We start from the raw sequence: 54,444 nt of genomic DNA on the forward strand, positions 1-54,444 counted from the left end.
AAATGCCCAGTAGTGCGGAAAAGTTGGGTCTGGGATTCGAACCTGAGTTCTGATCCCATAGTCCAGGCGCGCTGACGGTTCCTACCTTGCATGGCGGTGACGGCGGCAGCAGGACAGGCTTGGGCGGGCGAAAAGCATGTGCTCAACAACGTGCGTGGCTCTTACATCACCGAGTTCAGTCGGCCTCCGTGAGCCGGACCCATCCTGGGCCCCTTCGCGGCCATCGCTGGCCACTCGGATTTCCCCGGCCATCGAGCCCTCCCTAGGCAGCGCCGAACGGAAGTCCCGCCTCCACCGTGCGCCCCGAGGCCCCGCGACAGCTACATCGGCCAATGAGAAGCTCATCTTGGCAAATGCTGGCCAATGGGTGCACGCGCCGGGGTGGGCGTGTCCGGGACGGGGGCCGGAGCGGGTCGTGCGCGCCGAGGAGGAGCTGCCGCCGCCGCCGCTGCCGCCACTGCCTCCGTCGCCGTAGCTGCCGCCGCTGCCGCCACCACTGCTATCGAGGCCGAGCGGAGCCGTTAGCACCGTGCCGCCGCCGCTCGCCCGCCTCGGAGCAGCCCCGGGCTTACCCGCCCGCGCCCAGGTGAGGCGGAGGCCTTCGGTGGTGCCGGACTGGGTAGGCCGCGGGCAGGCCAAAGCTCGCCTGCCCGGGCCGCTGGCGTCCGCGGGCCTGCACCGTCTGAGGCCCAGTCCGCGCCTGGCCTGGAGGGGACGCGCTTGGCTGGGGTTCGAGGGCGGGAGCTGGCTGGTGAGGGCGCCGGCGACAGGCCCTGGGCTGGATTCCTCAGCCGCCGCGAGGAGCGGGCGATGGGGACACGGCGTGGGCACGCGCCTGCCGGCCGAGCTCCAAGATCCGAGCCTCTGTAGTCCTTGGAAGCCGAGAATCCGGAGGCAGGATATTGAAGCCAGAAACGAGGTTGTGGGGTGAGCGCCTTAAGCGCAGAGGTCACGGCCCAGGGCCTCCGTCCGCTGGAAATCCTGCAGATTCTTTTGTGGTCGTTGTCAGAGGACCGCGGCTGATCTGAGGTCCTTTGAGAAGTGTGCAAACCCTTCAGTACGTATGCGAGTCCTAGAAAAATATATAATTTTTGAACTCCATCTCTAACAAAGCTGTTTTGGGGGCGGGGGACATTTGGATTTATAGTGTGTGTGTGTGTGTGTGTGTGTGTGTGTTGAAAAGACAAACCGCAGGCAGTTGAACAATGGAGGATGGATACTCTTCCTTCCCTTTCTGGAGTCCTCTGCTGCTAGACTCATTAAAAAGTGCAGGGTTTAAAACCTACTGGGTGCCCAGCAGGTGGGGGAGAACTTTGCTTGCGCTGCCGCTAGAGGGATAGAGCCCCCTTACCCAGTGACCGTGTGGAATCCAGATGGCCCGTGCTCCAGAAGTGGGAAGATGTAGAGGATGATTACTCTGGAGAAGAGATTCTCACCTTGGCACTGCTGACATTTTGGGTCTGATCATTCTTGGTTTCAGCTGCCCTGGGCATTGTCAGATGTTGAATAGCATTCCTGACCTCTACCCACTAGATGCCAGCAGTGTTTCTGTCTCTCTCATAGACACACTCACTCACTCACTCACATGTGAGAACGACCACTGGACTAAATAATCTTCCGCTAAAGGTTCCTCCACCCCTATCCCTGACACCATGAAATCTAAGGCTCCCAAGACCTTCAACAAACTCATTTGTGGGGGCCTTAGTTTTCTTATCTGTAAAGTAGGATTGACAAGAACATTGCTGTGAAGATTTAAGGGTGTGGGAAGCCCCTAGCATTGTGCATGGCCTGTGAGTGGCAGGCACTGAATAAATGATATAAAGCATTGGCAGATTTTAGTGAGGATTTATTTTATGCTTGATACTTCACAGACATCTATCTCCAGCCCCCGAGGGAGGTGCAGTTACTGTGTTTGTTTTAGGGGCCAAAAAACCCCCTGAGGCATGGATGGATCATTTGATATAACCAGCCTCACACTGTTAAGTGGCCAAGGTTGAATTTGAAATCAGGTCCTCTGGCTCAGAGTTTTTATTACTCTTAATCACAAAGTTTTACTGCTCTTATAATCACAAGGGTTCAGGCGACCCATACAGGAATTCCATTCAGTTGTCATTGAGCATCTCTGTGTACGGAGCCCTGTGCTGGGATCTGTTATAAAACTCTGCAACTTCAAGATCCACAAAGAGGCCAAAATACATCAACATCTCAAAATGTGGACATAAATAATGTTTATGTGGAAACGCTGGTTTTGAGGGGACAGAATTTTAGTTTGGATGGGTTGAATCTGAAGTCATACGACAGCAAGAGGAGAATAATGAAAATAGCATCTTCCTGATGCTTACTCAGTTGCTTCTCTCACTCCCTACTGCCCATTTTTATCCCTTTTCCACGATTCTAGCAAGAGTTGTCATAAACACAAATCTGACTATGTATGTCACTTCTGATTAAAAGTCTTTGGGCAGCAAAAAACAACTTAATTTTAAAAATCTCTTCAGGTGGCTTAAAACCGGCTGAGTTTGGGCCAGATCTTGCACATTCTTTTTTTTTCCCCATTGCCTTTTAGAGATAGAGGAAGGGAGAGAGAAACATCGATGCACGTGAGAAGCATCAATTGCTTGCCTCTTGTACTTGCCCAGACCAGGGATTATACGCACCCAGACCAGAGACCCAGCCTGCAACCTTTCTCTTACGGGATGATGCTCCAAGCAACTGAGCCACCCTGGCCAGGGCCTTGCACATTCTAACCCTTCCTTTTTAATTTCACCTGTACAAACTAGTCCTCTCTCTGCCTGTTACCTCCACTGCTTGGATTGCTGTTCTCCACCTGGAGATCTCTCCCTCTCACTCTGTGGCCCAGACCAGAGCTCATTCACCATTTGAAGCCTCTGACTGTCACACCGGAATAAACTATTCCTCTTGGTGTCCTCCCCATCCATTCAATTTATTGAATCAAATCAAATGCTGAAAGGTGAGATAAGTGCAGTTGCTCTCCTTGCCTCTAGGTGGCAGTGGTGAAACAGCCGGGCTGAGTTGAGGCTTTGGGTCAGGGAAAGAAGAGGGAACCAGCCTGGGAAGGGAATTCCGTCTTGCTTCCCTCCTTTAAGCAACTCTTCCTGTTTCACTGCTGTGTCCTAGGTCCTGAGTGAGGCTCTTGGTAAGCAGTGGTGATTATATCGTCTGCGTAAATCATTTTGACCCACTCTGGTGAGTGCATTGATGGTTGTAGGTGGCTGACGTGAAAGCGCTGCAAATCAGAACACTAACAAATCACAGGGTGCTCCTTGAAGGAAGTGAGCATGTATGCTGGAAGGAGTTAATACAGGTAAAGACCATGGGGAGGGTCTTTGCAGAATGCAAGAACAGCACTGGCAAAGATAACAGAGGTGAAAACATTTAGATTTATTCATGGAACAACATGTGGTCTGGTAATTCAGGGGCAAGAAAGATGAAGTGAGTAGTGGCTAAAGAACTCATGCAGCTGGTGTGCAGAGGGTGTGAGTGTTGTCCGATAGTCCACACCAGAGTGGCTATTAGGTAGATTTAGCCCACAAAATGAAGGGGTCAGATCTGTACACAGGAGGAAAAGTTGGAGGAGGGTAATGATGAAGCTTAGCAAACCAGTTAGGAGGTGATTCCTTTACATAAGAAAAGTCGGGAATATGACCCTGGGCTATAGTGATAGAAAACAAAAGGGTTTGAGATGCAGTTAGGAGCTAAAAGACACAGGACTCAGTGGGTATTTAGATGTGAGATATGAGCAAGAGATGATTCTGGGTCTCTGCCTGCATGGCGGTAGGTGAGTGTTGGTTGGTCACTAGGGAAAACAGATGTTGAGAGAAGGAGCAGTTTAGAATGTGGGTATAAACTGGAAAGCGCGTCACTCAAATAGAGTGCATGTGTGTAGGTATACAGACAGTGAGTGGGAAGGTGGCAGGAAGCAGTGTCCATGTCCCTTCCGTGTTGCGCGGACTCACTTATATGATCATCATCCATCCCCACTCAACCTAGAGCCTCCATGTGCATAGGCTGAGTTCATGATTGCACTTTTCTAGCTTGAAAATAAGAAACGTAAACTACTTGTCCATTGTCACAGGAAACGGAAAAGTGGAAGAAATTGCCTCCTGAAGGCACTTACAACCTGAGCTGGGGAGAAAAGACGCAGGTGTATGAGGTCCAACAACACAGGGTCGAAACTGTAGCTCATGACAGCACTGAGAGAGTGTGGAAAGCAGTGGTTGTTCATTGCTTGATTTTGATGACAGCACTGGTGTCCAGACTAGTCATTGTGATCAGAGGTGTTGGCAGGAGTTTCCAGGTACAGCAAGTGGCCTGAGTGAGAGGAGGGCATAAGGAGGACCAGAAGCCTGAGTGGACCAGTTTGGGCAGGCTGAGGTCCATAAGGTGGACTTGGAGATAATTCTAGAAAAACATGCTGGGGTCTAGTGATAGAGGGTTTCTAGGCACAATCAAGAGGTGATCTTGGAAGATTGCTTTTTAAAGGAAGACACAAGGGTAAATAGACTGGTCAGGAGGCTTTTGCAGTACTGAGGTGGTCTGGTAAATGGCCGGAACTTGAGGATCGGGTCAGGGACTTTTTTATCTTCTGTGTCCAGTGCCTTGCTCTGTACCTGGCATATGGTTGGCACTCCCATCTATACTGGGTGAAGGAAGGCTTAGAAGGGAGCTCAGAAGTGAGTTCTCTCCGTCAGAGACAGAAATGTCTCTGACAGATCTAACTGCCTGTCAGAGACATTTATGCCAGAGGAAAGGGTCACAGGAAAGAGAACAGTCCAGAACAACCCAATGGCAAAACCGATGTCACCATGAACAGAAACGGAGACAGAGGAAGAGGAATGATTTGGAGGGAAAAGACCAGGTTGGGTTTGGAGATGCTGAATTTGCTTAGTTACGGGGATGGAGAAAAGTGGCTTAGAGAACGTGCGTGTGCCACCAAATGAAGTAATTCATGGGAGGAGGAGGTTTAAAGAGGGGTCAAGGACTAGAAGAGAGGAAATGAGGGTGCTTGCAGCTGCAGACAGGGAGGTAGATCAGGGACACACACATTCACCTTGATTTTGTTACTAAATTAGGTGCGAGGGGACGGAACTTCAGCAACTTCTGAAGCAATATCTGGTGAACAGATTAAGAGGCCAGCTGATTTGTCTGAGGTTGTGTGTGTGACCCAGCAGGGAATTCTTTCACTCCCACAGGACATTGTGTTGGTGAGTCCTGGCTGGTGGAACCACACTGGCTTCCCTGTAACCCAGGCCCATTAGAAATGGTATCAAAGGTTGGGTTGTTTCTAGGGTCCCAAAGGAAAAGGGTTGAAGTATTCCTTTGTGGACCTGGAGGCAGGTGGTAAAGTAGGTGCTTACCCAGAACTGCTGGGTGCTGCAAAGCAGGTGGTAACATCTTCGTTTTGTAGGTAAGGAAACTGAGCTCTGGGAAAGGAAATGATGGGTCCACCATAGTGCAGCTAATTAGTGTTATGGTTAGTGTCGGAGTTCAGATCTGCCAGGCTTCAAAACCTGTGGGATTTTCCTGCTTTGCCATGTTGCTTTGTAGTTCTGTTTAAGAGCCCTGGAGTGGGCTTGACCAGCCACAAAGAAGCTAGAACTCTTAGCAGGGCTGTGGAGCTGATCAGATCTCTTTGGGCCCATGAAGCACTTTGGGCCAGAAGGTAACTGTGGAGATAAATCTAGAAAATCATGCCAGGCTGGTGATAAAGGGTTTCGAGGCACAATCAAAAGGTGATCTTAGCCCTGGCTCGTGTGGCTTAGTAGTTGAGTGCTGGCTTGCAAATCAAGGGGTCGTGGGTTTGATTCCCAGTCTAGGGCACATGCCTGGGTTGAAGGTCAGGTCCCCAGTGGGGGCACACAAGAGGCAACCACACATTGGTGGTTCCCTCCTTCTGTTTCTCCCTCCCTTCCCCTCTCTAAAAAATAAAATTAATAAAATCTTTTTAAAAAGGGAGAGATGATCTTAGAAGATTGCTTTTCTTGGGAAGAGACAAGGATGGAAGGACTCATCAAGAGGCTTTTGCAGTACTGAAGTGGCCTGGTAATGGTCTGAACTTGAGGGTTGGAGCTGCACTTGATCCCGTTTCTGTCCCAGGTGTCTCACTTTGGCAGATGTGGAATTGCTGTGACTTAGCTGGAGCCACCCCATGCAGGTGGCTTTCCTTTCCATGGGCCATGGGAAGGGGCGAGTAGGAAAGCATGTATTGTGTGTACTTGAGCCCTCACCTCATAGTATTTATAATTGGGTCAGTCGATATATTCAGTCTTTTTTCTGGCACCAGAGTATTTCCTGGGGGACCTTGCATTCCTAAGACTTTTACCCTGAAGAACTCAGATTTTTACATCTGGAATACTTGAGCCCAGGCCCCCCCACATATGTGTGAGGTGTCAGGGTTGAGCCATTTTATTGTTCTAGTTTTGTTCTTGCTCAAGTAGTTTAAAAATGAGACTATAAAATGAGACAGATTCTAAGGGGTGTGCAGTGGAAACCAATCTTGCTGCTTTATATATGTACCAACTATGTATAGTTTTATGTCATTTCTATATACATGTCCCTTATACATGCAGTAGGTGCACTGTACTACTGATGTGAACAACTTACCGATGTCCCACAGACAACCAGGATTGTTTAAAATAGTGCTATGGGGCTGAAAACCCTCAGGTCATCCAAACAGGACTTCTCCATGACGCCTCCATTTACTGGAATCAGCAGAAGTCATTTTGACACACTCAAAATTTCCCTTTTTGCTCCTGCAGTTAACTGATTCTGTGGGATGGGGTGGTACTTACTGGTGATCCTAAAAAAAGATACTGAGTTTATTAATAAATTGTCAGGACAATTTCCAGTTGCCCTTCTTTAACTTAAAAGAATGCACCAAATACACGATTCTTTTTTTTTTAAGATTTTATTTATTTATTTTTAGAGAGAAGGGAGGGAGGGAGAAAGAGAGGGAAACATCAACTAGCTGCCTCTTGCACACCACCAACTAGGGACCTGACCCACAACCCAGGCATGCTCCTTGACCAGGAATTGAACCAGTGACCTTTGGGTTCGTCGGCTGATGCTCAATCTACTGAGCCACACCAGCCAGCATGACACATGAGTCTTGAATGAGTTTGAGACCCAGTGTCTGTCCTTACTCTGCTACTGTGTGTGTCTGCGTGATGCACTTATAGTTTGTTAGGTATCCTGGGTTTGCTTGGCAATCCTTAGGTAACAGTGATGTAGCCCTGGCCCTCAAGGCTCTCACCATTGACATGGGAGAAAAATACAGTCAGAGTAATTCATGCAGGGATAAAGGTTTACACCACTGGTGTGTGGGCACTGAGAACAAGGGCAGCCTTTTGCCCTGGTGGCCTTTTTAAAGATAAATGAGGAGATGATGGAGAGGCAGGCGATCCTGCAAAGGGAGCACCTGTAACAGAGGCATGGGGGCATGAAGGTGTGTGGCATGCTGGAGGAGAAGCTAGTGAGGGGCATCAGGACAGGAGCAGCAGGCCAGCCCCTAGATGATGATGGGCCTTGTGTTTCATCCTTGCTGTGTAGTGACAGCTTGAGGCCTGGTCCTGCCACTTATTAACAGTGTGATGCCTGAACACAAATAAAGCAATGGAACCTCTGAGCCTCAGTAGGTGGTGACACCATGGAGGGGAGGAACTGGCTTGAAGGGGTTGAACATGTTGACTTGTCCTCCAGGGTCTCCAGGACCATCTTCATGGAGAGGCACACTGAGTAAGAAGAGAAAGGGCCGGAGGAGCTGAGACAGCCAGAGGTAACCACAACTTAGAAGAGAAGACATTGATTGTCAGGTAGAAATGAAGGCCCTGTGGTGGTTGGAGATTGTGGGGACAGTAGCTGGTTTGGAACAGGCCAGAGGAAAGGACACACAGAACAGGGTGGAATGACCACAAAGTGCCAAGAAACTCTGCTCTTGTAGTGTTGGTTTCTCCTTTGTTACCAGCTGACAAAGAACTACGCACTGCTCAGCCCCAACCAGGCATCAGGAGGAGCCAGCATTCTGGGAAGCAGGGCTGCAAAGCAGAAGATGAACTTTGTAAACCTTTGAAAATTTATTTTTTAATTCACTCTCTTTGGTGTAGAGTTCTTTGAGTTTTGACAAAAGCAGTCAAGTGACTACCACCACGATCAAGATCTTAGAAAGTTCCATCACCCAAGAAACAAAAATGCAATTGACCCTTGAACAGTGATGGGATCAGAGGTTCCAAGTACTCACATAGTCAAATCTTGTGTAACTAAAGTGGGACCTTCACATACATGGATTCCCAGCCATGGATCGAAAATACTTCCATATTTTGCCATATATAATGTGTACTTTTTGCCCAAATTTTTTGAGGGGAAATTGGGATGTGCATTATATGTTTTAAATTCTTTTATTTGGGCTTATGTGTTAATAGTGTGACTCTGGCCCTGGCTGATGTGGCTCAGTGGTTGAGTGCCAGCCTGTGAATTGAAGGGTCACCAGTTCGATTCCCAGTGTAGCGGCATATGGCTGGGTTGCAGCTGGGTCCCCAGTGGTGGGTATGCAAGGGGCAACCACACATTGATGTTTCTTTCCTTCTCTTTCTCCCTCCCTTCCCCTCCCTTATTTATTTTTAAAATAAATTTTATTTTAAATAAATAAATTTATTTAAAAAATAAATAAAGTCTTTTAAAAATTAAATGAAAGTATAACTCTAGAAAGCAGTAGAAATATCCATATGCAAAATAATACTCTGGAATATGATCATTGGTTTTGTTGAACTTTTTAAATCATATTAAAAAATTAAACCAAAAGATTTTTTTCCTGAGAGTTTGGGCCAAAACATGGGTGCATATGACACACGGCAAAATATGGTATTTCCTCAGTGTTCCCCCTGCTTCCTGCCTCTGGCAGCCACTGCTCTGGCCCTCTGGTTTTGCCTTTTCCAGAATGGAATCATGCAGGGTCTAGTTTCTTCCACTCAGCAAAATGTTTTTGAGATGCATACAAGTTGGGTGAATCAGTAATACCTTCTTATTGCTGAGTAGGCCATTGTATGGTGTGTTATAGTTCATCCACTAAGAGCTTGAAGGACATTTGGGTTCCACCTTTGAGTGATTATGAATAAGGCTGCTGTATATATTTGTTCATAGGTTTTTATATGAACTTGGCTTTCATTTCTCTGTTATGGAGACTAGGAATAGGGTTGGTTCATATGTTAAGTGTACATTTAACTATAAGAAACTGCCAGTCTGCTTTCCAGAGTGACTAACATTTTTACCTTTGCACTGGCAATGTATGAGCTAGTTTCTCCACATCCTCACCAGACCTTGATACTGTCTGTTTTGTTGTTTGTTTGCTTGCTTGTGTGCATGCGTGTATGTGTGTTTTATTATAGTTGACATACAATATTATATTAGTTTCAGATGTGGCTTGCTTTGTTGTAGCCTTTCTAAATGGGTAGTGGTATCTTGATTCTCATTCGAGATGGAGAGTGGTCTCTCCTATCTCAGTGTGGTTTTGATTTGCATTTCCCTAATAAGCAGTAATGTTGAGCATCTTTTCATGTATTTATTTGCCATCCATTTATCTTCTTTGTTGCAGTGTTTGTTCACATCTTTTGCCATTTTTAAAATTGGGTTGTTTTTTTATTGTTAAGTTGAGAGAGAATTTTTTTTCAATTGTGTTCTGAATTCAAGTACTTTTGCAGAGAGGTGATATGCAATTATTTTCTTCTAGCCTATGGATTGTAATTTTCCTAGCAGTGTCATTTTACAGAGCAAGAGTTTTAAATTTTAATGGTATCCAATTTACCAACTTCTTTTAAATTGATTGAGTTTTTAGTGCAGTATTTAAGAAGTCTTTGCCTCACCCAAGGTCACAGATTTTCTCCTAGAAATTTCCTATTTTTACATTTTAGAACAGAGGTTGGCACAGTTTTTCTATAAAGAGCCAGATAGTAAATATTTTCAGCTTTGTGGGCCATGTGGTCCACTCCTACTTGACTCTGTAACTATAGGGCAAAGAGCCACAGACAGTACATAAACAAATGAGACTAGCTATGTGCCAATAAAACTTTATTTATAAAAACAGGCAGTGAATCACATTTGGCCCCCAGGCCGTGGTTTACCAGCCACTGTTTTAGAAAGGTAACTCTTCACCAGACATTGGAAACACACTACCCATCTCCAGATAATGAGAAAGGAATAATTACTGTACATCCATGAAAGAGGGTGAGGGAGAAGGCAGAAGAGCAGATTTCTAACTCTGAACAAGGATAAAGAGAGTGAGGCATAAAGAAAAAAAGAAGGAACTTCCAGCCAAGATGGAGGCATAGGTAGACACACTGTGCCTCCTTGCACAACCAAAAGAAGGACAACAATTTAAAAACATAAAAAACAGAACTGACAGAAAATTGAACTGTATGGAAGTCTGACAACCAAGGAGTCAAAGAAGGCACATTCATCCAGACTGGTGGGAGGGGCGGAGCCAGGCAGCTGGGCAGAGAGAACACATGGCAAGGCAGCAACGGATGGTGGACCCAGCAAGGTAGCAGATTGTAGAGTGGGGCGGGCAAGGCTACATCTGGCCTGCAAGGTGGCAGTTGGAGGACCAGCAAGGCAGTGGCTGGTGGAGTAGGCATCCTACATTAGCGTGCAGATAAACTGGGAGGAACAACTGGGGAACGAGACAGACCATGCAACCCAGGGCTCCAGCGCTGGAAAATAAAGCCTCAAAGCCTCTGGCTGAAAACACCAGTGGGGGTTCAGGCGGCAACAAGAGAAACAGCCAGCCTCACAGGAGAGTTCATTGGAGAGACCTGAAGGGTTCTAGAATGTATACAAACCCACCCCCCTGGGAATCAGCACCACAAGGAGCCCAATTTGCTTGTGGGTAGTGGGAGAAGTAACTGAAAACCATCAGCGAGTGGAGCAAGTGCTATTGTTCCCTCTTGGACCCCTCCCCCACATACAGCGTCACAACACAGCCATGTGGGTTGCCCCACCCTGGTGAACACCTAAAGCTCCACCCCTTACTATGTGACAGGTGCCCAAGACAAAAAAAAGGCCCAAAGGAAAGAACAGATCAACGCTCCAGAAAAAATACAACTAAGTGATAAAGAGATAGCCAACCTATGAGATGCACAGTTTAAAATGCTGGTAATCAGGATGTTTGCAGAATTAGTTGGATTTGGTCGCAAATTAGATGAACAAATGAAGGCTACACTAAGTGAAATAAAGAAAAATGTACAGGGGACCAATAGTGACAGGAAGGAAACTGGGACTCAAATCAATGGAGTAAACCAGAAGGAAGAAAGAAACAACCAAACAGAAAAGAATGAAGAAACAATTCAAAAAAATGAGAGGCTTAGGAACCACATCTTTAAATGTTCCAACATCTGAATCATAGGGGTACCAGAGGTGAAGAGGAAGAGCAAGAAACTGAAAACTTACTTGAACAAATAATGAAGGAGAACTTCCCCATTCTGGCAAAGAAAATAGACTTCCAGGAAGCTCAGAGAGTCCCCAAGAAGGTGGACCCAAGGAGGAACACAACAAGGCACATCATCATTACATTAGCCAAGATGAAAATGAAGGAGAGAATTTCAGAAGCAGCAAGAGATGGGGGACAGTCACCTACAAAAGAGTTCCCATCAGACTGTCAGCTGATTTCTCAAAAGAGACCTCACAGGCAAGAAGGAGCTGGAAAGAAGTATTCCAAGTCATGAAAGGCAAGGGTCTACATCCAAGATTACTCTATCCAGCAAAGCTATCATTTAGGATGGAAGGGTGGATAAAGTGCTCCCAGATAAGGTCAAGTTCAAGGAGTTCATCATCACCAAGCCCTTATTATATGAAATGTTAAAGGGACTTACCTAAGAAAAAGAAGATTAAAATATGAACAGTAAAATAACAGCAAACTCACAGTTATTAACAACTGCACCTAAAACAAAAATAACAAACTAAGCAAACAACTGGAACAGGAGCAGAAATCACATAAATGGAGATCACAGGGAGGGTTATCAGCAGGAGAGTGGGAGGCGGAGAGAAGGAGAAAAGGTAGAGAGAGTAAGTAGCATAAATGGTAGGTTGAAAATAGACAAGGAGGAGCCCTGGCTGGTGTAGCTCAGTGGATTGAGCGTGGGCCTGTGAACCAGACGATTGCGGTTCGATTCCCAGTCAGGCCACATGCTTGGGTTGCAGGCCAGTTTCCAGCAGGGGCCAGTTCCCTGCAGGGGATGCACGAGAAGCAACCATACATTGATGTTTCTTTCTTCTCTCCTTCCCTTCCCCTCTAAAAAGATAAATAAATAAAATATTTTTAAAAAAGAAAGAAAATAGACAAGGAGGTTATGAATGGTATAGGAAATGTAGCAGCCACAGAACTTATATGTAAGACTCATGGACATGAACTCAAGGTAGGGAATGTGGGTTGGTGGGGTTGTGCAGGGCGGAGGGGAATAAAGGGGGGTGGGAAATGGGACAACTGTAAAAACATGATCAATAAAATATATTCTAAAAGAGGAAAGAAGAAAAAAGGTTAGAATTGCATTTGGAGCAAAATGCATTTTAATTTCTCAGAGTTTACCCTTACACTTTGGTTCAGGCTTCAGCAGATGTTTTTGTTTGTTTTTGAACTAACCATCTCAAAGTCTTAGAAAGTGTAAGGTTTGTGAGGTTTTTCATGATTAAACCTATTAATGTTGGTGGTCCCATGCTTTCTACTGAAAATTGATATTTATCTAACCATTCACCATTAATGCATATTTAGCTTATAGTCAGTATTTCACTTTTACCAATCAGGGGGTTGTGTGTTTCTTGCATGTTTCCTGTACATGTGTGTTTATTTCTGTAGAACAGATTCCTACAGTAGCATTCACATAAAAAATCTTGGCACTACCAAAGTATCCTTTGAAAAGATGGTACCATGTCACACTTGTGTCACCAATGTATAAAGGTATTTCCCCTTCATCTTTATGCTGGATGTATTCCATTTGACAGGCAGAAAGTAGCATCTCTTTTCGTTTCACATTTCCTTCATTATTCGTGAACTTGAGTTTCTTTCCATGATTTCCCCAGCTCATTCCTTTGCCCACTTCTCCATTAGTGGTATGTCCTTTTTTTCTTACTAATTTGTAGGTGCTCTGAATGGAGTTTTCTTAACCTTGGCAGTATTGACATTTTGGAGTTGGATAGTTCTTGGTGGTAGGGGCTGTCCTGTGCTTTGTGGAATGTTGACAGGCATCCCTGGCCTCTACCCATTACACACCAGTGGTACAGACACACATGCACACCCATGCTGCCCCTGCCCCTCCAGTCATGATTCATTGCCCAGTATTGCCCCTCCAGTCATGATTCATTGCCCAGTGTTTCCTGGGGACAGAATCACCTAGAGTGAGAACCACTAATCTAAGTACTGTAATAAGTAGCAGTTTGACCCTTGAACAACATGGAGATCAGGGGTGCTAATCTCTTGTGCAGTTGGAAGTCCACCCATAAGAATATAGTTGACCTGTGAACAACACAGGTTTGAACTACATGCGTCTTCTGAGGCATTCCAAAGCCTGCAAGCTTTCAGTCCTGTGTTAAGGTCAGCTGTATTTTCTTCCAGTCTGCTCTTTGTCTGTCTCTGATGCCTTTTGCCATACAGAAGTTTTTTACTTTATGAAGTCTAACTTTCTTTCTTTTTTTAAGGTTTTATTTATTTATCTTTAGAGGGGGAGGGAAGGAGAGAAGGAGAGAAATATCAATGTATGGTTGCCTCTCATGAGTCCCCTACTGGGAACTGGCCTGCAACCCACGCATGTGCCCTGACTGGGAATCGAACCGCGATCATGTGGTGAAATGTAACTTTCCAATGTCCTTTTTTAATGGCTTTTAATGCTAACCTATTTTATAAAGAGTGGAGCACAGAACATTTGCAAATAAGTAAAAGTAATGCTGGGAGATTGGACTAGTGTTGCATGTGGTCTACAGCCTAAAGCAAGTTTGAGACAGGAAACCATACCCAATTCCTGTCTCAGTGTTGATTCAGGAGGTAGGGGGAAAACCCCTGAGCAGATATGTCTGGGTTTTTATATAACTACTAACAAGACTATTTTTTTAAAAGATTTTATTTATTTATTTTTAGAGAGAGGGGAAAGGAGGGAGAAAGAGAGGGAGAGAAACATCAGTGTGTGGTTGCCTCTCAAGTGGCTTCCACTGGGGACCTGGCCCAGAACCCAGGCCTATGCCCTGACTGGAATTTGAACCAGCTACCCTTTGGTTTGCAGCCCGTGCTGAATCCACTGAGCTACAACAGCCAGGTGGCAAGACTATTTTTGAAGAAAGCTGAATGCTCTTGAAAGCAGAAAAAGCAGTGCTGGACGTTAGGATCTGGAGAAAGGGGTGGGCTGCCTCCAAGACTTCCAGACTAGTGGGCAGCGAGGACTTTTCTCAATGATGATGTGTTTCAGACTGGGAGTGGAGGATGAGAGTGTTGATTGCCTGTGTATTTAGAGGCAGAGATGTGGGATAGCTTAGATTAGCAGCTCATAGCAGTGTTTGTGATCAAGCCCAGTGTGAGTTGAGCTCTCAGAGAGGTGTTGGCACCCTCAGCTGCACAGATAGGGACTCTGCTCCAAAGCCATTTCCATGATCTGATGTTTGCCACTGAAAGTAGAGACTTCTGCAGGTTGCTAAAGGCTTCCAAAACCTGCAGACTCTCAAGACCAATTTTCTCTAACTGCTAGAGAAATCCTAACCTCCTTCTTGGCTTAATCTGAATGGGTTTTGGAAGAAAGGGATGCAAAGGGCCATTGCCTGCCTGCCTGCTGGAGAACAGACAAGGTATCCAGGTTGGATACTGCAAACTCTTCAGTGTCCAGCTTCATTCATCAATAGTTCATGTGGAGATGAGAAAAAGCAATCAGAAATCTTTGGACTCCTCCAGAAAGATAACCCACTTTTCACCAGAGTTTGAATGATGGTGCTAAAGTTATTTGTATAGTTCTTTGAAGCCCTTTAACAAGTGTAAATGGTTGAACTTGGAGTTGTTTTGTTTTAATAAACTTTATTTTTGTTTAAGATTTATTTTTGGAGATGGGAAAGGAGAGAGAAAGCGAAGGAGAGAGACACCAGTATGAGTGAGAAACATCAATCACTTGCCTCTCACATGCCCCAACTGGGGACCAGGCCCACAGCCCACACATGTACCTTGACTGGGAATTGAACCCGCAACATTTCACTTTGCAGGATGATGCCCAACCAACTGAGCCATGCTGGCCAGGGTGATATACTTTATTTTTTAGAGTAGTTTTACAGAAAGATTTACAGAAAGATTGCAAAGAAAGTACAGAATGAGTATCCATATACCTCTCCTCCAACACAAAATTTCCCTTATTAACATCTTACATTAGTGTGGTATTTTGTTGTAATTGATGAACCAATACTGATACATATTAGCTGAAGCCTGCAGTGGCTTTAGGGTTCACTCTTGGTGTTTTACATTCCATGGTTTTGGACAAATGTAGAAAGACATATCTACCCAGAATAGCTTCACTGCTTTAAAAATTCTGTGTTTTGCCTGTGCATTCCTCCCCCAACCCTCTTCAACTCCCATCAACTACTCATCCTTTCACTGTCTCCACAGTTTTGCCTTTTCCACAGTGTCATATAGTTGAGACCATATAATATAAAGCCTTTCAAGCTGTTTTTTTTTAATCTAACAATAGCATTTAAGATTTCTCCATGTCTCTGTGACTTGATAGCTCATTTATTTTTTTATTTTATTTATTTATCTTTAGGGGGGAAGGGAAGGAAAGAGGGAGAGAAATATCAATGTATGGTTGCCTCTCATGGGTCCCCTGCTGGGAACTGGCCTGCAACCCAGGGATGTTCCCTGACTGGGAATTGAACCGCGGTTGTTTGGTTTGCAGGCCCATGCTCAATCCACTGAGTTACACCAGCCAGGGCAATAGCTCATTTCTTTTTATCCCTGAATAATACTTCCTTGCTTGTATGTTTGTTTTTCAAATTCACCTACTTAAGAACATCGTGGTTGCTCCTAGTTTGGAGGCAGTTGTAAATTGAAGCTGTGGTAAACATCCACGTGCAGGTTTTTGTGTGGACTTAGGTTGAAGTAATGCTAAAGAGAAAGCCAAGTGCTAATGCAGTCATTAGTTTTGTCCCACATTCTGCAGTGTGAGAGTTAGGAATTTACTTGACTTTCTTTTCCTGCAGATTTTTAAAAAATACAATGTCTAATGGTTATGAAGACCACATGGCTGAAGACTGCAGGGATGACATTGGGAGAACAAATTTAATCGTCAACTACCTCCCTCAGAACATGACCCAGGATGAGTTGCGAAGTCTGTTCAGCAGTATTGGCGAAGTTGAATCTGCAAAACTTATTCGGGATAAAGTTGCAGGTAAAGAAGCCAAGATGTTTTTGTAAAGGAGGTGCTTGTGCCTGTCCTGCTAAGCACTGTCTTCTTGACATGTGACTCTGCAGTGTTCCTCAGCATAAAAGAGCTGCAGTCTTACACTGAGGCGTGCAAAGTTTCATTTTTTAAAATTTTTTATTTATCTTTAGAGGGGAAGGGAAGGAAAGAAGGAGAGAAATATCAATGTATGGTTGCCTCTCATGTGTTCCCCACTGGGAACTGCAACCCATCATGCAACCCAGGCATGTGCCCTGACTGGGAATTGAACCTCAGTCCTCTGGTTTGCAGGCCCATGCTCAATCCACTGAGCTACACCAACCAGTGCCAAAGTTTCATTTTTATCTCTGACTTTACTTTGCTACTGCCATTGTGTAAGGTTGAATGTAGGTTTCCCAAAGAGGAAAAAGTCAACATCAGACAGAGAGCATGTCCAGAATAAGATGTGGGGTGGGGGTGCGGAAAAATGAGGAGACACCAGAAACTGAGTCTGCTCTGAGAGCTATAAGTGACTGAGGGAGGACAGCTAGGCCTGATGTGGTTCCCGCTGTGGATGGGCCAGGCAGGTCCATCTCTGTCTTCCCATGCTCCCACACCTGGTCAGGCCCACTGCAGCGGGCTGAGTTCCCTCATGGGTGGCTCCTCATTAGGTTCAGGCCATTTCCACCGTTTGCTGTCATTCCATCAACTTGAACATCTGAAACACACTGAGCTTAACTCTTTGTGGGGGTGGAAGTAGGGCTGTGGCTCAGCAGGCTGGGGATGAGCATGTGTGAACTTGGTAGGCAGACTCAAAGCCCCTCTTTCCACGTAGTGTGACCACTAAGCCTCAGTGCCCCCATCCATAGTGTGGGGATGGTGGTGTCTTCCTCCTGATGCTGCGTCCCTCATAAAGGGTTTGTGGAAGGCCCAGCACCTGAAAAGGCCCTCATTCTGAGAGCCCAGTCTCAAGGACTCTTGAGAAGAACATGGAAAAACCAAGTATTGTGGTTCTTTTTCCCCCAAGGAGAAATACTGTTTGAGGGAGCCCTATCACTCCCCTCTACCTTACTCTCTTGCCCACCTCCTCCTCCCTCCCTTTCTGCCTCCTCTTCCTCTTCTCTGCTGTGGTGAGCTAAGGAATGAATAGTCCTCCCAGGAGGGCTCTGGCTGCCACCTGGGTTGTGGGACTATGATTCCCTACACTGAAACTAATTTAAAAATAAAACAGTATTTTTATTATGGAAATATAATACTCTCTTATTCAAATTTACATATAGAGTAAGATATCGAACCCCCTGTACTCCTTGTCAACTCCCAACATTTGCCACTGATGGGACAAGGCCCATCCCCGGGACAACTGGTAGAGAGGCTGGCTGACCCCCCTGTAGGGGATTGTTTTATTAGAGGGGCCAGGAAGTTAAGTCTTTTAAGAACCCTTCCGGGCTGGAAAGAAGTATTCCAAGTCATGAAATCCAAAGACCTACAGCCAAGATTGCTTTATCCAGCAAAACTTTCATTTAGAATGGAAGGACAGATAAAGTGCTTCTCAGATAAGGTCAAGTTCAAGGAGTTCATCATCACCAAGCCCTTATTATACGAAATGCTAAAGGGACTTATCTAAGAAAAAGAAGATGAAAAATATTAACAGTGAAAGGACAGCAAACACACAGCTATTAACAACCACACCTAAAACAAAAGCAAACCAAGAGGACAGCTAGATCAGGAGTGGAACCATAGAAATGAAGAACACATGGAGGGTTAGCAACGGGGGTGGGAGGGGGAGAAGGGGGGAGAAGGCACAGAAAATAGCATAGATGGTAGGTAGAAAATAGATAGGGGGGAGGGCGAGAATAGTGGGGGAAATATAGAATCCAAAGAACTTGAGACACGTGGTTATAAACTAAGGGGGGGAGAATGGTGGGGGAGGGAGGGTGCGGGTGGAGGGGATTGAGGGGGGGGAATAGAACAACTGTAATGGTATAATCAATAAAATATATTTAAAAAAAGAACCCTTCCAATTCTTTTTTTTTTTTTAATATTTTATTTATTCATCTTTAGAGGGGAAGGGAAAGAGAGAGGAAGAGAAACATCAGTGTATGGTTGCTTCTCGTGCATCCCCTGCTGGGAACTGGCCCCTGCCGGGAACTGGCCTGCAACCCAGGCATGTGCCCTGACTGGGAATCGAACCGCGATCATCTGGTTCACAGGCCCACGCTCAATCCACTGAGCTACACCAGCCAGGGCTCTTTTTTTTTTAAGATTGAATTTATTTATCTTTAAAGGGGAAGGGAAGGAGAGAGGGAGAGAAACATCAGTGTATGGTTGCCTCTCATGCATCCCCTGCTGGCCTGCAACCCAGGCATGTGCCCAGACTGGGAATCAAACCGTGATCCTTTGGTCCACAGGCCTGTGCTCAATCCACTGAGCTACACCAGCCAGAGCCCCTTCCAAGTCTTAGAGTCTATGATGTAATCAGTGTCTTCTAAATAGGAACTTTAAATAATACTCAAAATTGAATAGTATTAGACATATTCTAGACACCACTTTCTCTCTCCTGTTCCAGGAAACCATCCTGAAATAAGAGTCTTTGTTCACAGGGGTTTTGAAATTCTCCTGTGCTTCTAGCAAGTCATGCCTTTCTCCACTTACTTTCTGGGGGAAGATGATTTCAGCCCATTGGTATTCCTCTGTATTGCAGCCTGATTTTGCAAGCATTCTTACGGTACCCAACTTCTTTGTCTCTTCACTTGGTATGGTTTTCAACTATGGTAATAGTTGGTAATAAGAACTATGGTAATAAGAACTCCTAGGTTTGGTGGAATTGGCTGGAAAAGTAGAGAACTGGTTTTGAGAGAGTAGTAAAATTGTCATCTGAAAGTTTTCAGTTCAGAGAGAAACTTTTTCTTATCTTTGGTCAAGATGAGTGTAGTAGGTGGATCTGGACTGGCATTTCAGCTCAGCACCTTGCTAGTAGTTGCTAAATTGAGTGAATGTAGCTTTATGAAAAAGTTACTGCATTCTTACTCATCTCCTGCCACCAATGTATGAAACTTCTTCACTGGCTGGTCCTGGGGCAGTGGCCATATGTTTCCTGCCCACTGCCTTTTGATTACACTGCTTTGAGGAAACCCAGAACATGGATACCTTCATCCAACTGCTTTTTCCTTCCAGGCTCTGGCTGCCCACACCAGAGAGACAGGGGCTCTATCAAATCAAATCTCCACCTGAGCTCAGCCTACCATGAGGGCTGTCCCTGCCCCCGACCAGAGCAACTATATTAGCGTGGTTCCCCCTCTGGATTCCTTCATCTCACCTGAGGACTGCCTTCTACTCTGCAGCCATCTCCATCTCTGTCCTGGACTCTCTCGCTTCTCAGCACCCCAAGACCCTCAAGCTATTCATGTACCCACTTCTCTGGACCTTTCTAAGATTGTCCCATCAGCATTCAGCATGCTCTAGTCTCAGCTCTCTTTTTAAAAAATTTTTAAGATGTTTATTTATGTATTTTTAGAGAGAAGGAGAGGGAGAGAGAAAGAGAGGGAGAGAAACATCGATTGTTTGCCTCTCGCAACTGGGGCCGGCAACCCAGGCACATCCCTGACCAGGAATGGAACTGGTAACCTTTTAGTGTGTAGGATGGTGCCCAACCCACTGAGTCACACCAGTCAGGGCTCTTTAAAAAAAAAACTTGGTGAGATTTTCCAACTTCCTATAGCTCAGGTTTTCTCAGCTTGAGCACTATTGATATTTGGGACTGGATAATTCCTGTGAGGGGCCATCCTGTGCATTGCAGGATGTTGAACAGCATCACTGATCTTCACCCACTAGATGCCAGTGACACTTTCTGAGTTGTGACAACCAAAAGCTGTGCCGTCATTTCCAAGATTTCTTAGGGGGCAGAATCACTCATGATTGAAAACTTTCTTCAGCTGTTCTCCTCTTTCTCCTCCTCCTCCTCCTGTTCACAGAGCCAGCAAATTGACTATCTCCTCTTCCTTAGAAACCTCTTTCCTTGGCTTCTGTGAACCTCTTACCCTGGCTCTTGCCTGACCCAGAGGCCTCACTCTGCCTCTATCACAGACCCTTCCTAGCTGTTTACTTCAGTGGTCCTCAGGGTTACTCCCAGGCCTCTTCTTCTGAAGCCTAGGTTATGGTGAACAAATGCACCCCAAAGCTTAGTTCCCCTTTAGTTTCCCACCTCTCTCTACAAGCTTCAGACCCCTGAACCCTCAAATTCACTTTTCCAAACTGACCTTGACTTTCCCACAAGCCGACTGCTTGTTTCCCAGTGTCCCCATCTTAACGGATGGCATCACTGTCAACTTAGTGGCTCTGGTCAGTAATCTAAGCGTGCCCTTCGAAAGGTATTCCTGGTATTTGTCCTTCTGGATGTTTCTATCTCTTCCTCCATCTCCCCTGCCTTCATCCTAGACCAAAGCACATTGGCCTCTGCCTGCATTAGTGCTCTTGCCTCTTGACTGGCCACCTGTGTTCCCTTCAGACCAGCCTCACTACAGCAAAGGGATCTCTTTTAACAGTCCACATGTCATTCTCACTTGCCTGCTTTAAAACCTCTTGGTTTAGGGTCCCATTTCCTTTAAGATGCCTTCCCTGGCCCGACCCATCAGCTTTAGATGCCTCTCTTCTGGGTTCCCGTAGCAACTGGGCAGACCTAGTACATGGGTTTGCACATTGCACTGAAGTTGGAACTTTCTTGTCTATTAGGTCCATATAATTCTTGAATTAGGGGCCCTATTTTATCTCTATGGCCCTGGAATTAGCCACAGTCTGTTGAAGGAATGAATGAATGGAAGGGTCTGGGAATCGGGGGAGCACGCATATCAGCATGGGCATTCGTTCCCCCAGCAAATACTTATTCACTGGCAACCATGGGCCAAGCCCTGGTGACAGGAGGAATGAGGGACAGAGTGATGGCCAGGATGCTGAGAATGTTTCATGTGGTGGTCTCAAGATTCAGAATATTTCTGGCCAGTCAGGCTTCAGCCCCCACATTGGAGACATGCATTTGGTGTTGCCTCTTCCATCCATAGTCACTATGTAGCCCTGCCCTGCTCTCTGTCCTGGTGTCCAGTTCCTAGGGAGCTGAGTTACTGTTTGCATGGTTGGTGGACCCTGTTAGAAAAACAGTAATTTGGGGGTGTCTGGAACTCCTCTGTATAACCATGGGGAGCTCTGCTCTCTGGGGCTCCCCACCTGCACATTCAGCACCAGCCATCACCTGGGCATGTTGGGATCCTAGGGAGCTTTCAGAGCTAGTGAAGCCACCCTCACCCCTCCTCCACCCCACCCCATTTCAATTTCATTGGTCTGGGATGTTGCCTGGGCAGTGGTCACTTTTTAGAAGCTTCCCTGGTGATTGCAATGGTCTGCCAAAGATGAAAGTAATTGGTTTATGGTAAAGGAAAGGGTAGAAGTGGGTGCTCAGCACTGTTTTAAGCACTCTGGTCTACAGCCTTGTCAATTAGGTGAAAACCATGGGCTCCCCTTTGTTCCTCCCCGTCCTTTCTTCCTGCTGCACACAGCTGCTCACCACAGAGGGTAGAACAGATTGAAGGGACAGAGCCAGCCCTGGGGATAGGTGTGTGCAGAGGCCCCTCCTCAGCTGGCCCCAGAAGGCTCAGCCCAGTCCAGGAGTGCTGGCAGAGGAGTTGCTCCCTGGCACATTAGGCCCCCCAGAGTTCCCTCCTGCATCAGCCTGTCTGCAAGTCTTCTCCATGTGCCTTCTTCCCACTGCCCCCTCCCTGGTGCCCACCACCCTCATCGCAAACCTTCCCCAGCTCATAGACTTTCCACTGGGCCCTGCCTGCTGTGACCCACTATCCGCTGTCTGCACAGCAGCCACCTCTGGCCCATTCTCCCATTTCCTGGAACACACCCGTCATCTTCACCTCATAGACTTGGCATTTGCTCTTCAGTCTGGAATGCTTGCCATCCCAAGGTATCGCTTCAGATATCACCTTCTCTAAGGGTGCTCCTAGCCACCCTGTCTACTGAGGACCGTCCTGTCAGCCTCCCACCACAGAAAGATTCTCCCCATAGCGCCTGTGTGGTAGCTTTACTTCTTCCTCCCTTGCTGGTTTGTTGTCCTCCTTGCCCAGTGGGATGTGAGTTTCACTAAGGTACAAACTCCTCCTTTATGATCATCATCAAACCATCCCTCCACCCCAGCTAGCTTGGCCTTGGCTATGACATCTACTAGGTGCTCAGTTAATATGGGTGGACATGTTGAAGAGAACTGGAATGGAGGCAGGACTGGGGAAGGCAGGCAGTGGCCATCTGAGGGTATGTGACTTCCTAGGTAACATTGGCAGAAACAGGCATACAGATAGTCAGGTCACGCAGGAATACTCTGATGAAGATAAAGACTATAGGCAGAACCTTGGGGACCATCTCTATGAAATGGGCAGAGAACAAACCTAAAGAAGGACAGCTGAGGAGAAGGAAAACCTGGCACCACTGTCACATCCTAGGGGAGCTAGTGCCTCAAGCTAAGAGCTCAGGAAGCTCTATCCTGAAACTGTCCGTGGGGCGGCACCTAGGTATCATGGATGGATTTGCTGAAGGTGCTGGCAGTCAGCATTGACCACCTTGGGGAGCCAGCCAGGGCTACTGGAACTGGGCCAGGCCCACGTTTATATGCTAAGAGGAGCCAGCCGCAGCTGAAGACACAGGAACAGAGCATGGGTGAGCCTTCTTTGTGCCTGGTTTCCCCAGCAGTGCTTAGGCCACCTGAGGCAGCAGTAGGAAGAAAGCAGGTGCTCCAGGGTGGGGTTGACCTTGTTGGAGGAGCAGAAAGACAGAGACCCATGTGCAAGTGTTGCTGATCAGAGAGGCAGATGGGCCTGTCCAGGGCTGGTCCAGAGAGGACAGGCTTCTTGGCTTGGCCATGGTGACAGGCAGTCAGATTGGATTTGAAGAGCCGGCATTTGGGAGTAAAACTCCCGGCCAGGCTGAAGTTTGGTTGGGAATTCATACCACAGACCTCTGCCTTCTCAGCTCTTACATTTGTGGCCTGGACTGTTTGCAAGGACTCTAAGTCCCTGACCTGGAGCCAACTGTAGCTTTCTGAGCTTCAAGTACGGCTCTCCTGCTGGATAGGCTGGAGCCCCACAGACCTGCTCTCCAGGGTCCTCACTTTCTGGGGCTCAGGAGCTGAGTCTTTGAGACACATGGGGTTTTGAAAGTATGGGTCTGGAGGGTCAGGTTTTGTTTTTGTTTCTTTAAAAAAAGAAAATGGCCATGCAAATAATTTATATAGCCACTCCTCCTTGAAGGAGGGAAAGGGGAATTCCACAAAGCACCTCCTGAGTGTGGGCTGTGCAGTGACTTTCTTCCAAAGCTTACAGTATGAGGGCGGGGGTGACCTTACAATGGAGAAGAAACCTGCCGAACCACCTGCCTCAGCCAGGGGATCACGGTCAACATTGTCTTAAGTCACTCAGACAGCCTGCACCCCTGATGTAATGTGGTGAGAAGGGCACTGCACTCTGTTTTCCCTCTCAAAACCCACCACCCCAAACTCACCATTAGAAAAAACTTATGACGAATCCAGGTTGAGGGCAATTCCACAGCATCCCTGAGCAGCCCTCAACTGTCAAGGTTATCACAAGCAAGGGAGGTCTGAGAAACTGTCCCACCTAGGAGGAGCCTGAGGAGACATGAGGGCCAAATGTTACATGGGAACTGGGATGGCGTCCTGGGACAGAAAAGAACATTAGGGGGGAAACTAAGGCAATGGAAATCAAGTGTGGACTGCAATTAATAATAATGTATTTCTGCTGATTCATTACTTATAACAAGTATTCCATCCATTCTAGGATGACTTATCACTAATAGGAAACTGGGTGTGGGGTATATGGGAACTCCCTGTATTATCTTTGTAATTTTTCTTTAAATCTAAAAAACGTTTTTATTTTAAATGGCAAAACTGAGTTAGGCTGTCTACTGGGTTCCCCCAGCACTGTGGGCTAGCCTACATACCTGCGATGAGGAGCTCAGCCTCTTTGTGCTCAAGGCCTGGTTGTATTGTTTACCTGCTCGTTGTAACTCCCTGCCAACTGGAGGAATGGAGCAAAGCTCAGTGGGGGTGGGTCTTGGTCTTAGACACAGGTCTATTTCTGCCCAGGGCAGTGCCCTGTGTGTAGTGGGGGTCCTATAACATGGCGTGTGCTCAGGTCAGTTGTCATGTTGGTGGTTCCCTGAGCCTCCTCCTGCTCCTCCCCTGCAATGAAGGTGTAAAGGTGGAAGGGTCCTTCCACCTCTGACCCTCAGCCTCTGCTCCCATCTGACCTCCTGGGAACCCACAGTCCCTCACCAACTTTGCCGAGTTCCCTGTGGCTATTCACTGGGTCACTCCCACTTCTAAAAGTTGTACAAAGAAGGGATGGAAACATGCTACCTGTAACCTGGGATTTGTTTGGTGAGAACTCCAGTTTTTGCATCCCTATGACTCCCCCAGACTTCAGCTGACAATGTATCACACGGAGGCCACTGCTGAGGGGACCCTGCCAGCTTGACCAGGACTGTGAGGGCAGTGCAGGGCCCAGTGGGGCCACACCACCCTCCATGCTGTCCTTTCCTTGTGCTCCCAACTGGGGTGCAGGGTTGGGAAAGTAAGTGGAACTGAGGCTGGGTGGCACCAGGGTACAGCGAGCTTTTCCCGCTCTGGGGCTGAAAGTGGTGGAGAAATGCCTGTCTGCCTGCCTGCCACTCAACCCTTCCCATACCCAGGAAACACCTCGGAAACACAGCGTGGCCGTCACCAATGGGGCTGGTCACTGTCATTGCTTTGGTGATTGGTTCCCCATGATGTAGTCAGTAGCACAATGTTTCTTTTTAAGTAACTTTTTATTACAAAACTAACATTTGTTCTTTTCCTAAAATGTACAAGTTTGCCAAAAAACTGTAACAAATAAACCATTAATGTAGACTGTGACTCACTTCCTGTAGGCCCTGGCTCTTAACATCCCTGTTTTTTTTCCTGTGTCTTTCCTCTGGCCTTGCTCTTTTGAACCCAGCTAGACACAGGAGGGCACAGCCCCGTTCATCCTCTCGCTCACGCTCTCAGTTGGTTTACCAGTGTGCCCGTGTTCTTCCACAGGACACAGCCTGGGCTATGGCTTTGTGAACTACGTGACTGCAAAGGATGCAGAGAGAGCAGTGAATACACTGAACGGCCTGCGGCTCCAGTCCAAAACCATTAAGGTAAAGAGTGGCCAGCACCGCCCCATTCATTCCTGCCCTGGGCTGGCTGTACTCTGCCGAGCACAGCCTTGCTCTCTGGAGCTGGAGTCCAGCCACTTTGAGGAGACTTCTCCCGGCCCCCTAGTTTTTATGTTCCTTTTGTAGACAGCTCCCTCAACCATTTGCTGGGAAACTTGCCTCCTTTCCCTCTGTAAGATTTCTGTCTCCTAGAGTGTTGGGGCCAAGCCCATGTTGTCTCACTGTTTCTGTCAAGGACATCATCAGCACCTTGGAACCGTGGCACTTCCAGAGCCCCTGGGGAGCCCCTGGGGAGCCCCCTGTCTGCTCACAATTGAGGCCTTGCATGTCAGGTGTGTGTTAAGTGGTAACTGTCCAAAACCTCCTATTGTGGCTTACAGCTTCCTCAGCCTCACCAGTAAAGGGACGATCCCCATGAAGGGCACACACACAGGGGTAGCCTCTGGGGCTTCCCAGGCCTTTCTGGCTCAGGCCTGCCCTGCGTGTCTCACAACTGGCTGCAACATTCCCATCCTAGTGCAGCCCCATTCCTCTACCCTGCCCACTCCTGGCTCACTGCAATGATGCATCAGTATCCCCCTTTTTACCCCATCACAGCCACTGCATTCAACAGTCACTTAGCACATGTTTATTGAGCACCTACTACATACCAGACAGTGAACAAATCGGACAAATTCTGTGCCCTCACAGAGTCAGGTGTGTGTGTGTTCTTGGCACACTCTTGCCCTTCGTGGCAGGCATGAGCTCTGTTGTGGCAGACACCTGTTGTCTGTGCCTTCCCTCTGCCCAGTGACACCAAGAGATCATGTTTGCTTTTATGTTATGGACTCAAGCCTCTCGTTACATCAATTTTGTAACTCTCAGAGAGAAAGTTCTGCACAGTCCTCACCTTCTGGAGCACACGGTTCTGTTTCCTCCCCTTCCATCTCCCAACCTCCTCACTTGGTTCTGACCCCGTTGGGTGTTACTGAGTCCCATTTCCCCAGATCGCCCCTTTGCAGGCAGAAGGGCTTCCTCACAGCTTCCCCTTCCCAGCAGGAGTGTGACCTTGGATCCATCCCTCCTTCTAGCCTGCAGGGACCACAAAGCTGTTGCTTTTTCTTCAAAGACCTTTTCTTTGAAAAAAAGCACCAAAGACCTTTTCTTCCCATCAGCCCCTGGAGCCTCCCCTCGCCACCTCTAGTGCACATACATACCATTTCATCTAAGCCACTACAAAAGTTCCTTTAGGCTTTCTTCACGTTTGGAAAGCATAAACACGGAGGCCTAGAGTCATGTAATATTGAGGAGTTGAGTGTGGAAGTTGGGGTTCCCCTTACACTTGTGAGCCCCACTGGGCTCCTGGGCTTGCCTCTGGGCAGGTACGTGTCCCACTCTCAGCAGCACCCAGCTCTTGCCCACCAGCCCTGGGGCTCTTCTCAGGCAGGTCTTGTTTTCGGCCCAGCTCATCACCCAGAGAAGCATAAGGCCTTGGTAGGAGAACGGATAACAGGGTTGGGTCCCTGCCCTGCCATCAACCAGCTGTGGGCCCTCAGTCACTCTTTTTGTAAAATAGGAATAACGTTCTCATGGAGACATGAGGGCCAGGTAAGAAAGCACCACCGGCTGCTGCCTCACTGCCTGGCCCGCGGGTGGCGCCCAGCAGGCACTACCATGGGTGGCGGGTGTCTGTGTGCTTTCCTGCCATAGGCTGGCTTTTTCTCACTCCAGAATTTAACTCCCTCCCTTGGTGTTTTGGCCACTCCCCTGCCCTAACCCCAGGAAGCGGTTTTGTCTTCAAGGTGTCGTATGCTCGCCCGAGCTCAGAGGTCATCAAAGATGCCAACTTGTACATCAGTGGGCTCCCCAGGAACATGACCCAGAAGGATGTGGAGGACATGTTCTCTCGGTTCGGGCGAATCATCAACTCCCGGGTCCTGGTGGACCAGACGACAGGTACAGCTGTGGTCTGGGATACGTGGTGAGGTTTTCCTCTAGGGCAGGGGCTGGGTTTTCTAGGGAAGACAGGTCGTGTGTGAATTTAATGTTGTTGGTAGTTCTACCAATGAAGACAGAATTGAAGTGAGATGACATTGGCCTTTGTTTTATGAGAAAGAGGCATGAAAGAGTCCCCATGTCAAGCTGGCACTTTATGGTAAAAACACCAAAACATTCTGGCACCAACTCACACCTTCCCTTAGATACCCAAATGTCCTGGTCTGGCCTGTGACGGGGATTCAGGGTTCGCTGCTGTTCTAACTGCATACACTTAGTGTGTGATTTGACAGTCTTATCTTGGAAGCAGCCCTGGAGGGCAGGTAGGCAGGAATCTGGGTTCCGACCCGCATGCCCTGCTGGCCAAGGAACTGGGATTGGAACATCCCTTGCCAATTCCTATGCGAGCCTCTATCTGGAGAGCAATAAGCTTAAGCCATGCCCACTTTAGGACTCCTCACTTCTGTTCCCATTAGGAATGGGAATATTCCAACAAACTAGAAAGGAAGCTTCTTGCCCATGGAGCCCAGTGAAGCTAGTAGACTTGTCTGTGGTTGATTTTTATGTTCCTCTGACACAGAGTATTCACCACCCCCTTGTCTGTGGTATTAAAACTAATATTGGGCCCTGGCTGAGTGCCTCGGGTGGTTTGGAGCATTGTCCTGTACACCAGAAGGATGTGGCTTCCACCCCCACTTTAGGTGCACACAGCAGGGAACTGAGCAATGTTTTTCTCTCACATCGATGTTTCTCTTTTATCTCTTTCTCCCCTTCCCCCTTCCTCTCTCTCTAAAAAAAATTAATAAACACATTTTCAGGTGAGGCTTTAAAAAATAATAATATTGGATAGTTAGGTCACAGAAAGTCATAGCTCTGAGGCGAACTCCCCATTGCAGAGCAGACTCTGGAGAGGAAGGGAGTTAGGGCACACACAGTTTTCCACGTTGCCCCTATGCTGTGTGCTTCAGGACAGGCAGCCTTGTCTGCTCTTCTTTCTCCAGCCCTAGTTGTGAAAGCTGAGATTGGTGCCTCTTGAGGCCTGGCCTTGGGAGGAGTGGGCAGCTTGAGTTCCCCAGAGGCCTGAGGAAAAGTGGCTTGTGGCGTGTGGTCCATAGGCTCAGGCTACAGGTATTTCATAGGAGCTCTGGGTATTCCCCTGGTCGGACAGACACCTGCTGTGACAGCAACTCAGGGTGTAGGGATATGGGCCATACCCCACCCATATTGCCTCCTTTATTCTACCCCTTTGCTCTAAGGTAGAGGGTAGGTGTCAGGTAAAGACACTATTTACTTGGGATGAACCCCTCTGGCCTGCACCAGATAAATTTCCTTTGGTTCCTAAAGCCCCCTTTGAGAGGGAATGGTGCAGTCAGCTGGTCAGTGCACGTAGGATTCCAAGCCCCACCTATATAGAATCGTCTGCCAGAGGCCCACCTTCTGCCCCCACAGCCCTGTTTCTCTAACTCACACGATCCCAGCTTTGCCTCTGCAGGTCTCTGTCCAGCTCTGCCGAGCACAGCCTTGCTCTCTGGAGCTGGAGTCCAGCCACTTTGAGGAGACTTCTCCCGGCCCCCTAGTTTTTATGTTCCTTTTGTAGACAGCTCCCTCAACCATTTGCTGGGAAACTTGCCTCCTTTCCCTCTGTAAGATTTCTGTCTCCTAGAGTGTTAAGGGGCAACCAGAGTTGCCCTCCAGGCTCAGCTGTGACCTCAGGGTGGCGTCCTGCATCCTCTCTCTCCCTCAGGCTTCCCTGCCAGCCTTTGCCTTCAATGAAAGGATGGGAGTCCCCACCCCACACGTTTCTCTGTTGTGGAATCCCCAAAAGAGGAGAAGAGGGAAGGGAAGGGAGGGATGAGGGGTTCCCTCCTCCAGCTCTGCTTTCTGACCTGGGGGTGGAATTAGAAAGTAGAAAGGTGAGCCCCCTCGGGCTACAGGCTCCCCTTCTTCCCTCTGCTCTAGAGTAGGCCACCCACCCAGAGCTGCTCTGTCGGTGCTCCATGGAGCCCACTGGGGGCTGTGGCAGAGGACTGCGTGGCAGGCTGGTTTTCCTTCACATGACAATGCTTTTTATTATTGAAATGGGGAAGCTCTCTTAAGAAATCTTACAACCTGAACTCATAGAACTTAAATTTTTTTTATTTCTTTACTACTTCATCCATTTTAATTGTGAACTTTATACTTTATTCATCTGGAGATTGTGCCATTTATTGGTTTCCGCTCTTAATTCCGAAAAACACTAGAGGGTTCTGACCCGTGTGGCTCAGTTGGTTGGATGTCATCCCACAAAGGGACTCCGGATCAGAGCACGTGCTTGGGTTGTGGATTTGGTCCCAGTAGGGGCACGTGTGAGAGGCAACCTATTGATGTTTCTTTCTTATCAATGTTTCCCTCCCTGTCTTTCTCCCTCCCTCTAAAAATAACTAAATAAAAAAACAGTTTAAAAAAACTCTAGAAGGAAAAAAAATCACAAAGCTATCTTCAAAAGTATATGTACATTCACCAAATAGGTGAATTAACATCCCCTTGCGTTAACTAACATTTTCTTTTTTCTTTATTTTTCTTTACTTATTTTTTTAATTTTATTTATTTATCTTTAGAGAGGAAGGCTTAGGGAGAGAAATATCAATGTGTGCTTGCCTCTCGTGGTTCCCCCACTGGGAACTGGCCTGCAACTCAGGCATGTGCCCTGACTGGGAATTGAACCACAGTTCTTTGGTTCGCAGGCCCACTATTTTTATGTTTTTAGAATAACATTTTCTTTCTCTTTCTCAGGTTTTGTCCATTGCACTCTGTAAGTTTTCATTTGAAAGCCATTTGACAAAACCAAACAGGAAAGTCCCACTTGCACACACACTTTCTCTCTGCTTGATCTTGAGGTCTTTATAAGTAGAATGAAGCTGTCTCCTTATCGGAGCCAGCCAGCTCCAGCTTTCAGCATCTTTTGCCTATAGGTAGATTTTGTTCAGGTTTCCATCTGTCTAAACTGTTTTTCATGCCCTTCAAGACCAAATAAAAAGAGCATTTTTAGGTATTCTTTTTAATTGAAATTGAAAAATAAACTCAAGTTCTAGAATTTCCTGGGGCATGCATGTGAGTTGCCTGGTCTGACCTCACTAACTCAGTGAGTGTCTGCCTGTTCGAGTGTGAAAGCTACGTTTAAGGAGCTAGGGAGCCACTGCTGGAGGCAGCCTGAAGGCTGCTGGGAACTGCCGAATGGCCCCCTGGGCTCTGTGCTAGGGGTCGGGGAAGCTTCCCGGTGAGAGCGTTAGTGTGTGCCTTAGGACACACCATGGGCTGTCCACTGCAGGTTACAGTTGTCAACAAAGAAATCCTGGTGCCAGGGTCCCTGACTGTTCACTGTGTGCTTCAGTAGGGCCCACGGTGCCACATCCAAGTCAGGCCCAAATGTGGGGTCAACCATGTCTTGCAGTGATTTTTGTCATCTCAGCACCCCACTAAGATGTTCCTGAGTCATCACTCTGTGCCCCTCTGTGGGAAATAGTGAGGAGAGGTACTAGAATGGGGTTTTTTGTTTTACTTTATTTTTCTTTATTGATTCTAGAGAGTCAATAAAAGGGGAGAGGAAGGGAAAGAGAAAGAGGGAAACCAATGTGTGGTTGCCTCTTGCACGTGACCCAGCTGGGGACCAAACCCACAACCCAGGCATGTGCCCTGGCCGGAATTCAAACCTGCAACTTTTTGGTTTGAAGGACAGTGCCCAACCTACTAAGCCTCACCAGCCAGGGCTTTCCTGGTTTCATCAGTTTCATTCACCACATGCTAAAAGCCTTTGTCTAGAGAAGAAAATGTGACTTATGACAGCCTGTGACTACAGCCATGATGAGTATCTAGGATAGGGCTGTCAACTGCAGCCACCCCACCAGTGACACCCATAACTCCAGCCCAGCAACATCACCCTCAGACTGGCCCTCACTGTCATCTCTCCACTACACTTGGACCTTCACACTTGATCCCCATTCCTTCTCTTCAAGAGAAGTAGCCAGGTTCTTCTGTGGCTCCAGATTCCCTCATCCTAGCTTGAGTTCCTTGAGTTCTCCAAGGGCCAAGATCTGCCCCCAAGACCCAAAATATGGGTGGATAGGGAGATGCGGGCAGCTGAGCCCTTTCCCACTGATTTTTTCCAGTCTCTCACTCATGCCAACTGTTCAGACACCGCTTTTAGCATTTGGGCCTTGGACCTCAGGCAGCCTGGGCACATTCCTGCTGTGCCAAGGGACTCAGGGTTTACTTACAGTGCTTCAGCCTAGGCAGCCAGGGAGGGTGCCCCCTGAGGCAGATGGAAGCCATGCCAGGGGGGCCCTGGCCCATCCCATGCAGGAACAGGACCATGTATGGAGTGGGCCTAAGGCAGTGACTCCTAACCTGCCAGGGGCCTGTAGGGGCTGTGGCACTGCAATGTGTGCCTGTGTAGTTTAGGGGGAAAGAGTAAGTGGCTTCACTTGATTCTGAGAGCAGTTCAGGGCCCAGGAGGTCCCAGGACCACACAGTGGTGAGGGAGGTCATGGCAGGAAAGGTCTGTTCAGATGAGGCTTGATTCCTGGGACCCCACACCCACAAGGATGAAGGGGAAGGACAAGCTGGGCACCACATAACTAGGGATTCTGTCAGGCTGCTGGAAGGACAGCAGGCTATGAAGGCCTGTCTGGGCTGCGAGGCCAGGTTGCTCCTTGTTCACTACTTCACAACAGGCCTTCAGAAGCACTGTGGCTTCTTGGGCGTGCTGGCAGGACAGGGTGGGCAGGGCAGGGCCCAGAGTCCAGGCAGTGTTCCTCACACCCAGCCCTTCTGGGGTCCCACACTGCAGTGGGCACCTAGTGTTGAAATAGTGACAGGGTGGGGAGTGTGATTGCTTCTAATGTGGCTGTCTCTTTGGGATGTCTGTCATCAAAATACCTTTTGGCACCAAGAAACTCAAAAGAAAGTCTGAAACCTTAATCTTTTATTAGTCATTTTTTTTAATTTGTTCATTTGTTTCCATATTTAGGTTTAATTTTTGTTTATCTCATTAACCAGGCATCCATTTTGAACCACAGTAGACTGACTGACTTGACTTTTGCTTTTCAGTTTTTAAAAAATTCTTGCATTTTTCACCCTAACTCCATTTTTGTTGGTTTGTTAAAAAGGTTTGTCCAGAGGGGTTGCGTTTATCCGGTTTGACAAACGTTCGGAAGCAGAAGAGGCAATTACCAGTTTCAATGGTCATAAACCCCCAGGTTCCTCCGAGCCCATTACAGTGAAGTTTGCAGCCAACCCCAACCAGAACAAAAACATGGCCCTGCTCTCCCAGCTCTACCACTCGCCAGCTAGACGGTTTGGAGGCCCCGTGCATCACCAGGCACAGAGATTCAGGTGGGTCAGGAGGGCAGTGCTCTCAGCTACCTACCAGCTTCTTTCCACCATGGCCCGAGTGCTCTGAAAGCTGTTAGAGTCCCAATGGCTGGGTAGCTGCATGCAGTGGGAAGCACTGGGTGTGCCTGACTGATCTCATCGGAGGGCTGTACTCAGAATTATTTCATGTCTCCAAGTCCTGGTCTCCATCATAAAGGTATCTATCTGTACAAAAGCCACATCTTTTCAACCAAGTGTTGTCTTTGATTGGAATCTGCAAGATGGTGCCAGCTCCCAGAAGCTACTGGGAGAGCGGGTGACAGCATTCCAGCATGTGGTTTCTAGTGGCAAGAGGGAGGGGCTGTGAGGATAAAAGATTATTCTACCTCCGTGAGAAAAAGATGCAGCCTTAGGTATGCCAAGTGAGAGCTGTTCTCCTTCCAGAGTTTTTAAAGGGTCTTTAGACAATTTGATCATCAGCCCTAAGGCAGCCCTTGCTCACCCACGTACCTTGTGGAGTTATTGTGGTGTCTGCACACTATACAGCCTCTGTTTAAAAGCTCCATCATAGAGCTGAAATGATTCCAGTTGCCAGGACCTAGTAGAACAGGGACAGTTCGAGTCAGTAACCTGGCCTCCAGGATCAGGTGTATTAGCCGTTGCCAGTCACAGCCATCTCCACTGAGGGGCCATTTGGTTTTTGTCAGGGCTTTAAGAAGTGGCATCAAGGCTTACTCAGGTATGTTAAGGATTTTTCTCTGCAACTCGACAGGTTTCCCATCTTTTTTTTAGGCAGTGAGGTTGGACAAAGCCCTGCCCAATTCTACAGATGCCATTTAGCAAGGTGTCATTTTCACAGCCTCTAAGCCAGAGTTCTCAGCTACCTCAGGCTCCAGAGCTCACCCACCTCCAGGGTGAGTGTCCTTGGGCAGAAGCAAATCTGGAGGTAGAGCTAGTTTGGAAGTCAGATAGCGCAGCCCATCTCCCTGCCTGTTGGGCAAGGTAACTGGAAAACCAGGGGCAGCCAGAGGAGGAGAGGAAGGATTGGTCACAGCAACAAGGAGTATAAAAGAAAGGGGAGGCCAGAGGAGCCGGGCTGCTGGCCAGTCAGGCAAGGGGTCATGACTGCCGGAGGAGCAGAGCAGAAAGAGACAGAGGACATGCTGGGGTGGGGTAGGGGGAAGGAGAGGGGAGGGAAAACTCACCACAGAAGGCAGACTAAGATAAGAGCCAGTGAGAGAAAAACCTAGAAGAGTAGAGAGTGCCTCTGTTCTTTTCACATTGAGGAGAGCCCCGGATAAGGAAAGTCAGCCATCCTTTCGTGCCATCAGGGAACATAGTCTCAGGATGAAAGGAATCCGCTCCAGTTAGGAGGAGAAAAACTGATTAACAATGGTTCATAAGAATGAGAACCATGTCAGTAAAAGGCAGGAAAATATTACATGAAATTGTTGGCACTGTAATTGCTACATAAAGAGGTTGTAAGTCAGGTCTGTATTTGGGACCCTACAAAACTTAGAGGAAAGGGGGTACTTTTAAAGTGGGAACCCCTTTCCAGTTCTCATTGAGAATAGGCTGGGTGCCTTTTTCCCACCCCCATTTCAGTGCTGTTGGGGTCTCACTATCATCCCAGACAGACTCGAGATAACTGACAAGCTACCAAAGTTACTGAATCAATTCAGACATTCTGGTGTGGCTGTTTAAAATTATTCTTGCCAAGTCAAAACTATGGCAAACGATGTATCTGGATTCTTCAGTACCTGTGTTGAATACAACCCTTTTGCTTTGGTTGTATCTCGGGCTGGTCACCCTGCCTAGGGTCATGTCTGGTCAGAGGATGAGTCTGTTTAGTGGCTCTTGAAAGGGCCCACTCTTCCCTAGATAAGCCCTACAGCTCGAAGCCCCACTTTGTTTTGGAGTGGGCAGTACTGCTCCATTTGCGTGTGTGGCTTCACAGATGCTGCACTTTCGGATCTTCTTAAATTGACTTGAGACTGTATGACCTTTTAATTTGTAAACCACCTAGAGGGCCACATAGCTTCATTAACAGTTTTGTTGTCTGCCTCAATTCTTGTTGCAGTGGCCACACACTGGTAGGTTTAGTTTGATGTAACTAAACATGTCACTTTGAATACATTCTTGGTACAGTTCAATGACTCTGCACTTTGGCCCCTGGCCCTTCTGGGCTGTTATGAACCAGCCACAGAAGGTGCCCAGAGCTTTAGCAAGGAGTTTCCCTGTGCCGGCAGTGCTCCCCTACAGGGGCATGTGTGACCAGACACTGCTCAGCTGTGAGCCCTTGGAGATGGCAGGTCATGACCAGGGAAGGTACAAAATTTGGAAAAAGAAAAGAAAAAGATGCAGGCCCCGCCAGCACATACACATGGAGTATGAGGAAAGCGTTTCCTCCAGGGCAGTCTGAGGGTGTAAGAGCCCCTCAGAGGATGTGAAGAATCTTCCATCATTTGGAATGTGGGAAGTATGAAAATGACTAATAGGAACCCCCAGCCACACACACTGTGGGAGGGGGGGAGGGAGCAGCTGGTCAGCCACTGACAGGCCAACACTCTGAGTGAAATCGGTTGAGTCTCTGACCTTCCAGATGCAACAAGTGTCCCTCCTCAGAATCAGCTGCCTCCCTCAGTCACCCTACTGAATTCCTCTCAGTTACAAAGAAGAAACCTTGTTGGTGCCTGGTGGGGTGTGCCAGCCTTGGGATTCCACTCCTGGCTGAGGAGAGAGGGAAGGGCCTGAGCCAGTCCTGTGGCTCCCTGTCTGTTCCCCCAGTGGTGTTGGCGCCCCAGCCCACACTGACCTTGACCTTGACCTGAATGCTGTGCTCTCTGTTTGCTAGGTTCTCCCCTATGGGTGTAGATCACATGAGTGGGCTTTCTGGTGTCAATGTCCCAGGCAACGCGTCTTCGGGCTGGTGCATCTTCATCTACAACCTTGGTCAAGATGCTGATGAGGGAATCCTCTGGCAGATGTTTGGCCCCTTTGGCGCCGTCACCAATGTGAAAGTGATTCGCGACTTCAACACCAACAAGTGCAAAGGCTTTGGTTTTGTGACCATGACAAACTATGAAGAAGCCGCGATGGCCATAGCAAGCCTGAACGGCTACCGCCTGGGGGACAAAATATTACAGGTTTCCTTCAAAACCAACAAATCTCACAAATAACTCACTCATGCTTTTTTGTACGGAATAGATAATTCAGAGTGAAGAAGTTGAAATTTTTTTGTTAGTGTACAACTCATTTTGCGCCAATTTTCACAAGTGTTTGTCTTAGTCTATATGAGAAGTGAAAAGGTTTTTATACTCTGAGATGCAACCAACATGTTCAAATGTTTGAAATCCCACAATGGTAGACCAACTTTAAGTTTCCTAAGTTATTTCCTTTAAAATATATATTAAACAGACATCTGAGTAGCCTGCGTTGACTCCCCAGTCCCTCGGGATGTGGTGAAACTGAAGCATGCTTTAACTCCTGAGACTGTCTAACACCCGTTTCATTCGGTGTCTCCACAAACTGGATAAAAAAAAAAAGAAACGACCTTTTAGTTTTCACTTTTAATCTAAAGATGTTAGACAGATGCTGAGTGTACGTTCTCAACTGCTTCAACATTTTAAGCGATTTCTGCTTTGGTTGACATGAAATTGCTTCCCTAAGCAGGTCCCATTGCCACCCCCTCTTCACTCAGCCCCGGGCTCTGCCGACTGGTCCTGGCATCGATCTTGGGCTCATCCATGGTGGCTACCACCAGGGAAGGGGGCTGAATGCCAGGCCAGACCCCCCAGAGGAGGACACAGTGTTTCCTAAGCCCAGGCATCAGTGGGAACGGACCAAAGAGTTTCAGGGAAACTCCATATATTCCTGAGTCAGATCTAAGCCCAGGCATGCCGGAAGATGTGTTGCTGCTCTGACACCCTGAGTCCCTGCCCACACATTGCATGCACTGCGCCCCACACATCAGATACTGTTGTTCACAGCCATTTCTCCAGTTTCCGAGAGCATTTAACATAGCTCGGATGCTTAAGATAGCTCTATTTTTAATAACACAAACATTTGAGCATTGTATTTCTCGCATCCCTTCTTGTGAGTGCTAGCCTTTTCTGTTTTAGTTGGATTTTGTTTTGAAACTTTGCTTTCATATGAACACTCAGCAGAAAAGTACTTCTTGCCAATTATCTATTAACAAAAAACCTTTTGATTTGTAGTTTTAAAGATTAACCCTCAAAGTTCTCTTCATAATTGCTTTGACATTTTGGGTTGTTCTGTTCTGTTAATTTTCTTTTGCTTTTTTGTGTTTTTTGTTTTTACTTTTGCATTTAAGACCATTAAATTTGATTTTGTTTTGCTCAAATTTTGTTTTGTTTTTTATTTTACCTTTTCTTTCTTTTTGGCTAGGTGAGGTACAGATAGCTTAGCATTCAGGGAGGATGTATAAGACCTTAAGAAACAAAGTCTTGCCTCAAGACAAAGTAGCTACAAATCTGTGATGTGGGACTGTGCAGTTTCAGGTGGGTGTTTTTTAAAATGGGGAGCCAGCTGGGAGAGTGCAAGAGAGGGCCTGAGAAGCAGCCAGGGCCACTCTCCAGGCAACTTCTCAGAGCACAATCTGATTTTTATGAATAACTAGTGTACAGGGAGAATAAAAAACAAGATAACTTAGTACCAGCAGTTTTTAACTTGACATGAGACTAAAACACATAATGATAGGCTGTTTTTTTAGTTACTGAGATCATGGAATTGCAGCATTATTTATCTACTTGTCTGTCTGTCTGTCTGTCTGTTTGTTTGTTTATTTATTTATTTATTGGGGGGGCCAGATTAGTGTTCTGAGAAGCCCTTGGTAAATTTAAGGCTGCTTGTCCCTGCCCTGTTACCCTCGTACCTTGTTGAGGGGTTGCCAGCTGCTTGCATTATCCTCCCACATATAAGAAGTTGCTATGTTCTTTTTCTACTAAAGGCCAAGTTCATACCTTGGGGCTTCGTCTCATAAGTTGGCCTGTGCCATGGAGGGCTGCCTCCCTCCAACATAATTTTCCAGGTCCTGAGTCAAAGGTAGCTGGCATGCTTCCTCCTAGAACCCAACTCAAGGAGGGTCCCTGCTGTGTTGCCCCAGAGTGCTCTTCACCCTGGGAGTGGGATGTTTTTCTGGAAAAGTGTGCCTTTCAGGCTGTGCGGCCCTGAGCCATCACCCTCTCAGAGGTGAGAGTCCCACTTCTGAAACTGACTCTCAAACCTCCTCATCGACACACATTCCTGTCAGCCTTCTCTCTGAAATGATGCTGGGCCCACAGCCAGCACCCCAGCTTCTTTCCACCCTCCCTTTTATTTGAACCATATTGATGGTTCTGATGCCAGTTTAGATGAGGAGGAGATGTGAAGTGCATGTGAGCCTTTGAAAACTGCCTGAAGGTTCTCAGGTCAGTTGAATTCTCACGTTATGTGGTCACCCCATCACTCTCTGCACAGCCTTCTGGCTAAAACCCCATTGTGTTTCTTTGGGAGTTTGGGTGTGCAGATGTGTGGCAGGATTCTGCTTTTGACATGTTTCTCCTGAAAAGCAACTGTCATCCCCACCCAGGTACCAGATGCTAGTCCTGTGTCCATAAAGTTCATTGTGTCTTAACCAGGCTTGTTTGCAAAAGGAAGAGCCATTTTTTTTAAAGTCACAGTCTGAAAGAAACCATTTAAAAACTTTTACATAGATCAATCATATTTGTATTTCACAAAATGAATGCTCATATTTGGGAATTTGATGAAAAAGAATTAAGAGTAGATAAAGTTAATTTATCGGAAGTTTGGTTTGGTACATAAATACCAGAGGCTCTGATTGAATTCTCTGGGCCTGTGTAACTATCCTAATAGTCATAGGCTAAGCAGCTCTGGATTTGTGAACCTGGTTCTAGTGGAGTTGCCCATTTTTCACCCTTGGCTCTGCCTTTCTTTAGCTTTCAGTGTAACATGCTAGGCCGTGATTTTTCTGCACTGGCTGTGCCTCTCATCAGCAGATGGTGTTGGGTGGGCTCTGCCTATTTATTCAGACGAGTCTTTCCCTGTCAAAGAGCTACCTTACCCTTTGAGAGTGCACACTTGGTGTCAGTGCTGGAAACCATCTTTGAGACACTGCACCAGGCAGCTGAGAGGGACCTGCCGGGTCAGACAAGTAGAGGGACCCTGTGACAGTGATTGGCAGTACCTTATTCTGGCTTACCTCCAAATGAGGGCCTTTGACCTAAGGCTGCTGTTGAGCTTGAAAATCAAAGGTAGCATTACCTAGCAGTTCTGTTTCACATCTGATTCAGCCTGATTTTTTTTTCCTCTGCTTTTTGCAGCCTTCCTAGGTTGGATAAAAAAGAATAAGAATAAGGTGCCCACCCCCCCACGCCAGCCCTGCACCTGAACTTCCTCCCATCTTCCCAGGACCTAAGGCACCTACCTCCCTCCCATTCATCAGATCCCCAGGCCAGCCACCTACGGAAGTCGCCAGTGCTTTATGGTGCCTGGCCTTGAGAATGGACCCTTCTTGACAGTAGCAGTAGACCCTGAATACCAGGTCTTCCGCAGGGTTGAAGGTTCTAAACCTTTTGATTCGCCCCTGACCTCTAATGATTGTAGCGGCTACTTTTCCACAACTTTTTGGTAACATAGTTGTTTTCTGCTTAGTCATTTTTTAAAAAGAAAATACTTGTAAGTCACTGCCAGGATCTATCTTTGGCTAACCAATGGTCCGAGCAGTGGCTTGGAGAGGGCTGCACTGCACCCCACCCCCCCACCCGAGAGAAGGGTTGTCCGTCGGTCAGGACCACCCTCTTCACAGGCAATGTTCTGTTCACAGCGGCTCGCTCTGGGGGCGGGGGCTCCACTGGCTGATCCCCGTGTTGTGTACAGTAGGTGGGTAGACATTTTGTACATTGGTGTTTTAAGTTACTGATTTGTTTTATATAAAGTAATTTATTTTTCAGATACCATTTTTCATTTTAACTTTGTTTTTACATGGGTTTGTTTTCAATAAAGTGTGACACTGCTGTCCAAAGTCAACAATAAAACGAAGCCCACTGTGTTATTGTGAGGATGCTTATGTAACTAGCTTTTTTTTTTTTTTTTTTTTTAGTTTTCAGGGGGGGGAAGCCCTTCTCAGTTTTCCATCCCCCCATTTGCTTTTTTATCCTTGTGCATAAATGTTCTTTAGTGTTTTAAGAGGAAAAAGCAAACCTAGATTTTGATAATTCAGAAGATTTCAGATTAATAAAGAAGCTTTGAAAGAAGACCATTTTTCAAAATTTTAGTGAAGTGTGAATATTTTTTGTCAATGGCTTTCTCGAAGAGAATGAAACTTTTGCACCATTTTCAGAGTTTTTATAGAGATGCCAAATTGATATATTTACATGTAATGGAAACATAAAAAAGTTTTATTAAACAATTGTTCATAGCTGTGTAGACATTTTAATTCAGTTTCCAAAGCTCTCAAAGCTTATTTTTGGAGTACAGAGTGATAATGGTTTGGGGTGTTAACAATTCCAAACATTCAATTGTCCGAATACCTAGTTCTCTCCACAGGTATCAGGTTTGTGTTAAGCCCTGTATGTGACTATGACTGGAATTCTGCGATATTTTGGTAATAAATGAAGTGGGGTCATTGAGACGCGGTGGTGTAGGGTGATGGTGTGCACCGTGTCAGCATCCAGCGCCGACAGAGCGCCAGCCGAGGCTATGGGTGCCTTCCTCCTAGGTAAGCGTGGGCTACCATCTGCCAAGGTCTCCCTGTGTGCCAGGCATGGCCTTAGCCCATGCAAGTAGAGAGGGATCCTTGGACCACCCAACTGGAAGTGCTGTGGGGAAGGCACTGTGACTTGCTCTTTGACCAGCTCTCCCATGGACCTCTACCTCTGCCCAGGTTTTTCCACCTCCCCTGAGACTCACAGGCCCCTCTTCTCCACGTTCAAATATTCTTGGGCCTCCTGCATTGTCCCTGGGAGTTTTCTGTCCTTCTGCTCCTCACACCCAAGCCAAATGGCCATTCTGAGTTGTCTTCTGACACCAATCTTCCATGATGGGAAAGCAAATTCTGACCTGGAGACAGGATGGAGTACAACAGACTTAGGTTTGAATCCTGGCTCTGCCCTCTCCCCAGTGTGCACTGGGGGCAAGACACTGACTGTCCAAGCAAGCCTCAGTGTCCCCATCTGAAATGGGATCCATAACACCCATCCCACAGGATTCTTTGAAAAGGAGACTAGATCAAATAGGTACTACACTTACCACAGCTGCCCTCAATCCAAGAAGCACCCAGAAGTGAGGTTGGGGTCCACAGAGAGTAGCAAGCCCGACGCTGCCCCACGGCCTGTGGGCTCCCCTGGAACCCGTACATGGGCCTCTTCTAAAGTCTCAGGGTTTTCTTTTGTGTGTGTCTGTGTGTCTTCTGTAGCTTTTGTTCATCTTCCTTTCTCCAGATCTGGCTAAACAGTCCATGACTTCTAGGGAAGCCTCAGAATGTCCAGTCTGTGTCTGTCATAGAGGACAGGTCCATCCTGCCTGGGAAAGAAGCAGCACACTCCAGCAGGAGGTGCTTCAGGTTGTCTTGCGTGCTCAGACCCACAGGCTGGCTCAGGGCCTCCAGCTGGGACTCCTGAGGTTTCTGGGCATCTCCTTGGGTGTAGGGAGTCTCAGATGTCATCTCACTTTTGCACTGAGGAGAAGGGACCTGGGTGCCAGCCCTTTCCAATGGGTCAGGGAGCAGGGCTTCTCTGCATGCAGTGCATCATTCTTCCCCCGGGCGGGAGGAGGATGGCAGTGTAAAGCAGATTCATCTTCGGCATGTCTGGGGTAAGCCTGAGACTCTGCATTCCTAATAAGCCCCAGGCAGGGCCCATACTCCAGGGACCCACTTTGAGAAGCAAGAGGTTTAAGAGGGTGCTTCAAGTGGGTGTGGTTTTAGCAAAGCCTTGTTACCCCATCTCCCCTGCAGTGCTCCGGACGGCTTCTGAGTTCCAAGCCCAGAGAAGCTGAGTCCTGGGCCAGGTGGCACTGACTGCCCAGAACAGTATGTTTTCTTTCATGTTGGAGGCTCTTAGGGTCTGACCCCTCTGTCCCTAGGTCTTTGGGGTTTTTTGGTTTAACTTCAATAATTTTTTAGCACAATCTACAAGGTGTGCAGGCCTTTCCATGGGGAGGAGGCTGCAGCCAGGGTGTCTCTCAAAGGTTAGAAAGTCTCCCCTACAGGCAGGGCTGAGGAAGGAGAGGTGGAGGGGTTGGGGGAGTGGGCCTTGAATGCCAGGGTCATTCATGCCAAGGGTGAAGAGGACCTGGTACTCATTTCCTCCGAGGGCTGTTGCCCCTGCTGAAAGTGGCCTTGTCTCTTTGCTCGTTCTTTCTGCTTAAATTCCACCTGCTGGGCTAGGGCCAGGAGGGGGCAATGACATGTTAAAAGGTTTTTACAGGGTGTCTGGTGATGGTGTATGCCCTGATGGAGAATGTCAGGTGGGGGTGATGAGCAAATTGGCCACAGTGCAGCTGTTTCAAGGTAAAGATGAAAAGTGAATAAATAACAGAATCTTTGAAAGGGATGTGTCAGGAGAAGGAGGTAGCAAGGTCCAAGCACCGCACAGAGTGAAAGTGAAATCCAGAGGAAGGTTGGTTGTGGAGTCAAATGGGGCTCAGACCCACAGAAAAACAAACTCAAACCTTTACTATGCTTTGTAAATAGGTTTTCTGATTTTCTTTTTTTCTGGTAATTTTTTTAATCCTAAAACATTCCACTCATCTGCTTCTGTGACTGAAGAAAAAATAAAATTGTAGTGTTTCACAAGCTATTCTCATTTTTTAATTTTTTGATCCTCACCCAAGGACATGTTTTTTTTAGAAAACTGATTTTAGATCGAGAAGAAGGGGGCTGAGAGAGAGAGAGAAGCATCGATGTAAGAGAGAAACATCTATTGGTTGCCTCTCATTCACCCCTGACTGGGGATTGAGCCCACAAACTTGGTGTACTGACGATGCTCCAACTAATTGAGCCATCGGCCAGGGCACATTTTTAATTTAAAGAGCAACATGTATAAAGCACCACCTTCCCTCTCCTACCTCTTTCTCAGGCCCTTTGAGCCCCCCCTTACCTCCCTGCTCCCTCTCCTCTTTGTCATGCAAGTTACATTCTTAGAAATCCCACAGTCACACCGGGAGGTGTGGACAGCATGTCAAGGACAACAGTGGAGAGGGACCAGGGAAGGAGGAGGCCATGACTGTCCAAGTCACTTCTAGATGTCCTCCAAGCAGGCAGGTAGGGCATATTTAGTGTAACAGGCCAGCAGGTTAGGCTACATAATTTATGGGGCCCATTTTCAAAATTAAGAGTTTTAGATAAAGTGTCATCCGTTCATATAATGGATTATTATCCAGCCTCTTTTAAAAAGGAAGGAAATTCTGACCTACACTACAACATGGATGAATCTTGAGGACATTATGCTCAGTGAAATAAGCAGTTACAAAAGAATAAATACTGTGTGATTCCACTCCCAGGAGGTCCCTAGAGGAGTCAGTCCCATAGAGACAGAGCAGATGGTGGGAGCCAGGGGCTGGGGGAGGGGAAGGGGGAGCTAGTGTTTCATGGAGACAATGTCAGTTCAGGAAGATGAAAAAGATCTGGAGGTGGATGGTGGGGATGGTTGTACAACAACATGAATGTACTTAATTCCACAGAGCTGTACAGTTAAAAAGAGTTACAATGGTAAATTGTATGTTATATGTATTTTATCACAATTAAGAATCAAATTATTTAAAAAATTAATAAGAATTTCAAGACAGCAATGGCAGAGCATAAAAGTGAGCTGGGACCTTGTGTGTCTGCATGGGTCCTTTGCCTAGGTGGCCACCCCAGGGACCAACATTGCCCTAGTTGGCTGTTTTTTATACCAGCTGTTGCATGCAGCCGGAAACTTCCCAGTGCAGCCAAGACTCCTTGCTCTTGATGCTCAGGTGGAGAGAAACCTGCTGTCCACAGCTGGTGTTTACAGCACTGGGCAGTTCTGGTCCAGATCTATGTGTGTGAAAATCTACAGTGAATTCACTGGCCAGCTACACCTGGAATAAAGAAAAGCAAGATGGTTGGTGATGGTGTTCCAAGGGCAGAATCCTGCCTTCCATCCTACCATGGTCTGGGTGTTGCCCCTCCAAACTTACAGGGGGAGCTCTGCCTCAGTTGGTCTGGAGAGGGGAGCAGCTCAGCCCTGGTCCTAAGCCCCTGTAGGTCCCAAGAGAGTCAGTTCCCTTTGGGCCATACATCCAGAACTGCTCCCAACTTTCTAGATCTGCCTTTTCACTACCTAGCACCATGTCTGTCCCCTGGTGGCTATCTGTCTGCTACCTGCATATCCCTTGCCAGCAGCCCCACACTCCTCTTGTTCTTACTCTCAGACAGAGCTTGCTTTCCTCACCCATTACCACCACCCTGCCATATCACGCTCCCCATGTCCCTCCTCCATACTCCTGTGACTAACTGTAGACTCCCCACCAGACTCCTGCCCTTCAGAGGGCTTCAGGGCCTGGGCCACTTGTTCTGTGTTCCCACAGCTCACTTGTCCTCTGTCTCTATCCTTCCAACCATTCTCTTACTTGGTCCACACATATTCACTGTGTAAAACATTTTAGGCCAGTCTGTCGACACACTGGAATATTATTCAGCCATGAAAAGGAATGAAGCTCTCTCACACTACAGTGTGCATAAACCTAGAGAACATGGTGTTCAGTGAGAGAAGCCAGACTTAAAAGGCCACACAGTGTGTGATCCGCTCAGGTGAAAGTAGATCAGACCTTGCCAGAGGCTGGGGGTGGTGGGAGGGAACAGGGAGCAACTGCTTAATGGATACAGAGATTTCTTTGAGAGGGATGAAGATGTTTTGGACTAGACAGGGTGGTGGTTGCACAACATTGTGAATGTATGAAAGGCCACTGAATTCTGTACTTTAAAATAAACTTTCTGTTAGGTGAATTTCACTTCAATTAAAAAGAGGACTTCCGGCCAAGATGGAAGTGTAGGTAGACACACTGTGCCTCCTTGAACAACCAAAAAAAGGACAACAACAATTCAGAAAAAAAGTAACAACCAAAACTGAAAGAAAATTAAACTGTATGGAAGTCTGACAAGCAAGGAGTTAAAATAGACACATTCATCCAGACCGGTAGGCAGGGCACAGTCAGGCAGCCAGGTGGAGAGAGGCCGAGTGGAGAGGGGTCATAGCACAGGAAGTGATGACACCGGCTCGCAAGGTACCCCGAGTGCACAAGGCGGCAACGGGTGAGCAAGGAGGCACCGGGCAGACCCTGGGTGTCGGGTGTCAACAGGCAGACCCAGCAAGGCGGTGATTGAGAAGCGGGGCACCGTGTGCAAGGAAGGTGGCTGGCTGACCCGGCAGCAGTCCCACATTCGCGCACAGTAACTAGGGAGTGAGACAGATCGTGCAACCCAGGGTCCTAGCACTGGGAAATAAAGCCTCAAAACACCGATTGAAAACACTTGTGGGGGTTGAGAGACTCCCACCCTCACAGGAAAGTTTGTTGGAGAAACCCACAGGGTCCCAGAACGCACACAAGCCCACCCACATGGGAATCAGTATCAGAAAGGCCCAATTTGCTTGGGGGAAGCAGTGGAAGAGGCTGAGGTGCAACAGAGAGCGGAGCAAAGCACCATTTTTTTTTCCCTCTCTGACCCTGCCCCGACATACAGTGTCACAACCCAGAGACTTGGGTTGCCCTGCCCTGGTGGACACCTAAGGCTCCACCCCTCATATGTAAACAGGTGCAAACAGACCAAAACATTATGGCTCAATCAGAAAAACAGCTCAAAGCCCCAGCTCAGAGCCAATACTTCTAAGCAACAAAGAGATAGCCAACCTATCAGATGCACAGTTCAAAACACTGGTGATCAGGATACTCAACAGAACTGGTTGATTTTAGTAACAAATTAGATGAACAAATGAAGGCTAAAATAAGTGAAACGAAGGGAAATGCATAGGAAACCAATAGTGATGGAAAGAAAACTGGGTCTCAAATCAATGGAGTGGACCAGAAGGAAGAAACAACCAACCAAACAGAAAAGGATGAAGAAACAAGAATTCAAAAACGAGGAGAGGCTTAGGAACCTCCAGGACATCTTTAAACGTTCCAACATCCAAATTGTAGGGGTACCAGAAGGGGAAGGGGAAGAGCAACAAGTGGAAAAGTTATTTGAACAAATAATAAAGGAGAATTTCTCCAATCTGGCAAAGGAAATAGACTTTCAGGAAGTCCTGGAAGCTCAGAGAGTCCCAAAGAAGGTGGACCTAAAGAGGAATACACCAAGACACATAATTACATTAGCCAAGATGAAAATGAAGGAGAGAATCCTAGAAGCAGCAAGAAATAAGGAGATAGTAACCTACAAAGAAGTTCCCATCAGACTGTCAGCTGATTTCTCAAGAGACCTTACAGGCAAGAAGGGGCTGGAAAGAAGTATTCCAAGTCATGAAATCCAAAGACCTACATCCAAGATTACTCTATCTAGCAAAGCTTTCATTTAGAATGGAAGGGCAGATAAGGTGCTTCTCAGATAAGGTCAAGTTCAAGGAGTTCATCATCACCAAGCCCTTATTATATGAAATGTTAAAGGAACTTATCTAAGAAAACGAAGATAAAAAATGTGTACTAAAATGGTAGCAAACTCACAATTACTAACAACCACACCTAAAATAAAAACAAAGGAAACAACTAGAACAGGAACAGAACCACAGAAATGGAGATAACATAAAGGGTTGGCAACAGGGGAGTGGGAGGAGGAGAGGGGGGAAAGGTACAGAGAATAAGTAGCATAGATGGCAGGCAGAAAATAGACAGGGGGAGGGCAAGAATAGTATGGGAAATGTAAAAGCTAAAGAACTTAAGGGGGGAATGTGGGTGGGAGGGGGTGTGCAGGGTGGAGGGGAATGAAGGGGGGAAATGGGACAACTGTAATAACATAATCAATAAAATATATTTGGGGGGGAAACAAAACCCAAAAATCTTCTTAGGGGCTTCCTGCCAAGTGTCTAACATGCACGGTAGACCAGTTGTCCCATTCATGGGTGCTGAGCTTCTGGGGCATCCCTCTTTAGTGTTTTGGCCTGCTGAGCAGACTGTGGACTCTCAACAGATCTATGTATTTATTTGCTAGCATGGGAATTTGGCATCTTACAGTTCTGGTAGCCTCACCCAGACCTCTGCCTTCATCTTCAGATGGCATCTTTCCTATGTCTGTGTCCCAGTTTCCCTTTTTCACAAGAACACCAGTCAGATTGGTTTGGGGGCTCTCCCCACTCCAGTGTGACTTTGTCTTAAGTAATTACATCTGCAATGAACCTATTCCTCAAGCAGCTCTCATTCTGAGGCTCTGGGGGTTAGGACTGTAACATACACATTTATGAGGACAAAATTCAACCCTTTACAGTCACCTGTGTGCCAGCTCTGAAAGCACAAAGACCAGCTGGAACGACACCATCCCTGTCCTTGCAGTGGTGCCCTGCTCACAGTCTTCCCCACTAAGAGAGGTACAGGCTTCCAGTGGCAGTGTTTAGAAGGATGTAAAGCGATTTGACATTGTCTCTACATCCTCAGTTGACTAATCTCCTTGCCCCGGTTCTCAACCAATTAGGATGGTGTTGAAGGCACTGGATGTACAGGGAACCACATGTTGTTTCTCAATAGATTAGAAATTTTTAAAGGGGCAAAATCCAAAACTTGCTCTTTCGCTACAGACCATTGGAGAAGCACTGGTCTTGTGGGAAGGGCAGACATCCATCAGTAACTGAATGTACCAGAGGCCAGGAGGACACACCAGAGGCAGAGCCCTGTCTGGGTACCAACAGTGTCCTCAGCCCCTCCCAGACAACACTCAAAGGCTGGGTCCTAGGGGGGTGGGGGCCTCCCAACTCCCCACTTCCTCCATATCTTAGATCTGCCATTTCTCATTGGGATGGTGACTTTCAGGCCCCAGTCACCATCCAGCCTGTTGGATCCTTAGCTGGGCTGCTCCTTCTCTTTGCATGTTAACCAGGTCTTTTATTTTCTGTATTCTGAGGCTTTGATATCTTGGGGTCTTGCTGGCCCTGAGGGACAGCCCCTCCCGAGGGTGTCCAGTACATAGAGACTTGCCAAGAAGCAGGCCTTCTATGTGTAGACTGACCAATTCAAGCTGCCCCTCCTAACCACCTCTGCCATCAGGCTGTCACACTTGAAGTCCTCACCCTCTGCCCCATCACTCTGGGGCCAGGGGCCAGATAGCCAGGAATAGCACCTGTGCTCCAGAGCCTGTGGAATGATTCACACAAGCCAGACTTCCCCTCTGTTGGGTTTTCTAGCCACCCAGCTCTCCTCCCTAGCACTGCCTGAGTGTGACCCTCCAGAAATACTCTGCCATTCAAGCAAACCTACCAATCTATAGCATAAGGTAGTTTAAGCTGGGGGAGAGGCCATGGGATCTGTCTATTAAACCCACCCGGGTGCTGAGAGCTCTCTGGGAATGGTTCTCTGCCCATAGAGCTCCGTGCATTTGCGAAGTTGTTGGCTAAGCTCTGGCCAGGTTGCTCAGTTGGTTAGAGCCTCATCCCCCTACACTATGTTTGCAGGTTCAATCCCCAGTTAGGGCACATACAAGAATCAACCAGTGAATGCTTAAATAAGTGGAACAACAAATTAATGTTTCTCTATCCCCCTTCCTCCATAAAACCAATTTTTTAAAAAATAGAGGGAAAATGTTGTTGGTTTATTTCATTTAGAAAATGTTTTTAGGTTCACCCATATTGTACCACGTAAAGTGGCTTCATTCTTTATTGTAGCTTAATATTATTCCATTGTAAGGACAGGCCACATTTTGCTTATCTATCATCTGTTGATGGACTCATGTTGCTTCTACCATTTGGCTATTATGAATAATGCTACCGTTAACAAAGGTGTGCAAATATCTTTTGGTCCCACTGTTTTTTTCTCTTTTTCCCAATCCCAGCTTCCCTTCCCAGGACATGGCAACAGAAGAGGAGTTGATAATGACACCTAAGGCTGAGGAGACAGACCCTAGCATGAAAAGGCCCAAGAAACGTGCTAAAAGCACACCCCATGGTGACTTCCATGGGCCCCAGGCACTTCTGCCTTCATGAGTCCCCTCCTCCATTTAAAAAAATTAAAAATTACATTTTACAGCTGAGTTGGCCTAGAGATTAATATAATTTAGGCTAAATTATATGTATTTCCTTCTAATTTTAAGATAAATAGAAATATTTGAAAGGGCTAACCTCAAAATATTGTGGTTAGGTAGATAATTCAGCGCTGCTAAGAGGTTAGGCCTTGTTATGGGCCCAGGGTTTGTGTGCCTGATGCTTTAATAGAATGGTCAATACACAAGAGAACAAAGTCTGGAACAAGGGAAGGTTTGTTGATCAAGAAGGCCTAGCTCAAGAAGATGGGAGGACTAATTGTCATCCATCTTAAGAGAGTCTGGAGTCTGAGCATCTTCATTGTTGAGGGAAGGGAGAAGGGGTGAGGCAAGGGGTGGGTGCTTAGGTTTCAGAAGGGATCCAAGGGGGAGTACGAAGTTTCTCAATCCCTTTGTTCCCAGTGGGTTCACCCCCACCCCCACCCCTCACCGTGATCTGAGTCCAGTTACAGAGACTTGTGAATCTTTGAGAAATAATTATTACTCTTGCACATACTTCCCCAGCTCTGTGCTGACAAGAGGGCTGCTGAGCCTCCAGCAGCATTTCTCTTGTTGAGGAAGTGTCTGCAGCAAGAGCACTTCACCCACAGGTGTCAGAGTGACCCACAGGTGTCAGAGGGACGAGGCATTTCATTCTGTTGTAGCCTGGCTCCTTAAAAGGGCAGATTGTCCAAAGAGCCTTGTGAGCAGCTTAGCCCTGGGACATTTTCCCCAATGCCCTACTGGAGCACTCCCTTCACGAGCAAAGCCTTGCAGAGTCCAGCTGCCCTTACAGCCTCTCAGATGCCTTTGACTTCCCCTTTTGCAGCACTTGAGTGGCATAGCCCCTGGAGGCCCTCACCACCTTGCCTAGGAAATGGGGACTAATGCTGCTGACTTCTCGGATTTGAGCAGGATTCAGTGGCTGCCATATGCATGGCCTCAGCTTCCACACCACCCTTCCCACACACAGCCTTTGGCCAGAGCCTATGCTGAGACCTGGCCAAGGCTCTGCCCTAGCCAGGACCAACCAGATTCTCTGACACTAGCGGTGTGACTGTGAGCAACTTCCTTCCCCTCTGCCATCTTTGGGTGCCTGTCTGTATGAGCAGACTAATAATAGCACCCACCTCAAAGGGCTGTGGGATGGAGCTAAATGAGACACTGCTTTCGGAACAGAGGAGGTGCAGCACTATTATTATACCTCCAGAAAGAGAGCAGGAGACAGAGGAGAGACAGCCTGGGGAGAAGAGGGAGCCGAGTGGGAAAGAAGCCACACAGAAGGCAGACAGATGGCAAGGCCTGTGGGCAACAAAAGCTGGGATTGGGCAGGGCCTCTGAACCCAAGTGGAGCTGCAGAGGGCCTGTTCTGTGAGTGTGCAGAGGCTGCCCTAACAAAATCCCAAAGACAGGGCAGCTTACACAATGGACGTGGATTCTTTCACAGCTCTGGAAGTCCAAGATCAAGGTGTTAGCAGGGTTGGTTTCTCCTGAGGCCTTTCTCCTTGGCCTTGGATGGCCATCTTCCTCATGTCCTCACATGGTCTGCCCTCTGTGTGTGTCTTTGTCCTCATCTCCTCTTCTTATTAAGACACCAGTCATATTGGATTAGGGCCCACCCTAATGAACTCATTTTAACTTGATTATCTCTTTAAGCACCCTGTCTCCAAATACAGTCACATTCTGAGGTGCTGGGGGTTAGGGCTTCCACATGGGACTTGAGAGAAGAGGAGCAGGGACAGCCTTAGACTGGAGGCAACAGACTTCTTCTGCTGAGGATGTGGCTGTGTCTCGATCAGTCTCCATGAAGCCAGAGGGACTGTCCAGTTCTGCCCACAAGGCCTAGCTACATGGCTAGATGCCCGTCTCCCTCATTCAGGTTCTCTGTAGCCACAAGGGGCCTAGCTAAACAGGCACTTGGTACACTGCCTGGCATAGTAAAAGCTCAATAAGTTGTAGCTATTATTGTAATTGAATAAAAATGGAGAGCTGCCTGGCAGCACAAAAACCAGTCTTGTGAGGCAGATGCTGGTGCAGAAGGAATGAGGTTTTATTCAGGTGCTGCGTGAGCTGGGAGAATGGTGGATTCTCAGAGACCATCTCCTCTTTCTGCCATGGAAAATAGTCCATTCATCCTCAGCAAGACCAACACAGAAGCCTGTGTCCAGAGCCCCTGCTCCATTTTAAAGTACAGTCCTTTGGAGCCCGTAGGAGGCTGCTAAGTGATCTTAGCTCCCATCCAGGTGGCTTAGCTTGTTCCTGGCTGTTGTTTACTTCAGGCTCCCCCCCTAGAGCCTGTGTGTGGAGCCTGTGCAGCCATGGGCCATGTGGCTGCTGGAGCCACATCATGGTCATGTGCTCCCAGAGAAGACGGCACATGAACACATGGGCGAGAGCATCAACAGGTGGGTGAGAGAGTGAGCTTCCCTCCTGGAGACCACCTGAATGCTAAGGCCACATGGCACAGAGAGAACAGGAAAGTGCACCAAGCAAGTGCAGGTCACAAGCAAGAGAGCTTTTTTATTCCCCTGGGGTTATGTTAGCTTGGGTGTGGGAAGTACCAGGTGCTTTCTCAAAATGACCAGTCAACTTCTCAAACTTTCACATGCTTTAGGTGGATCCACCTCCCAACCAGACTGACAGGCCTCTCTGGTCCAGCACCTCCCCCTGTACCATTTTGACTTCTATGGCACATGTGCCTGCCTTCCCCTGGTCTCATCTCCAATCTGGTACTTGAAGTGGGAGGTGGGCATTTTCCTATCCAGTTATCTCACTAGCTTTTTGTGCACTCAGTGTAAGAACCTCCCTCTGACACCATCTTGGCCAGTGGGGGAGACTCTGGCCAAGAGTCTCTGATGGTTTGATGGTAACATTACTGTTAAGATTATTTGGTTAGAAATATTAATACTAGAAAAATATTTTGGTTGAAAAGAAGAATCTGTTTATATAATGATAAGTATTACAGTATAAGTAGATACCTGGCCTTATTAAACCTCACATGCTTCATACAATTTAATAACCAAATGAAAAAATGTTAGGAATAGATGAAATTGACAGAAATATAATTACAGTGAGAATTGAATATTATCCTGTGGCACTCTGAGTGTATAAAAAAATTAATTGATCCAGCAATTGCACTCCTTGGTACTAATCCCAGTGAAGTGAAAATTTATTCAAAAACCTACATGTGGATGCTTATAGCAACTTTATTCATAATTACCAAAAGTTGAAAGCAACCACAATGTTCCCCAACAGGTCAATGGAAATAAACTTTGGAACATCCAGACAATGGAATACTATTTAGCACCAAAAATAAATGAGCTGTCAGCCATGAAAAGATATAGAAGAAACTTAAATGCATGTTACTAAGTGAAAGAAGCCAATCTGAAAAGGCTACATATTGTAGGATTCCAATTCTATGACATTCAGGAAAAGGCAAAACTGGAGACAGCGAAAAGATCAGTGGTCACTAGGGATTGGGTGGTAGAGAGGGATGAATAGACAGAACACAGGATTTTGGGGGTTATGAAACTACTCTATATGATGGGTATGTTATTAAACAGTAGTTGAACTCCATAGAATAGTACAACAGCAAGGGTGACCCTAATGTGAACTTGGACTTGGGTGATGACATGTCAATGCAGGTTCACCCATTATAACAAATGCATCACTCTGGTGCCTGCCATGTTGGTAGTGCATCAGACTAAGGGGGCAGAGGGCATGTTGGAAGTCTACAATTCATGTAATTTCAGTAAAAATTCATGCTCTTGTCTATATTCATGCTCTTGTCTGATCCTGTCTCCTTGAGAACAGGCAGGACCTAGTGAACCCTCTGTACTTTATATTCGATTTTGCTGTGAACCTAAAATTGTCCTAAAAAATAAAGTTTTATATGAAAAAAGAATGGTCATTAATTGCTTTTTACATTAATGCCTATATTAAGACTCCAGTACTGTTTAGTAAGATGAATACATTAAACTTATCCATCTATTTATAACATAGACAGAGGATGTAAATGACAGAGGATGTAAATGACAGAGGATGCAAATGTTATCATTAGTAAGATAATTAATCTGTATGCCAAAATTTATATCTTATAAGTAATAAGTAGGCCTTTTAAAAAATAAGCCATTTTATTTTAGAAGTTAGATTTACAGAAAAATTATACAGGTGGTACATAGTTCACATATACCCTATGCCATTTCCCCTAATTTTAACAGATTAGTACAGGATTTTGTTATAATCAACAAACCAATACAGTTACATTATCGTGAACTGAAGTTCATAACTTATTCAGATTTCCTAAAAACTTCCCTGGTGTCCTTTCTTTACCCCAGAACTTCCCATGACACATTGATGTCATGTCTCCTTTGGCTCCTCTTGGCTGAGATACTCTCTCAGGCTTTCTTTGTTTTTGACGACCTTGACACCCAGGAGGAGGACTGGTCAGGAATTATACAGAATCCCTGGCAGCTGAGCCCCCCTGCCTGAGGCTTTCCTCACATTTAGAAGGGGTGATGGGTTTGGGGAGGAAGACACCATGGGTGAAGGGCCCTTCTCATCACATCACATTTTATTAGGATTACATGCTGTCGATGTGACTAATCACAGGTAATGTGAGGCTCCTTAAATTTTCAAGGAACAATAATAAAAAATGGTAACACATATAGACCAAGAAAGAAACTTCTAGCACAAAGAGAAGTTGTCCATGTACCAGGTTCTTTATGGTACAAGTATGAGAAAAGCTGGAGTTATCCTTGGGCCCCAAGCCTCGCAAGCCCCAGGCCACATGAAGAGTGTGGGTGGGGGTGCAGCCTTCCTATCTATATTCATGCTCTTGTCTGATCCTGTCTCCTTGAGAATAGGCAGGACCTAGTGAGCCCATTTTAACTTACAAAGTATGGCAATTGTGAAGGGTTTTCACATCCAAGATTAGGTCACAGAAGACTGGCTCTATCTTGCTGGCCCCCTCTTGCACACTTGATAGAAGCGAGCTGCCATGTTGGAAGCTGCTGTATGCCCATGTGGCAAAGAACTAAGGATGGCCACAACAGTCGATGAGAAACTGAGGCCCTTCAGTGAACAGCTGGCAAGGAACTGAATCTGTCAATAGCTACGTGACTGATCTTGGAGCAGAACTTGCCTCAGTTGGGACTTGAGAAAATTACAGCCCCACATGACACCTTGATTGCAAGCAAGCTTGTAGGACACCCTGAGCCAGAGGACAAGCTTGCAAGGCACCCAGATTCCTGACATACAGAAAGTATGAGAGCATAC

At 47.0% G+C, this 54,444-nt stretch overlaps 1 protein-coding gene across 4 annotated transcripts; it reads left to right on the forward strand.

Annotated features, from left to right (window-relative positions):
* Nucleotides 1–396: 396 nt before the first annotated feature.
* ELAVL1 (ELAV like RNA binding protein 1) lies at nucleotides 397–49,157 on the forward strand. Of its 4 annotated transcripts, XM_037056598.1 has the most exons (7): nucleotides 400–586; nucleotides 7,717–7,792; nucleotides 16,222–16,409; nucleotides 25,525–25,628; nucleotides 27,428–27,581; nucleotides 32,765–32,990; nucleotides 35,824–40,620. In XM_037056598.1, the coding sequence occupies exons 3-7, from the start codon at nucleotides 16,238–16,240 to the stop codon at nucleotides 36,146–36,148; spliced, it is 981 nt and encodes a 326-aa protein (XP_036912493.1). In that variant the 5' UTR covers nucleotides 400–586; nucleotides 7,717–7,792; nucleotides 16,222–16,237; the 3' UTR covers nucleotides 36,149–40,620. The 4 variants fall into 4 exon arrangements, with proteins under 4 accessions (XP_036912495.1, XP_036912493.1, XP_036912492.1 ...); XM_037056600.1 differs by lacking the exons at nucleotides 7,717–7,792; nucleotides 35,824–40,620 and adding an exon at nucleotides 48,982–49,157 and having other exon boundaries at nucleotides 397–586; XM_037056597.1 differs by lacking the exon at nucleotides 7,717–7,792.
* Nucleotides 49,158–54,444: the final 5,287 nt, after the last annotated feature.

Source organism: Sturnira hondurensis, unplaced genomic scaffold, assembly GCF_014824575.4.
Source record: "Sturnira hondurensis isolate 20B ecotype Veracruz unplaced genomic scaffold, ASM1482457v3 Scaffold0009087, whole genome shotgun sequence".
In the NCBI taxonomy this organism is placed as follows: domain Eukaryota; kingdom Metazoa; phylum Chordata; class Mammalia; order Chiroptera; family Phyllostomidae; genus Sturnira; species Sturnira hondurensis.

Coding starts and splice junctions, on each gene's coding strand:
- ELAVL1 (XM_037056598.1), top strand. CDS start 16,238: ATGTCTAATGGTTATGAAGACCACATGGCTGAAGACTGCAGGGATGAC. Junction 27,582..32,764: donor CCTGGTGGACCAGACGACAG/GTACAGCTGTGG, acceptor TTTGTTAAAAAG/GTTTGTCCAGAGGGGTTGCG. Junction 32,991..35,823: donor CACCAGGCACAGAGATTCAG/GTGGGTCAGGAG, acceptor TCTGTTTGCTAG/GTTCTCCCCTATGGGTGTAG.